The 72,089-nt window shown below is 40.1% G+C and overlaps 2 protein-coding genes across 4 annotated transcripts; both read left to right on the plus strand.

Annotated features, from left to right (window-relative positions):
• The first annotated feature begins 1,777 nt into the window (after nt 1-1,777).
• zranb2 (zinc finger, RAN-binding domain containing 2) lies at nt 1,778-6,612 on the plus strand. Of its 3 annotated transcripts, XM_040031744.1 has the most exons (10): nt 1,778-1,924; nt 2,548-2,600; nt 2,721-2,829; nt 3,592-3,674; nt 3,765-3,841; nt 3,969-4,121; nt 4,223-4,386; nt 4,758-4,817; nt 5,378-5,527; nt 5,749-6,612. In XM_040031744.1, exons 1-10 carry the CDS (start codon nt 1,869-1,871, stop codon nt 5,804-5,806), a joined length of 963 nt encoding a protein of 320 aa, XP_039887678.1. In that variant the 5' UTR covers nt 1,778-1,868; the 3' UTR covers nt 5,807-6,612. The 3 variants fall into 3 exon arrangements, with proteins under 3 accessions (XP_039887678.1, XP_039887669.1, XP_039887686.1); XM_040031735.1 differs by having other exon boundaries at nt 5,378-6,612; XM_040031752.1 differs by having other exon boundaries at nt 1,866-1,924; nt 2,548-2,604; nt 5,378-6,612.
• Nucleotides 6,613-6,734: 122 nt separating this feature from the next.
• On the plus strand, nt 6,735-15,408 carry ptger3 (prostaglandin E receptor 3 (subtype EP3)). Its single transcript, XM_040031725.1, has 2 exons — nt 6,735-10,021; nt 10,640-15,408. Exons 1-2 carry the CDS (start codon nt 9,224-9,226, stop codon nt 10,934-10,936), a joined length of 1,095 nt encoding a protein of 364 aa, XP_039887659.1. The 5' UTR covers nt 6,735-9,223; the 3' UTR covers nt 10,937-15,408.
• Nucleotides 15,409-72,089: the final 56,681 nt, after the last annotated feature.

The following is a 72,089-nucleotide window of genomic DNA, read 5'->3' on the forward strand; positions in this document are numbered from 1 at the left end:
AAACAATCATCTTAGGCATCAGTTTAAACGTAGCTGTAGGCTTCGGTGCAAAACTATGACGTGATGTCAAGTGTGCCTGTTGCACAGCAGCATACTTGTCTTCCTGTTCATTTGTATGTTTTGTGTAATATTTATCTGACATTTAACACTTTACACTTCAATCGTCATTTGCTGACTAAAAAAAGGGTGAAAGTCCCTGTGAGCTTAATCACCATTAAATTTACAGAGAAGTGCTATACTACTGTGTTTATGTACTTTCAAGCACCTTATATATACCTTATATAGCACCTTTCAAGACAGAATCACAATTGTTTTTTAAAAACAGCTACTGAGTCCGCAGGTCTTAATGTTTGGGGGAGAGAGTTCCACAGTCTCGGGGCCACAGTGGCAAAAGCTCTGTCACCCTTAGTCCTCCTCTTAGTATTTTTTATAGCAAGTAAGCCCTGATCAGATGACCTCAGGGACCTGCTGGGGAACTCGGGCTGTAGCAAATCAAAGATGTAGGCTGGTGCCAGTCCGTGCACAGCTCTGTAAGTCAAGACCAGGATCTTAAAATGGACTCTACTGCATTAACTTGCATAACAATAGGTTAATGTAGTATTTTTTTTCATGGAAAAGTAAAATTTCAGTCGGGTAACTCTTTTGTAAAAAGAAAAGTGGAACAAATGAAACTGTTCCCTTTTTCTGTCGCAGAAAACAAAGCATGCCTGCAGTGAGATCCTTGTTTGAAGGTTTTATTTACAGAACAATGATAATAATAACTTTATTTCTTAAAAGCAACTTTCAAAATAAAGTTAAGCAGTACTTCACAGGATGAGACAGAAAACAAAATAAAACATTTACGAAGAGATAACAGGTGAAACAATATTAACTAGATCAATACTGCCGGCACACAAAGATAAAAGGAATGTGTTTAAAAAATCAATACACATAAAATTTGGGTAAAATTAAAAGTAACTATGAGAAAAATTTAATTAAAAATGATTGCTAGGAGAAGAAGAGAAAACTGCCATGAAGACATAACTGAAAGCGGAGGCACAGATAAGGCCTGCTTATAAAAATATATTTTAAGAGAGATTTAAAAGATGATGATAATGAGCTCCCCACTCCGATGGCCTCAGGGAGATTGTTCAAAAGAGTGAGTGTTCTCACAGAAAAAGCCCAATCATCCTCAGTTGTCAGTCACGGCTTTGAGATGGCCAGCAGAGCCTTGACTGAGGACCTAGGGTTGTGACCAGGGGCAGACGGTGGCGCCCAAAGGCAAATAAAATGTTGAGATCAATTCTAATAATAATAGGCAACCTATGAAGGGAAGCATGAGTTCTGCTGCTGAATTTTGGACCAGCTGCAGTTTGTGTAAACTTTGGCTATACAATATAACAACAGTCTAATAGGCTAGATAAAAGTATGTAGTTAGAATCACCTCTATATCTCTTTTATTTAAAAGTGATCTGAGCTTACGGAGACTCCTAAGCTGCATAAATAAAACACGACTGGACACCTGAACTGACTGCTGGCTGCTTATTTAAGTTCATGTGTGGCACTAGGAGGTCAGGTCATGTTAGGTAAGGTGGTTGTATTGAGTGTAAAAGGAGCATCCGATCCGATAATGGCCAACAGGCTCTATGTGTTTGTGAACTGCTGCTCAGAGTATCAAAACATAAATGACATTCGACTTTATAATGCAAAGTGTTTGTCATTATATAAATTTCCACTTTCAGAGCAGGAGGAAGTGGCTTTAAATAAGTACCGGCAGGCGCCTGAAGGTGGCAGTGTAGGGAGGGTGGAGATAGCTTGTGCTGCATGGACACAGTGGTGAACGCAGCGTAGTCTGCCAGCGAGGGTAGGTAGAGCTTAAAGGCGCTAAAATGTCAGGAAAGAGTTTTCGAGTCAGCGACGGGGACTGGATATGTCCGGATAAAAAGTACGTACTCCAACACAGTGAATAAATCACAGTTTTTGGGGCTCTGTGTAGCAATAGACCGGTGCTTAGTGTGCAGCTGTTAACAGCAAGGTTAGCAAGTGTAGGCCTTTTAGCATGTGACTCATGCTAACGTTCAGCAGCTCAATAAAATGGAGCACTTTCACTCATAGTTTCGGCCTAGAACAGAACAGAATGAACACGGTTTCAAGCTTACATGCTGGAGAATATCAATGCAAGGGGGATTTTGTGTGCTAGTCTCTCCTGGGCGCAGAAATGCTATTTAGCACGCTAGCCGTGGTTAGCTAACGTGGGTTGGGTTGAGTGTTTGCACTCGCTGCTGTTATGGGTGGTGTTTATGATGTTGTAGAGGCCAAGTGGTCATGAGTGAAGAGTCTTTATCCGGAGTCAGCAGTATCGTGTTTCCAGTGAACTCCGTTAAATGCGTACGGACACAGTTGCTGCATTTGTCGCGGCTCAGGCTTGTGACTGAGGGTGTCTGAGGAAGGAGCACAGGCTAATGGAAAGATGAATAAACTGCACCAGCCTGCAGCATACTCACACATGTCAAAGCGAGTGAGGAACGAGCTCAAGCCTTACCTGCATGTAACATTTTGCTTTTGCAGATGTGGAAATGTGAACTTTGCCAGAAGGACAAGTTGCAACAGATGTGGTAGAGGTGAGTCCCCCTTCTGTCTCTTATTGCTGTTATGTAAAGCTTAAGAATGCAAATAATCGTTATCCTTTGCATAATCATTTAAAATAGGTTGGTTTAATTTACTTTATTTTTTTAATGCAGAAAAAACTACAGAAGCGAAGATGATGAAGGCGGGAGGGACGGAGATTGGAAAAACGCTCGCTGAAAAGAGTCGAGGCCTCTTCAGTGCGAATGACTGGCAGTGCAAAACGTATGATATCATCACAAAAAACGTCTTTGCACCATATCAGATAGGTGTCTTTGGTATTCGTGTTTTTCACGTGTACATTATAAAAGTGCAAGAAATAAAGATTTCATAATTCGCGAGTGAGGCAGGGTCCAAATTACCAATCACTATTATTGCTGAAAATGTGCAAAAAGTTCTGATAAATACCAGAAAAATATTTTTTCTCATTTATATTCGTAACTTGTACCTCCAGCATTGGATAAAAGTTTGGTACTTTTTTAAAAAAAATGTTAGAAAAGACTCAGTCTTCTTTGGCACTTTTGCATATATGCAAAAATCCCATGTACACTTTCCATAAATCTAAATTATTTAAGAAGAACTTACAATGAGTCCCATGTCGGATATAATAAAAAAGGAGTTTTTTTTACAGGAGTCTGTGGTGTAACACATTTGCAAGAAATTTGACACTTGCAATTCGAATATGCAAAGTACCACTCGACATTTTATGGTTTGCATTGTTGCAGACAAATGAGAGCAACCACAGTTTGTAACACTGCAAGCTCCAGTTTACTTGGTTTACAAGCTACGGGCAATATGACACAGAAATATGAGATTTTCCACATGTCACACACGAGTTAGAAGTTAACTTGCCTACCTTTGCTGTAAACTAGATGCTGTTTGTGGACACCTTCATCTGGGATATTGTTGTAACAAATAGTGTTGCTGATTTTGAGATATAATAGTACTCTAACCAGCATTTCCCTCCACCTTCTTGTGTGTGTAAAGATGTGGAAATGTGAATTGGGCGAGACGGTCGGAGTGCAACATGTGCAACACCCCCAAATATGCCAAGCTTGAAGAAAGAACAGGTAACTCAGTATATTCTGTAAATATTTTTTTTGTTTGTTACTTTGATCATCAGTTATTGATGGGGTTTTTTTCTTATGTAATGCTTTCAGGTTACGGTGGAGGGTTCAATGAAAGAGAAAATGTGGAATATATCGAACGGGAGGAATCTGACGGTGAATATGATGAGGTAAGTCTCATCTGGTACCCGAAGATTGCTGCTCTGATGTTTGACAAGTGAAAGATTTTGGCTTCAGAGGAAGTCGACATTGGCAGTGTTCAGATTTATAGAGATGTGCTGTTTCTTATTCCACCAGTTTGGTAGGAAAAAGAAAAAATACCGTGGGAAGACCAACAGCACGTCTTCCTCAAAAGAAAGTGAAAAGAAGGAAGTCCCAAAAGAGGAAGAGGAGGAGGAAGATGATGAAGAGGAGGATGAAGATGGTGACCTGTCCAAATACAAATTGGATGTAAGATTGATGATTGTAAATTTAAAAAAAATGCTGGATATTATAAAATGATTTTATTAAAAACAAAAAAGCACAACAACAAAAAAGCACTTCCTTTGCAGGATGATGAGGAGGAAGATGATGATGAAGATGGTGACCTGTCAAAGTACGACCTGATTGCCAGTGACGACGATGACGATAAGCCAGCTAAGAAAAAGGGCAGCCGCTCCGGTTCATCCCGCTCCTCCTCGCGCTCCTCCAGCTCCAGTTCACGGTCTAGGTCCAGGTAAAGGGTACAGGTCAAGGGTAACTCCGGGCAAAATGTCAGTATCGGCTCAATCTTCTTCTGCTTTACTGATCAACATCAATTAAATGTCCTGTTGTGCTCATTTGTTGTCCTCCCTCTTCTAAACCCTTACCTTGTATTCATTCATATGGGATCCGTGTGTCTAGGATATTGTTGTGTTTCCTGTTTTCATTACTTTAATTCCAGCCACCCTGTAGGTATATTGAATACTCGCCGATGCTTTGAGGCAGTTTTAAGTATTTCCTAAGAGTAGCTTGCTGTTAATTGTGCCTATTTCCACATAACCACCGTGCATAGCTCTGTCCTTCTGTAGAAAATATTGGAAAGGTTTTGTGTTTTTTGTCTTTCAGATCCCGCTCTAGAAGCTCATCCAGTTCCAGATCTGGATCTCGCTCGAGGTCCCGCTCCAGGTGAATGAGGTGACATGCACTCTCTCCCGTTAGGGAGTGTATGTGTGGGGCAGAAAGGTCCACAGCAGTCCTTTTACTTAGCTCTTACTTGGCAGAGATTTTTTTTTTTCCAAATTATCTGCTGAGAGGGGAAAAAATTGAAAGTCAGGGTGGAAGTTTAATGTAGTAAATCGTTTTCACTCACTTTATGTGGGCTTACATTTCAATTAGGCCTGAGAGTGCAATTAGTATTGAGTTTAAAGCTTACTTTAGCTTGTACGTATAAATAGAGATCTCGGGTCTTTATCAAGCATCTCTCGGGAGTTACTCCTGCTTTACCCACTCAGTTATTGGGACTATATTAAAAAGAAGCACATTTTTCTTTATTTACATTTAAAGTAATTCCAAGTACGCTCAACCAATGAGACATAGCATCTTGAGTGAAATGTTCTCAGTACCAGTGATCCGTAGCAAAGTGCTCCTAATCCCCTCCTTATCAGAGAAGCTTGATAGAGATACCCACATTGGTGAGACCCTGTTGTACCTTACTGACCTCACTGCTTGGTTTATTCCTCATAAAGATCCAGCTCCAGGTCTGGAAAGGGCTCCTCTCCCCGGAAGAGGTCCCGCTCCCCCTCCTCCTCACCTGAGAGGAGACAGAAGCGCAGTCGCTCCAGGTCATCATCTGGAGGGAGAAAACGGAGGCGTTCTAGATCGCGTTCGTCCGAAAGGTTTGGGTTTCTGTGGAATACCACAATGGCACTGATTGTTGTTAGCCATGTGTCGCCTGGCTTATGGGAATTCAGTTTTACAGAAATACGTTCACACTTTTGCCATGTTTATAACGCTTTTTATTTATTCTGACCTTGTACTTGGTTATGCATAAACTGAGTGTTAATGGTAAAGCGTGCTAACCTGTTTGTTCTTCCCATGGTGTTTTGTTTGATTTCAGGCGGCGTGGCCACTCTTCGGGATCGTCCCATTCTGGCTCCAGTTCAAAAAAGAAATAACTTTATTACTGTCTTTAATACAAGAAAAGGAATCCTAGTGGAAGTGCATGTTGTGTTGCCAAAAAACAAAGACAGAAAAACCCAACTCTCCTTTCAGTATACTTTCATTAAAAGTCTTAAACCCCTCCCAGCGAAAGAGAGGCAGCAGCTCCCTTTTTAAAACCACATTCATCCCGATATGTGACGAGTGTTTGTATAGGTTTCCAATAAACATAAATGTTTGGTCCTATATGAAAATTAAATATAGTGTCAAGAGGCTGTATTCCATTTTAAACCCACTTAATATCTTCATGGCAGTACACTTAGTTTCTGAAGAAATCGGAGCAAAATCTGTCCTTTTTTAATTTTGGGGCCCTAAGAGACACCAATGGTTTTTCTAACAACTAAATGGTTTGTTTTTTTTAAGTAAGGGTGAAGTTCTTCAGCACCAGTTTAGACTACTTGTGATTTAGCTATGAATTTTGGCCTGTTTGTTTGATTTTGATGATAAATGTCCTGTATTTTGTGTTTTCAAGGTAAGTATTTTACTTTTTGATAATGCTTGTTTTAAGTACGTTCTTGGTTTCTCAGTTTAGGTTTAACTTTTTTTTTTCCTTTTACGTAATTGTGGCATATTTGGACTCCATGCTACTGATTATTTCTTTAAATTTGAAACAAATGAATTCATTTTTTTTTTTTCTTTTTTTTTTTCCTTTTTGCTCCAGATTAGTGCAGAAAAAGTAACATTTCTGGTAACATGGCAGAACAGTCTTTACTGATTAAAATACCTGAAATCTACTTGTGTAAATAAAATCCTGTCAACATTGCTTCCTGTTAATACTGTGTTTAATATGAAGGTTTTGTTGAGGGGTTGGGGTTGTCAAGTCAAGCTGTCTTAATTCTAAACTTGAGTATTTGAGAAAATGTGTAGAAGTTCGTCAAGAGGAGAAATATACATTTTTGAAGTTGGCGTTGTATTTGGTCTGGTTCTGTTTTGTGTCGCCACTTTGCAAAGCTCATCTTAACAGTAAGTGATCTTAACTTTTGTGATCTTCGGCTATGGGCTGAAAGTTTTCATGTTTTCAAATATTAACACCAAATTTCATCCTAATCTACACTACTGTAAATCTAAGAAACAATCTACAATAACTTTTTCTGTACCGTTAATAAGGTCTTTTCACTGAACTGTTCTCAGTGTGGTCAACAGATGGCAGTTGTTGCCCAAGCTGTTAATCTGAGCGGAAGCAATGGCAGTGCTGCTTCATTAAAACTCATTATAGCTCGAAGTTATACCCTTTAAATTAACAATCTCCTTGGAAGTGAAGCTGTTTGCCACTGTCATGGTCTGTGTTGATAAATTCCAGATTTATCCAAGGGTGCAGGAGCGGGAAAATAAACCCACTGGTCTAGTTAACATTTATTGGCTTGACAGATTATATTAAATGCAATAAACAACCGGAAAGAGGAATTTGGGCCACATAGTCAACTTTCCTCGCACAATTATTAAAGTACATTTAATTGCAAATTTTGCGAGATTCATACTAAAGAACCAAACACGAACTATAACACGATAGTTCAAAGTAAATGGCTGAAGAAATGCAATATAAATAATAGGGTGCTGACTACACAAAAAGCTCAGGTTTTAAAATCTTATGTTCAAAAAGGAGGTGAGAGGGATGTGGAGGGTGAGGGTAAAAGTCCCAGTGGTAACTGGAGCACTCTGCAGTGACTCCCAAGCTAGGCGAGTGGCTCCAGCAGATCACAGGAACCACATCTGAGATCTCGGCCCAGAAGAGCGCAGTCCTGGGAACAACAAAGATGCTGCGCAGGATCCTCAAGCTCTTAGGCCTCTAGTAGAGGAGCTTGAAGGATAGACAGCCCACAGAGGTGGGAGAGGAAGCTGGGAGCTCAAGAGTTAAAAAATCCAAATAAAACTGTAAAATTTGAATTGTGACTATGCTGAAATTATATGTAATAGGCCGTTTATGTCACAATAAAATGGCTTTTTTAAAATAAATTAACAAGTAAGATAAAATTGCTTAGTCTATTTTGAAATACAGTTTAGCAAAGTGTGAAGTCTCTTAGTATAGGCACATACTGGTGACAGTGCAGAGTTGATATCAATTGTTTTGATGGGGGAATAGATTATTCTACTGATAGAATATCTACTATCAAATGTGTTACAATGCAGCACATTTGTACCATTGTAACAAAGAACTCTTTACAATGTAACAGTTACATTGTAAAGAGTTCTTTGTGGAAGATTTTTACCCCCCTGATGTGAAAAAATCCATATGTAAGTTAATAACAACATTTTGACTTACTAATTCCTCGTCACAAGAGTTTTGTATGCAACTGTCTTTATGTACATTATAATCAAACCTGTCCTTTCAGGTTACTTAAAATATCTTTATAGAACGATGTTATCTTTATTGCATTATTGATGCCCTTTTGGCCAGATCACTTGGAGAAAAAAAGACATGTTTAATGCCACAAACACTTTTTATCCAGATAAATAAAGGGCATATAAAAGTCAACTTGCCAAAAACTGATTGCAGCTTCTATCTTGTGACGTTATTTCTGCCTGAAAATGATTTGATATCATTCATGGGAGATAGGTTTGACAGATTGCAGTCCAAGAACTCATTTACAACAGTTCAAATACCGGCAATCATTTGTTGGCAAATGCAGGAAACCACTTTTTGGCAGAGGATCACAACACCGGTATTTAAAATGCTGTAAATAACTTTCTGGCCTACAATATGGCAAACATGGCTATCGGACATAGAAGCTCCAATCAGTTTTTGGCAAAGTGACTTGTATTTATCGAGGTAAAAGTTCTCATTGTCATTAAATATATTTTTCAAGAGAGTCTGACCAACCTGGAAACAGAAAAAGGCAACAAACATAACTTGTGTCTGAAAAGATATTTTAATTGGCTAAAAGGGACCGGATGGATTATAACGCGGGTACATTGTTATAGCGTCATAAAGATACTTGTAAGATAGTTAATTTCTTTATCTTTGTTATAACCCCCTGTAAATCATTTCGCCTGAAGCCAGTTTACCAATACAAGCAAACATGTTAGACACAAAAGAAAACCGCACAGAAACATCGATCGCTTTTTGGCAGAACACCGGAGGGTCGATGTCTGGTCCCTACTTACCGGTGCCCTTATTCCAGACACATAAGGACAGTGGTTATTACAGCACAGTGAGAATATGGGCTTCCTCCGGACCCGAAGTAGTCCCGCCTCCAGCGCTTAAAGGACACCTCGCGCTTTACGCATCGCATTCAGTTGGAGCACTTTGGAGCGCAAGATGATGCCAGACCGATACGCACAGGGTAACAGCTGTATATAAGTGTACACTTTTAGAAACAATAACTGGATTCAGCTTTGATTCTCTAGAGGGCTTGCACACCACCAGTGAAGAAGATATGCTGGACGCCAACGTCTCCAAGACACTGCGCCAAATCAATTGCACAAATAATTCCAGTTGTGGATATGCATCAGTTGGATTTCCTATAACTATGATGATCACCGGAATGGTGGGAAACTCGCTAGCTCTTATCCTGGTGTGCATCTCCTACAGAAAGAAGGAAAATAAAAGGAAAAGGTCCTTCTTGCTTTGCATTGGATCTCTGGCGCTGACAGACCTGTTTGGGCAGCTTTTGACAAGTCCAATTGTGATTTCAGTTTACCAATCTGGTAGGAATTTGAGTGACCTCGACCAATCTGGCAAGTTATGCGCCTTTTTTGGCGTGTGCATGACAACTTTTGGCCTGTGCGCTCTCTTCATGGCGAGTGCCATGGCGATCGAAAGGGCCTTGGCTATAACTAACCCGCACTGGTACTCGAATCACATGAAGACAAGTGTGACAAAGCAGATTTTAGCTGTTATATGGGGTCTTGTTTTGCTGTTTGCTCTGCTGCCCGTAGCAGGGGTCGGGGAATACACGCAGCAGTGGCCGGGCACCTGGTGCTTCATCAGCACGGTTGATGCCAAAGTCCCAGGAAATGGATTCTTCTCCACCACTTTTGCCATACTCGGGATCTCGGCTCTACTTATAACACTTTTCTGCAATGTGGTGACGATCCGGGGCGTAGTTACCCGGTGTAAAACAAAATCAGGCACTTCTCAGTCTTCAAAGCAGTGGGAACGGCTCACCACGGAGACCGTCATCCAGTTGTTAGGGATTATGTGCGTCCTGCTTATATGCTGGTCTCCTCTGCTGGTATGTTTTTCACGTGCAACTTCAGGATATATATTTTCTTACAGTGTACTTGCGTAGGCATATTTTATAAAAATGTGCTGTCATAGTTTCATATAGTTATGTCCCTTAAAGTAATGTTAAAAATAAACACTGATTGGTTTTAATGTGTTTGTGTCAGTACTTGTCACAAACAGCTTTAAATCTTTATCCATCTTCTCCTCACATAAATGATGTCATGCACGTTTTCTCTGAAAGGCTGCTGCCTTTTGCCATTAAGAGGTAATCCACTTAGGGGTCCTGTTTAGGGATCTGCATAGTGCGCAATGAGATCATGCATTGTCAGTCACATATTTAACAGTCCCAGTGAGATATTAATAGAAGGCACAGCTCTGTGATAGCAGAGACCAACCGTGAAAATTAGTTTTTGCTCATTCCCCGACAGGACTGTTGTTAGAGTGTGTTTCCGTTATATGATTTAGTGAACATAACATAGGCTTCTGTACACAAAATTAGAAACTATTTTCTAACCAGCGATTGTTTCTTCAGTAAATTAAAGCTTTTGTCACTTAATGGCATGCTTTCTCCTCATTCTCTTAGTGTGAAAAAAAATAAAGTTCTGCCCAAACATCTTCCCCTCAGGTGCTGATGCTGAGGATGCTCTCCACCCAGGTCTTGTCCGATCATTGTAATTCAAAGGAAGCATCAAACCGCACCTCCAATCAGGATTTCCATCTAGATTGTAACTTCTTTCTGACGGCGATACGCTTGGCCTCCCTCAACCAGATCCTGGACCCGTGGGTCTATCTGCTCCTCAGGGAGATCCTCCTGCGCAAGTTCTGCATCATGGCTAATGCTGTCTCCAACTGCTCTTCAGAGGATCAGAAAGAGACGCAGACAGCTCTTAACAAACAGAACCAAGAAACAAAACCTTCATAATGCCCTCCTCTAAAATGAATCCAGCCTTGCACAGTAATTCCTATCTTGTGACTCTGAAGCCAGGAGAGCTTTCTATCAGGATAATGAAACAGGCAAAAGAGTGGGAATGGATTTCTGCCCATGAAAGGATATTGTGCAGCAGGAGCAAGTGTAGCCTCTGTTGCACTGATAATGAAATGAAAAATATCTTCTGAGCATTCGTTTTGCATATAACACATTCCATTCAAAGCCACCTAACCAGCATGCGGACGCATGACCGTGTCATCTCATGCAACATCTGCTGTGCAGTTACCAGGAACTCTATTGTCACCCGTTTTCTTTTTTAAAAACAAACTCAATATTTCAGTATTGGGGCATTCAAACTGACTCACACGGAAGTGCTGAATCTCATGCTCACTGCTTTCTGCAACTTGAAGCCATAAGCTAACTAAAAGACAAATGTTTCTTGTGAATGTCTGTGAGTGAAGGTACTGTAACTTGCTTAAATTAGGTTGTGCATATCTTTAGCATCTCTTACATGAAATGTAACCACTTGATTTAAAACTCAAAGGAGCAACTAAAGGAAAATTCCAAACTGGAGGCAGTTGTAAATAACATTATTTATTAGTCTCTATGATATTTGCTGTTTCTGTGCTGAATGCCAATAATGCTACCTGCCTGGCATCTGTTGTATAGACTATACTTTGTAAAGTTTATTGTATAGTTAAGCTGTACATGGTGTTCCTAGGGGAACAGCTGGGACTACGAAAATGTGAAGTTTTAAAGTTTTCTTCTCCTGTATATGAAATGCACACGGAGACAGTTTGTAATTGTCGGCAACTATCCTTTTAAAATATGTTGAAGGCAAGTCATATGAAACGAATGCCCACATCTGGAGGCATTTCACTGGATTAAAGGGTTTTAATGATCTGCGAGAACACAAGGTGTAACGACGAATGTGCCTAATTTCACCAGCCAAACCTGTTTGGACAAAAAAGAAAAGATTGGTATAGATTTTAACCAGTTACATCAATGAAAGTATAGACTGGTGATCATAATCAAGAACAGTGGTGCAATGAACACAGTCAATGTCAAAATGTCCAAAACACCACAAAGTGTAACAAACTCATAAACAGTTTATTTGAAGCTGCTTGTACAGCAGGCTGCCATCAGTCGATAATGATGTGAGTCGTCACATTAATGCACCTTTGCTGCTACTTGTGAAGTTTTGCTGCAGGCACATGATTTCGACATGTTTTTAGCCTTGTGATATATGCCTTTCATTCACTGGTGGTTTTCTGGGATATTGTGGACAGCCCCATTTGTATTCCACCATTGTTTCTTAGTACCCGCTATATTTTGTCATTACAGCCTCAATCCTGCCCCTAAATAGGTATGAATTATTAATTCCTTTTAATGTGTATAGTGCAGTTTTCCCCTAAGGTCTCAGATAAAGTCAGTGTCATTTCTAACGAGGTGGTTTGCTTCTAGTGCCACCAGAATAAATGTTGATGCTGCTGTTAGAAAACCACGGGCATGGCGGTGCAATTATCTTACGCCACCATATTTATGTTATTTTTTATACTTGTTTTTGTACATATTGTTAATGTTTGACAGCCTCGGGGGCCGACTCATTTGCTGTCATGGTAACCTTCAGGTTACGGGGCAAATTCTTGTCACAACTCTGCCTTCTCAGCATATCAGCCAACAAGATTAGGCTGATGTCCTCTCATCTCTGCCATGTCTGGTTTTGCCTTTGCCTTTCAGCTGTGAGAATGCACACGGGCTCTGTGGTAATGATCCGATCGGAAATTGTTGTCTGCAAAAAGCCATGTGAAAAATGAGCTTTTTCTCTTTGCTCGTATCTGTTCACCTGAGACAGAGTTGATCTTGTGTTGGTTGTGAAGGCTGAGTGCCTTACACTCAAAGGATTAACCTCGTTTGTTGTGTGAAAAAGGTGTTACAGGAAACAAAACCTCTTTCAGGAGAGTGTTACACAGAGAGTTGGTGGCTACGTTTGGCTGAATTTCACATATAACACCTAAGTGTTATTACACAGACACAAGCAGGTTTTATTTTAACGAAGACTTCACAAACTGAGGAAATATTAGTCGCAACAAGTGCCCTCATTATGCCTTATTTGATATTCATTTGAAACACTCATCGCTGTGGTTTCATTCATGCACTCATACAGTGAATGCAGCTATTTACAAGTTGCTCTGGAATAAACTGACTCATTTAGCTACTACTTAAATCTACATCTTGTAATTGTGCCAGGCTTCTATCCAGGACGCTTCAGGCTCTACATGCAAAATAATCACACAAAGGAAAATAGCGTAGAGCTGACAGGCTGCACATGCCGTCAAGAATTTATCAGGGTATTAAATTCGCACCCCCACAACATAAAACAAAATGGAATAATAATTATTTATTTAAACACAATTTTCTCCCGACCTAATGGGCCCAGTAAAAGTCTAAGCAATATTTACAAGGACTGCGGTCTGGCTTTCTGGATGGTAGCTGTGTCCTATGAAATATGAATGTTCATTAGTTTCCAGGATGGTACAAAGTAATATGAGGTCTCCAAGATCTAATATTTGAAGCCAATAACAGCAAATGTTTGGATTTATAAAGAGGTGTGCACATTAAGACGAACCCACTACCAATGCTATTAAAACCAGGGATTGAGGACTATTGAATTTAGTTTTAATCATTTACTTAAACTGCATTCATCTGTGTCAGCACCTTTTTGAGCACACGGTGTAACCGCCACTAGCATCAAAGGGAAGCTATGGTTACGCGGTGACTTAAAAAAAGAAAAAGAGAAACCTGCAGAACACAGCGATGCCAGCAACTCCACTTAGCTCCACTTAGTCGATAAAGCTTGGAAGTGATTTACTGATTGCCACTCGAGCTTTATGTCTATGTCAGTGATTTCAAGATAAGAAGAGGCTGTCTCTAAAATCGTTTTCTTGATCAACATTTTGCACTTAAACTTGCTTGGAATTGCAATATTTCCTTGGAAATCAGGATAGTGGATCACTTTTTATCATTGTGGTAATCATTTTCTTTCCCCTCCTTTCTGAAACAAATATAAATCTCCTCGAGAATCACGTTTAGTCATCCTGTAAAAGTCAACTGGGTTTTTTATTTTTCCATGTTTGTGACTTGGATAAGACTTTCTTGATTTTCTTGTTTTTGTTTGTATGAGGAAATGGCAGATTTCATGTAAAGATGTAAAGAGCAGGTCACTGGTGACGTAAATTACTTACTGTTAAAAGGGAAGAAACAAGAGGTACGTGAGGAAAATGTTCCTCGAGTCTTTTAAACCAAGCACACAGTGGTGTCGTGTGTGTGCACAGTTCAATAGAAAGAGGTCAGGCCCACCAGCCAGGTTTCTCTAAGGAATGTAAATAAATACCCGATGTCCGTTAAAGGTACACGTCCTCATATTTTCCTCCCATGCTGCTGCTTTTGAATGTTATATGAGGACTCTGTGCGCTCTCACTGAAGTTTCACTAAAGTCTTACAAACTCTGGGACCCGATTCTCAGACGAGGGCTATCTGCAAACCTTCACACAGCGACGTCGGCAGTGCTCTTGTGACTTTCATCCTGGGGTCAGGTGGGGAATGCTGTGACCTCTACAGCTTTGTGCTTTTGTTGTTTTTTTCTATCAAAGATAAAGTTATGTAGCAATATGTACTTGATTTGTATCAGTTCAGCTTTTAATGCACTTTCAAATCATTCTGTTTCACTGCTTCTGGCTGAATATAATTGTGTTATTAACATTATTTTTTTGGCTGTCTAATAAGCATATTTCGATTTTAAATAATAAGTCATTCATTGTCACACCAATTAAAGCAGCCTGTGAAATGTGAAGTGGTAATAAACTGCAATTAGTCTGAGCCAAACACAACTTCTTTTTTTTTTTAAACTGAGGAACTGGGCATTCTGGTACCCACTGGAAAAAAAATTTCATGTGCTGCCAATTTGAGTCTGACAACGGATCTTTGCTGCATTTACTTTCACCCTTTATCACACATGAACTGTGCTTTGAATTTTAGAATTTCACCCCTCGTGTATGAAATCAATCAAGAAACAATGAAACTGTTAACGTTCTTTACATGAAAAAGACAAAAGACATGAACTATTTTAAATGTCACGCGTGGACTCGTAACTATTTTACATTTACATATATTTTACTCGGCCTGCTGAGATTTTGTTGGAGTTATGAGAACGATGATTTGAGAGTAAGATGATTGTTGCTTGACGGTGAATGTTTTGGACATTGTAAATCTTTTGAACGCTGTTAACAACTCTAAAGCATGTGTATGCTTCTTGCGCTTCTCGAACTTGTGCAATGTGTTTCCAATGGACCAATAAAAAGAACAATGCTGCACTAAACACTGTACTGATCAATCATTGCATAAAAGGGTTTTAATTCACATGTTTGCATCGTTTGAGGTACATGAAAAGTGTTTACCCTCCTTCCTGACTTCTTAGTGTTTTGCATATTTTTCCCTTACAAATTTCAGTTCGTCAGACAAACAAAAATAACCCAAGTAAATACAAAATGCAATTTTTAAGTGATAATTTCATTTAATAAGGGGGTTTGGATGGATGGATGGATGGATGGATTATAGCTCTAGCTTCAGTAACTTAGACTGCTTGTAATGAGGTTATGAGAGGACACTGTCTAGGCTACAATTAGTAAAACACATCACAAGTCTGATCTGTAGCACTTGGGTTGTTTCAAGGTGTAAAAATAACCCAAAGGCCAAGTTGTCAAGAGGTGCACAGAAAAAGAGCCTGGAGTTTCTGTTCGATATGCCTGCCATAAATATAAGCTACGAGACCTTTTCATCACCTCACATTGACATTAGTAGCGTCTGGGACTATTTTAGAGGTTGAAATTCAATCAGTCATGAATTATGTAAATCAATCTGATATGCATGGTGTATACTTCTTTTATTGCTGAGTAAGAAGACTTACTGCATTTAATAAATTCTTGTGGTCTTAGCCGCCCATTATTCATCTCTGTTAAGCTCAATACAGAGAGTATAATAGGATTTTTATGAGGGAGACACATAAAAGATAACACTAGTGCCACACTGGTGTGTGATATGAATTTTATACACACACTGCTCAAAAAACCCAAAGGAAAACATTTTAGTCAGAGTATAGCATGAAGTCAGTCAGACTTGTGGAATATTGATCTGCTCGGTTAAGTATTAGAGGAGAGTTGTTAATCAGTGTTTTGGTGTTAAAATAACAGGTGTACTAGAGAGGGCAACAATGAGACAACCACCGAAACAGGAATGGTGTTACTGGTGGACTTTTTTTCCCACCTCATCTTTTCTGACGATTTTTTCACCAGTTTTGAACTGGTCAGTGTCATTACTGGTAGCAACTCCTCTAGGATGGCGCATCAATATGTGACATTGTCAGACGGTTTGCAGTGTCTCCCACACAGTCTCAAGATCGTGAAGGAGATTCCAGGAGTCAGGCAGATATTACAGCAGAGCTCGACAGGCCCTCAGAAGGTCCTTAAGGTGTGAAACAGCTGTGTACTGCCTTTTGTTCCTGGAGAAGGTATTTAACTGAGAGCCATGCTGGGCTCAGGGAGACTCTGCTGACCGTCTGTCCCGCGGTCATGCAGGGACTTCATCAAGCTTGGTTGTCTGTTCTTTGTGTGTTTGATTAAAGAATGTTAGCTACCGCTCACCGCTCGTCTGCAGGCTTTATTTAAATGGAAAACTTCCACAACAGGCAAAAAAAAAAAGCTTTTTGCTAAAAAAAAGATTTAGAGCAGAAGTTTTTGGCACTGCATTTTAAAATGAAAACATATTGCATTTATTTACAATTAAAGACACAGAGCAGAAAGTGTGTTACTGTTTTACATCCACAGACACACAAGAAAAGAAGCAGGCAACATGAGGTCAAGTTATGGCAATTTTATTTGTGCATTTCAGTTTTTAAAAAACAAGCAAACGTCCCAAGAAGAAGGATGGGGTGAAAGAAAGGTGGAGAGAGGGGGAAGGAGGAAGAAACTATTGATGCTGCTGGGTCAGTTCTTTCTCAGCAGTCTGCTCCAGAATCCCCTCCTGTCCTCGGCTTTCTTTTCTTTTTCTTTTGCCTTCAGTTCATTTAAGGTTTTGTTGAGCTGCTCCTCGGCATCTTTAAATTTTTCTTTCAGCTGCTGTTTGGCCAGTTTCCCTTTGTGTTTCAGGAGCTCTTTAGCTTCCTTTTTGTGCTTTCGCATTTCTTTCAGTGCGTCTTTGCAGTCTTTCTTGGTCACCATCATTTCTTTCTTGAATACCTTCACCTCAATTTTCTGTTCTGCAAGTTCTTCTTGCACTTTCATCAGTTCCTTCTTCATGTTTTCAGTGTGACTCTTTGTATCTTCCATTTCTTTCTTTGCTTCCTGTATTTTCATTTTCTCTTCCTCCAACACTTTTCGAGCTTCCAACAATTCTTTCTTCAAATTTTCAATCTCATTTTCTGCCTCATGTTTATGTCTTTTCTCCTCTTCAAGTTGTTGCTTTACATACAGTAATTCCTTTCTTAGTGTTTCAGCTTCAGCCGTTACATTTGCAGCTTCTTGAGTTGCCAACTGCATTTTCCTTTTTCCCTCTTCAAAAGCTTCCTGCACCTCCTGTAATTCCTGCATCACATTTCCTGCCTCCTTCTTTGCAGTTTGATATTTATTGTTGGCTTCTTGTGCTGTGCTTTTCTCTTCCTCCAATGCTTTTTGAGCTTCCAACAGTTCTTTCTTCATCTTTTCATTCTCCTTTTCTGCCTGTTGTTTTCCCATTTTCTCTCCTTTAAGTTTGAGACCCACATGCAGTAATTCCTGCAATACTACATCGGTTTCAAACTTTGAATCTTTAGCTTCTCCTCTTGATTTTTCTGCCTCTTCTTTTAATTTGATATTTTCAGCCTGTATCATTTGAAGTTCTTCTTGCAGGTTGATCAGCTGTACTGAATTGTGAGGTGAAGCACTTGCCGATCCTGTTCTCATTCTCCCTCGATTCATTTTGGCCTTTTAAACAAAGGAGCCAACGTTTTGTAGAGGAGTGAAGGGAAGTTTTCGATGTTTTCTTCGTCAACTGTCGTTTGTCCTGCACAGAGATGCTGCTGTAGATGTGTCTCTAGCTGTGTCTGGATACAATGAAACATGCTGGAACTAAGTGCTTGTGTTGCACAGTTCTACTGAACATTCCATTTCATGCATGCTCCGCCCACATGGTCAGGAATGTCAGGTGCTGCATCGCCAAATGCTGCTCCCGTTGCCTAGCAATAACAGCTGTTTACTTTTTGGGGTCTGGTTCATTATTTAATAAAGAAAACATGTCCAAGTACTGGGTGCTGAGGCTCAGCGCATATTCTAGCCTGCTGTGTGGGTGGGCAGCTAGAAATCACTGGTGGGCAACATGAGTGAGGAGAAAACTGGAGCAGCCAAGCAGGGAGCTGCAGGTTGCTGGTTTGAGTCTCTGTTCAGATGCTGGTGTCTCCTCTCTCTGAGATGTCTGCAAACAGTCCCAGATAAAACAATAAGGATAATAAACAAACACGTGACTAAAATAACAATTATGACTCTGATGTGTTTCATGTGTAGCAGGATGGCCTCTATACAGCAGTCGCTGCAAGCATCCACATCGCCACACTCACTTTTCTTTAAGCAGGCGTGCTGGGCTCCTCCTAAGGAAAGTTTGAAACTTCATTTCCTTCATGCGGGTGAACTTTTTACCAAATATTTTCATCAAAGCTTCTCCATCACTGACAGGGATTGTTTGGATCTTCACACTCATCTCCACCAACCCTAAAAAATGAGTCTCACTTTGCTCATATAATGCCAGGAGTGTCTCCATATTCCACAAAAGTCTGTGCAAACATGTAACAGTATCCCATATTCATATAAATATTATTGATATTATAACAAAAGCTGTCACCAACACAATTGTCACAAGTGCTTTTTTTATTAGTTATTGCAAATGCTTGATTGCAGTTCTTGCTAGATGACAAAACCACTTATTAGGTTTAGAAGGAAATGACTTTTTCTACATGAGGTAAAGTTGGAGAGCTGTTTCCCCAAACTAAATGAAACCATCATTTAAAAAACTACAATCTGTATTTACTCTGAACATCTGTGAGAGAGTGGACAGCTTCAAATACCTCGGAGTTCACATCACGCAGGACCTGTCATGGTCCTGTCACATCAACACCGTGGTGAAAAAGGCCCGTCAGCGTCTCTACCACCTCAGACGCTTGAGAGACTTCCAACTGCCCTCCAAGGTGCTCAGGAACTTTTACTCGTGCACCATAGAGAGCATCCTGACGGGAAACATCTTAACCTGGTTCGGGAACAGCACCATGCAGGACAGACGAGCTCTACAGAGGGTTGTGCGGTCAGCTGAGCGCACCATCCGCTCCGAGCTCCCTGACCTGCACTCAATCTACAGCAGGCGGTGCTGGACCAAGGCCAGGAAGATCGTGAAGGACCTCAGCGATCCCAACAACAGACTGTTCTCTCTGTTGAGGTCAGGAAAGCGATTCCGCTCCCTGAAGACCAACACAGAGAGACTGAGGAGGAGCTTCTTCCCGCAGGCGATACGGTCTCTCAATCACACCACCACACAGTACTGACCCACACATATGGTTCTTACACACACACTGGACTTTCTGGACATTGTTTTCACTTCATCACTTAAATCACGCTGCTGTTATTGTGTATATGCTGCTGTTATTGTGTATATATTTATTTATATTTCTTCATACATTCTTATATAGTTCTATATTGTGTATTTTGTTGTACAGTTATTTTATTTTCAACTTTAATTTATATATTTTATCTTATTCTCCCAGTTAAATTTACCCTTCATTCTAATTTGTGTTGTACAGTTATTTCATTTTTAACCTTAATTTATATTTTATTCCTTCCTAGTTAAATTTACCCTTTTTAATTTTTCATATTTATTTCCTATCTTATTCATAGCCTTTTCCTTTTTTGTTTTCTTTAGGTCACGAGCAGTTGTCCAAGCATTTCACTACATATCGTACTGTGTATGACTGTGTACGTGACAAATAAAATTTGAATTTGAATTTGAATTTTGTTAACATTTGAAATTGGAAACATGTAAGTGTAACAAACACGTTAAAACATAAGAAATCAGGAAGGGGCATGTATAGGAATTTCTTTTACTTATGTATTAATCACATCATTTTATTGTATGATACCTTGGTGCCACTGGATTTTAACATGTCTCACACTCATACAGTAAGACAAATGGTGGGGGTCTAGTAAGGAAGTTGGGGGAAGCAGACAACTCCACAGGAAGAGTCTTTTGTCTCTTTGAGGACTCTGGGAGGTAGCAAGGGAGTGTGAACCTTAATCCATCAGCAGGACTGCAGGATCTGCTCTTTTATGCAAGAAGGAACATGATGAGCACTGCCAGAGATATAAAATGATCTCCAGCAGGCCACTGGTGTAAATGTTTCTGACCAAACAATCAGAAACAGAGTTCATGAAGGTGGCCTGAGGCCCTGACGTTCTGTAGTGGGCCCTGTCCAGCAGTATGGAGCTCGATCGACATTTGCTGTAGAATACCAAACCTGGCAGGTCAACCACTGCCATGATTACACCCTGCCTGATGCGGTGTGAGTATGCAGGCAGTTACTGGAGGATGAAGGAATTGATACCATTGACTGGTGCCCACGCTCACCTGATACTAATAGAGGAGCTCTGTGATGTTATGTTTTGGTCCCTCAAATACCACCAGGTTGCACTTCAGACTGTCCAGGAGCTCACTGAGCCGTCTTCAGGATACTATCCATTGTCTCATTAGAAATACATCCTGAATTTGTCAGTACACAAACACAGATTTCAGCCTTTTATATGTTAATAATTCAAATTTCCATCAAACAATGCGGCATCCTTTGGATCCTGACAGATTATAGAGTCTGAACAAGAACAGAAATCCAGCCTGATTTTCTCCCCACTGAGAGCTGATGTGTTTTTAAAGTTTTCATTTAATTTGTTTTTTAGCACTTTATATAAAACTCACTAAAAAGTGGTGAAAACAAGAACAAAAACTCATCTTAACACAGAAAATCACAAATCTTGTTAGCAAATGAAAGGCAATTTTATATTCGTTTGCCTTTTTAAATTACGGCCTTTCTTTATTGTGCTTAAGCGTAAGTGTCTCTTTACGACAAACAAGTAATGTTCAAAGCCTGGATACAACAAAATGATTCACCCATTACCAGCAAGTGTTTTAAAAAGGAACTGGAAACGGTAAATCATAGAGGTTATTTCTATAAATACAGGACCAGAACATAATGACGGTGAGGCGGTGTTGATTTGATTGTTGTTTGAAGTTCCATATTTCCTGTTTCAGGTGAGCTCAAGAGGCCGGCAGCAGCGCAGCGTTGTCAGAATCACGTCAGTATTGTTAATTTTGTCCTCTCCAAAAGTAGCTTGATGGAAATATATTGCAAAAGCTGAGACACATTTTTCACTTCCCGCTGGTTTGTGTGTGCACATACTGGATGTACACCACTGCTGCTACTGTTGGACAGTGCTCTACTTCCAAAAGACCATTATGCTGAGACAGATAAATGTGCGTTTGCTCTAAATGACATAATTGTTCCTCCTGGGCCTCTCAAGGAGCAGAGCCACAACTTTAATTTAATTAATTAGGGGTTGATAGAGGCCTCTACTTTACCTAGCTTATGCTTTTACTGTATATTTTAAATATTGAGGGATTAAGGATTTGTTAGCAGACTGTGTGATCAGTGAATCAGACATAACAATGCATCTGTGATTAGTGTGAGGAAAAAGTATGGTCGCATAAACAACCTCGGAGTAGTCAAAAGGTCACCTGCTGAGTGCATGGAAGATCTAACAGCATCCGTGCACCTGAACAAAATTATCTTTATTACTGTTTCCTCAGGCAATGGATCACTGTGACCTAAAACATAGCAGCTGGTGTAAAATCTCCGTGCTTGTGTGGAGATCTGTCACTAAAATAGAATAGAATAGAATAGAATAGAATGCCTTTATTGTCACTATACAGTTGTACAATGAGATACAGAGCATCTCCTACTCAGTGTAAACATGCTGGGGGGGGGGGTACAGTTCTGCAGCGCTTTGTACATATGGACAGTATTAACAAAGGGAAAAACATATATATATATATAATGTACAATATACAAGACGTAAGTAATATATAATAAATAGTATTATGTATATACAGTTGAGTTATTGCACATAGAATTGGTATTGCACAGTGGTGGTCCATAGAGGAAGTGGGAAGTGGGGGGCTGTGTTATCTGTGCATGTGTGAGTTCAGGGTGGTTATCGCTTTGGGGAAGAAGCTGTTTTTGAGTCTGTGGGTTTTTGTGTTGATGCACGTGTAGCGCTTCCCTGAGGGAAGCAGGCTGAACATGTTGAAGCCAGGGTGGGAGCTGTCCTTGATAATGTTTGCTGCTCTGGTGAGGCAGCGGGAGGAATAAATGTCCATCAGGGAGGGGAGAGGGCAGCCGATGATCTTCTGTGCTGTCTTGACCACACTCTGAAGCCTCACTCTATCTGCTTCGGTGCAGCTGCCGTACCATACCGTGATGCAGTAGGTTAGCAGGCTCTCAATGGACGAGCGGTAGAAGGTCAACAGCAGGTTGGAGTTCAGCTTGTACTTCCTGAGGACTCTCAGGAAGTGCAGCCGCTGTTGGGCCTTCTTGATGACCGCTGAGATGTTTCCTGTCCAGGAGATGTCAGCAGAGATGAGGACACCAAGGAACCGGAAAGTGTGGACCCTCTCCACACACTCCCCGTTGATGTAGAGGGGGGCCAAGTCGGTGCTGTGTCTCCTGAAGTCAACAATGAGCTCTTTGGTTTTCTTAGTGTTCAGTGCCAGGTTGTTTTCTGAACACCATGCTGCCAGCTTCAGGACTTCCTCTCTGTACTCTGCCTCGTCTCCCTTCGAGATGAGTCCGACTACCGTGGTGTCATCAGCAAACTTGATGATGAGAGTGTTGTTGTGGGTCGAACTGCAGTCGTGGGTGTAGAGAGAATACAAGAGGGGGCTCAGCACACAGCCCTGTGGGGAGCCGGTGCTCAGTGTGCGAGTGGAGGAGAGATGAGGGCCGAGTCTTAAAGTCTGGGGCCGGTTTGTGAGGAAATCCTTTATCCAGGCACATGTGAGAGGAGGGAGGCCAAGAGTGACCAGTTTGGTGATGAGGATGTCCGGGATGATTAAAGGCTGAGCTGTAGTCCACAAAGAGCATTCGGACGTAGCTTTGCCGCTGCTCTAGGTGACTCAGCACAGCGTGGAGAGCTGTGGCGATGGCGTCTACAATACAATAAAGTTGAAAGACAAAAATATGAGAACTTTGTTTACTCAGCCTAAGCAAATGGACCAAACACAGATGTCAAATTTAACACACAACACTAATTTCACTCTATTTTTGTCATTGGTATTCTCTTTTTTCTTTTGCCACATCCATAGAACTTTGTATCATGTCTTTATCCTGCCTCTGCTAGTCTGTGTTATTGTGAATTTTCAGTGAGAATCATTTATACCGCAATTCTTTTTTTCTAACCTAAACAACAAGCAAAGGAGGACTTGGAAAACCGAAGAATTGAATATTCAATAATTCAGCTGACGTTTAGGGGCTGTGATTACAACATTTTACTGCTTATCCACTGCACGGCAACTATTTTAGTACCAGATCTAATTGATAAAATGAATAAAGCTGTGTGCAAACATTCCCTCCCACCAAACATATGTAACTCTGACTCTCATACTACTTTCAAATTCTGTCTCTTTGAAAAGACATGTTCACTTTGTCTTCCAGCTGTCATATGAATTCTCTGCTCTTATTATTATTATTATTATTATTATTATTATTATTATTATCTAGCCATCTATTGTCTTCCGAGGGTACACCCTGCACAGAGCACCAGTTTAACACTGCAAAAACTAAATTTTATATTTTTAAATGTGTGGACTGTTTGTTCTACATTGCAATAATATGAGAAAGTCAATCTACGATAATGACAATATTATAGGACACGATGTAGCAAAATCTGAAGCGGATCCCTAAGAGTGGTACATGAGAGAAAGGGCAACAATAGCCTCATATTTTCTGGGGATCATGTGAAACAGCTCACAGTGTGATATGTTCTGAGTGCAAGTCGGAAGGTGGGAAGAACAAAAATTTGTTGCAATCAGTGTAAAAAGAGTCACAGAGAATTGGAACTATATTAAAAAAACTGTGACAGATGTTTTACTGCTTACCGCAACACGAAATATTCACCAAAGAGGCTGCTATGAGTCAGTGTAGTCAGTAGTGTAACGGGAAACTGACCGTGACAAGTAGCAAAACCCAATGTGACCCGACAGCTGAAATACTGAACCTAGAAATGTTGTCACACAAAATATAATCCTTGAATCTGAGCTCGGGATGGATGAAAAAGGGCGACCCCAGTGCCTGACTCAAAAAATCAAATGAGATTTTACTGATCTTAAGGCGTTGTTTTTGTTTTTGTTAGCATGTTTCAGCTTTTGCCAGAGAAGCTACAGCCTATGTCTTTCACTGCAAAATAGCAGAGAGCTTCAGATGCCTAATGACAGAATATGAGGGCGCTGGTACTAATTTGTCTGCTATAATGCGATGGACAGCATATCTGCAGTGGGGAGAGGTCTGTGGAGGCGCAGGCCATTATTGCCCAAATTAATCCCTGTAACACAGCTTCAAACATTATGCTGGCTGACACAAAGCTTTTATCTGAGATTGTTCATTACCTTTACTACACCTTGTGAGAACTGTTGAGCTTAATGAAGCACTTCAGGACAAAAAAAGATAGGAATTCCTTTTGTGTCTGTTGACAAAGATGGCTCACAGAAAGACATTTCCTGATTGGGCAGATACAGAAGTATTCCTACAAACACAGCTACAACATAACAAATGTACCAAGAATCACCTTTTTTCTGCACAGAGTTCTAGGTTTTAAACTTACAAACCCAATTCTGAAAAAAAAAAAAGTCGGAATGCTATGTCAAATGTAAATAAAAAAATGTTAAAAGAATAATCTAAAAATCTCATAATCCATATTACTGACAATAGAACACAATCAAATCAAATTGAGAAAATGTACCATTTCAAGAAATCAACAAAGTCATTTTCTAAGAAATTTGGGACGGAGGTATGTTTGTCCCACTCTTGGCTTTCTGTTTTACGACCCAACAAATATTTTCAAGTAGTAAAAAATCTGGACTGCAGGCGGATCAGTTCAGCATGTTTGCGGTTTTTTCACGTTTGTCATGAAACAGCAAAATGTCTCAATTCAAACATCTATGTTCTACTTTTCCTTTCAGGGAGCTGTTACAAGGAGGTTTTGGGGGGGGGTTTGTTTGTTTTTTGTTAACAGAGGTTGTGTTTATGGGCTCATACACACAGAGACACACACATGCTATGGATTTATTAGATTTTTTATTATGTCAAGTCTCGAGACACCACTCACAAGATGAAGACCAGAGTTGTAGAGTTTTTAGCCACTGGAAGTGCAAATAGACACGGCTGGCTTCAGGCAAAAGTGAAATTCTAGTGGAAAGTGCAATGGTACTGTGTTGGTGTCAGTTTGCATGTTTGACTATGCAGAAAGAAAAATTTGGAATATGCAACATATGCAACAACTCAGACGTGATTGTGCGTAATCCTCCAGAAAAGTGATGCAGCGTAGCCTGATGACTGTGCAAATGCAGAATGCCAATGGGAAAGTAGCTTAAGCAGTTAAGGGACATTAAATATTAACGAGAAAAAAGAAGCATGCAAAGCACAGAAAATGGCTGCAGTGGTTACTTTCTGTTGTTTTTAACACTTAGTTTCACTTCAGTGCAAAAAGAACCTCTTGGTGTATTATAACTCTGGTCTTCTCGATGGACCAGTTGCAGGAACCAAAACATGCTAGGTAAGTGTGTTTTAATCTCATGATTCATGTAATACTGATGACGGATTTTTAGGCTAATAGTTAGGCTAACACACTTACTTCTCATCTTTTCTTTTCTCACAAAACCAATAGATCCTCCACTTCTTTTAAGTGTCTCCCAGCGCAATTCTTAGCATATTTTGGTTTCTGTAACTGGTCCGTCGGGTTATTGTCTCCACAGAAACACTTCCCTTGTGCTTTTGGAAATCTGTTTTTTCCTATTTCCGTTGTGTTTTGTGTGCTTTTCCAGCGTTTTTCTTATTGCTGGTGTTTTCTTAAGTTGCAGTCCGTTTGGCCTCTCAGGGCCACCGTACCTTTCCCACATTAATGGGCAACAATTGCTTGTCTGAGCTTATTGCTGATGTTCTCCTGAAACAGCTTCCGTTTCACATACCCATCCTGGTGTATGAAATGTGCATAAAATATCCGAAACCATAATCATTATGGTGTGTGCTACCTGTGTTGTCATGACAACATACTGTATACTTAAGGAGAGGTGACATTAATTCCTATGGTAGCGGAATAATGATGTGAGCCAGTGTAACCCTGTGCCATTCCAAAGCTTGGATAAATGGGAAGAGATGTGTCATGAATCAGAGATAATGATAAATAACTCTGAGTCTCTCCCTATGTGAAGTGCTTTAAGGAGACTGTTGTTGTAATATGTATCTGTGTAAATAGAACTGAACTGAATGTGAGCACTATTTAAACACGAGCATGGCCCACTGCTTTCTGGCTGACTACACACCTACCGTATATTAATGAGATCAAGTCATCAATAATCAGTGACCTCGTCTTGATTGATTTAAGGACTCGACTCTGCTTGTGGTCAATAAGCCACACTGAACTTAATTTGCATTTTCGTGATGGCGCAGTTCCTGGATGCATGCAAATACAATGCAAAAACGTTGAAGGATGTAGCAGCTGTGACTGCTGTTTACACGTGGCAGAGACCTTATTTGTATTTGGTAATAAAAAATAGTAGATCTTGGTAACACTATGGCAATAGTTCCCTGTTGACTATTATACACAACCGCAGTAAAATAAAGACTCAACATAACACAGTAATCATGGCTAAATTTTACTGCTGCCATATTGTTCAGGGGAAGAATGCAATAAAGGCAGTAATACAAGTGCAAGACAAATATCACTATTTTTCTCACTTAGGGAATGAGGGTTGAAGGTAGCTTGTTTTGCCATATTGGCACATCCAGTTCTGCTACTAGTGAAAATATGCCCCCTTTTTAATCTGCTTAAACTGGCTGCCCTGAAGTCATAGCAATGAGGCATTTGGCTGAGTGCCTTGAGAATGTCTGTAGAGAACATACTGTTTAATACTGTTTTACCCCCTCAGCAGATGTCTGTCCATGTATGTGAGGGAGATTAACCGTGGTCCCGTGCTCACCTGCTCGTATACTCTACATTACTTTGTTTTTTTCCTGGTACACTGTGTGTGTCACTCTCACAGTAAGAGAGTATTAAGAACTGCGTCTATGAATATTCGCTTCATAAAACACAGTATGCATTATAGCACTGCTTCATTAACACTCCCAGCCTTGAACTAATGTGCCACACCTGTTCTCAACAACTTTTATTGTTTTATTGTCTTTGTAGGTGTTTTGTTACTGTCATAAAATTAAAATGATAAGTGATTTTATACATTGTTATAATGGTATAAATGTTAAAAATGGGTCATCAGCCACTGAGTAGGTGGTTTCTATGTAACGTGGCAACATTTTAGGATGTGATACAGATAAGAGCCTCCAGGAGCCTAAGATGTACTTGTGTGCTAAATTTGATTGTTAAACTCCTAATGGTCCAGGAGAGGTTTGTGCATTATATTAAGGTACGCTGATGGATTTGAATGTGATTTTCAGGTATACCACACCTTGTTTAAACAGTACAAATCAGTTCAAATTTTGGCTTATGAGATTTTACTCTCAAAACAGAGTGACAGACCCAATGACAAGGTGAACGACACAAATCCATATGTTATCGACTTGTGGCTCATTCTCTTTATATTGAGGCCTGCAGACCAAGAAACTCATGAATTTCACTTTGTTCATTTTAAAAAGGTTTTTCCTTTGACCTCAATAACTGACTTCTCTTCAAGAAGTGATGGGTTTCCCAATATCACAGTCTTACCAGAAGAAAAAAAACTGCCCAAGCAGCAACAGCAGCACTGGTTTTTCCCCATGGGAGTTTGGGAGTTAATGAGTTTTAGTAGTAAATTACATTGTCTCTGCACCAAATGCATTTCTGGTCTTCCTATAAACGTCTGAAGTAAGATAATATTAGTTTCCTTGTTCTTACTAAAGCCAAACAAACATTTGTCACAAAGACAAAGGCATCCTCAGAACACTGTGGCAATGTTTCAGTAAATCCAATGAAGTGCAAAGTGCAAGGACAAACCGGAGAACAATCATGGTTTAATCAGGGTTACGGAGAAACTAGAACTTTCTCATGACCCTGTTTTTTTACCTCTTTATTTGAAGCAGGGTTGAAGATTTCACACTGACCAGTTATTATTATCATCATCGGGCTGCTGATGTAAAATAAGTTGCTTGCTGTAAGAGCAGTGGCTGTAGTGTGAAGATGCGACCAGACCACTCACTTCAAGCTTCAAAACCTCATAAAATCTACTTCTAAAGCAAGTCTGGGGGCGCCGAAATATAAAGTCTCGCAGATCGAGCCTTTACTCAGTTAGCTTCTCTGAAAAAATACCAAAGCAATGCTAGGAGCACCATTTAATAAAGGCATTGTTGGTTACTGGTTTTTATCCACAAAACTGTGTGTGCACATCTGAGCAGTTATATGCCTGTTAAGCTCCAAGTGCACAGAAAAAAACAGAATTTATCTTTGGCACAAGCTTTTTCCTCTAAACCAATCAGAAGAAACACAGCTGAAACTGAATTTCAAGGTGATCTGATCCACAAGGTCCCACTGATGAGATTGAGGAAGGTGACACTAAGTGTGCAGTTAAAAATGGCTGCTCCGCTTATTTCACATAAAAGACACAAATGAAGACACATGCCAGGTGGGGAAGGCAAACAAAAGAAAACTTTAGTGAGACTTTAATAAGATGCAAGTAGGAAAGGAAATTATGGACAAACAATAACATTGAAAAGAAAAGAAAAAAAATAAGAAAACAGAAGTGTGTGTGGGTAGATGCCACTCAACACAAAGGAATAAATGAAACAAGAAGCAACATCTTACAGAAGTGTAGGAGCAATGCTCGACTGTTCCAATTAATTAAAATAAATCAATCCCAGGCCCAATGAATCTGACATTATTAGCCGGGCTCTGCTTTGTGCAGGAGCCCAGGGCTCTGGTCCTGTCAGAGCTGGCAGCAGGAGGAGGACACAAGAGGAGGAGACATTTGAGGAAAGCAAATGTCTATATTATGAAGCAGGATTTGAGCTTATCCAAGTAACTTCAGGGTTAGTCTTTGGTTTTACTTATTACCAGTTTGTTTGTAACTGGGGTATATCCCCACGGCAGCTTTTACTCAAGATTAGACATCAATAGGAATCAAATTGCAACTACTGATCAATCAATTCTCTGGAAAATAGGACCATCATTCCCAGAAGATCTCTTGGATCTCGGTGCACAGACAGTACGAGGGTCTAAAAAGGTTTTTAATGGAATCTGGAGTCTTTGTTTTACCCTGATGAGATACAGCTTTTCTCCAATGTTTTCCTGCTGGCTGCAAATCATTTTACAATAATTTATATTTAAATTTGCAGACAAGGCCTATATTGGAATTCTGTTGTAATATTTATTTTTTGCCTGCTCTCAGTGTGGCTCCATACTGTAGAGGTTTTCATGTTTGCTTGGCAAGAGAAAGCTCGCTTGTTGAGTGCCCTTTGTGACACACCTCTATGAGGGATTTGTGTCACGAAGGGCATCTGGTGTAAAAACTCTGCCAAATCAAACATGTGGAGCTAATTGTTGTGCTAACACCTTTTTCTTGCTTTCAGATTAAACACTGCTGACGCCAAGGCTGAAAGAATAAAAACTGTCTAAACATTAAGTTAATAATCCATGACATTGTCCTATGTCTTAATAGTAGAGTTGTAATACTGGTAAGTGGTTTTACTTACCCAGTCGCATCATTTTATACTGCAAATCTTTTTGGCCAAAGTGCACACCAGTGTTGGGGAGGTTACTTTTAAAATGTTTTCCACTACAGATTACAGATTACATGCCCCAAAATGTATTTTGTAACGTATTCCGTTACGTTACTCAATGAGTGTAACATACTCTGAATACTTCGGATTACTTAATATATTATAATGCTTTTTACAACTACATGAATGTACTAGTTTTGTTTATTACTATTACTGAAGGCTACTCGCCAAACCAATACCAACTAGATTTTTAAATCTTAATATAAAATGAGCAACAGTAGGTTGACATTAGGTAAGGCTGCACTTTTTATAGCGACCTCGTAAAGAAAACGATATAATAAAACTATATAAAACAGGTCCGTGGTTCCGAACCGTAAAGGCGTAAAACCGTAAAGGGACCTCTGGCTAATACGTCGGGTTCGTGTCGGGCTCATAGCTGAAAACTAGCTTTACTTTGTTGTCTGGGTCAGCTTTGCTAGCGAGAGACAGAGAGAGGCATTGAAAGGCTGCTCCAACAGAACTTACTGTTTCAGAGGAAAACACAAACACGGTGTACAGTCGAGTCTTAACAGTTTACTTACAACTGGGCTCGTCAGGCACTCTTTTTGGCTGCAGTGGTTATTATTATATTTACATGCTTCCATCTTCCGTTTCTGCTCGGTGACAACTCGTACTTTTCCACTCTCCTTTTTCTCCCTCCTCGCTCACAGACACATAATGAGTATAGCAGTCAATTCTCCCTGCAGCACGGACTACACCGCCCATGAGGCTACATTCTTTAGGGCTATGCCTGTAACACTCTGCCTGTTGCCTTCATATTAAATCATTTTTGTGAATTTTTTTAAAATATTTCTTCGCACCATTTTGCGGCCGCAAATAGAGGTGACATGGGCCGCGATTGAGATCCAGGCCTTAGAGCCTCTTAATGCGTGTTTTGTTGGGGTTTCCACAAGGGATGGACCAATCCGATATTACGTATACATATTATGTATTTTCTGTGCATTTTTTTTAAATTGATTACGTCAATTAAGCATCACGAGGTGGGGGGTGGTTCCCTTTTTTTTTGCTGGGAGTTTGCAACCCTATTAGTTAGGTTGCTTAATATTTCTGCTAAGTACTCTTTAAAATACCAGAATAGGAAGGATGGAGCAGGTTTAAGTTTATTAGATTTATCAGTATTGCTGAACTATGAAATATTTTGGGTGCAGTGTATTTTTTGCATACAGGTATAACAGAATAGCTTTAGTGTTTGGTTTTTTAAAACTTGAGTATGACCTTATACAAAATGCAGTAAGATATTGAAAAACTGTTTTATTGATTTAAAAAAGACTATATCGGATTCATATCGGCATCGGCACATATCCAAATTTATGATATTGGTATCAGAGATTTTAAAAAAAGTGGTATCGTGCCATCTCTAGTTTCCACCACCGCGGAATTACCAAAAATAGAGAGGGCATAGCGTAATATATGAAACAGGAAAGTACCGCCGTGTAATCCATTTATTTCAACAAAGTAACTGTATTCTGAATACCACCCTTTTAAACGGTAACTGTAATGGAATACAGTTACTCATATTCTGTATTTTAAATACGTAACGGCGGTACATGTATTCCGTTACTCCCCAACACTGGTGCACACACAGTTCAAACAGAGCGTTACACCCTTACTGTCATCATAAATTATGTTTAACCGCTTAATATTTTTATAATAATATAGTTTCACCTATCTATAAAATCACACACTCTGCTGCAATCAAATGTGTCTCATTGGTCGGATGCAGGCAGTGCCACCCCTTATCAAGTTGATAATCCTTCTTCATGTGACTGCTACATCTTCACTTATCTGTTAGCCAGATAGATGTAAGTATCCTGGTTATGGTGATTTTCCTTGATAGCACAGATCCCAGTACAAAGACCAAGCACTGATCAGATTCAGGGACCTGCACACACTTATCAGCCTTCAGAATATTTAGGTTACGCATGGGGGAAGGAGTGACCCAGAGCACTAGGGGTTGGCCTGCATATTCAAAGGAAAGTATCCATTCATACATCCATCTTCTTCTGCTTATTTCACTAGCTGGCACCACATCCTCGGTAACGATGAGGGATGAGGAAGTATGAACTGGTGCTGCGTTTGGGGAAGGCCTCAAAGAGGACTGGCGACGGCTCCCGGGGCGGGCTGATCCCCATGTACTAACGAGAATTGAATGAAGGAAAAGGAAGAGAGGAGAAGAGGAGAACAATGGGAAAATGGGGGGAAGGGTGGGGCATGAAAATGAGAACAGTGGGTGTTGGTGAAGGGGGCATTTATACCGTGAGGCCGGAGGGGGCGTGAAGGAAATTGATATCTGCTTTCTGCAGGAGCCCAGGTCTCCACCTTGACCACGGTTGTGGGGTCAAAGGCACTTATCAGGGGAAAAAAGCAAGAGAATCTAATTGGGGTGTGTCAGACAACCACAAAGAAAACAGAAGGCAGTTGGGGAGGTTTTTTAGAGCTAAATGCAGAGAAACACTAAGAAAGGAGGAGGTCACTGAAAGATTGTAACTAAAACCATGACTACAGTCTATTTAGTTGCAAGCAACAAAAATATGTTTTTTGTCACTTTGGAAGAGTAAAATACATTGCAAGAAGATGATGCTGAAATAAGTATATGATAAAAATAGAATTAATTAAAATCAGTGGTCAAAGGAAACTAGTTAGAATGCAATGTCTATGGAGCAACTTCATTACTATGGACACATTTATGAGCTTCTGGTAAATGAATGCCAAGTGTTTGTCATCTTATGGATCCATTTCAGGTCTCTGTGGAGTGATATGTCTGTCTCTGTTGCTCCAATGTGTTCACTAAACATCCTTAACTGCTTCTGCCTGCTGTTCAGTGCAGAGCAAGTAGCACACAGTAGGTTTTTAGATATTCTTCTCTGTCGACAGTGCTGCGAAACAAGTATCAACCTCCGAACCGGCATCAAAGTTTAAAGCTGAGCTACAAGAAACCTCACTAAATGACTGCATCAGTAAATTGATTTCATCAACTAATTATCGGTTCATGACCCAAGTGAAAGCTGTGGTGACAGTAAAATACGCTGTAGCTGTCTAACTAAAGGACGCTTCTTTTTCTGCAGGTGCATGAATCAGAGCGACACCTCATTCGCTTTTCCTCCTGTTTCATTAACCTGGGAGCTTAACAACACAGACTCATTTAGCCTGTAATTTCTCAAACAAATTCACTTCTAACTGAGAGGTATTGTCCTAATGAGACCTGGAAATGTGTGGCTTTAAACAAGAAATTAAGAGCTTGTAGCTTAAGTGTGCAGGAATAAAAGTGAATTGTCTGTACGGGCATTAAATCAGACGGACAACAAGGGCGATTTCACGTGAAGAGTCATTTTTATTATTGTATATTTCTAACCTAAGGTGTGTTTATACCACTCAACTTTAAACTTTCTGTGTCAGTAAACACAACACAGGCCACTGAGGACTGAAAATGAAACAGCAGCTATAAGTTACACATCTGATGCTAATGCAATTATGAGAGTGCATCGTAAGATGAGCCCTCTTGCAGCAATATGCAAGAGGGCTCATCTTGTGTTGTGAAGCTAAATATAATGGCAGAGCCTTTAATTTAACTCTGATTGTTTGTGCATTCTGGGTTAATGTGTCTTGTCTCATATTTTAGTCACAGTAGCACAGTGTTATTCTGCCAAGCAATAAAATCACATCCTTGGGCAAAGGTTGGCTGAATAGCAAAAAATCATGTTGTTTTCCAAAAGCTTCGTGGCACAGATCATTATTACAAATGGTTTTCTATCTGTGCCTATACAGCAATAACAATCTTCTTTTTCAGATATCCGGCTACTTTTGTCTATTACTCTCTTTTTTTTAACGTACAATGCTTAATCAGTCAGTGGTGAAAACAGTCAATTATTAATTATCTGTTGCAGCCTTGGGCAGAGAGTAAGTCTGTTTTTTGTACTTGTCAGCCAGTAAGGTAACATCAGACACTCATAGCAGCTTATCTAATTCCTGGGGAGGCTGGGACCCATCGCAGCTGTCATGAGAGTTAGGTTAGGATATATCCTAATATCTATCCAGTCTATCGCTAACAAAGACTCGCTTACAATTAGATTTACACCAGTTAACCAAACAACATGTGTTTTTGACTGTGGGAGGAAGCCAGAGTACCTAGAAAGCAGCCACAGCCCGTGGGTTCGAACCCAGGACCTTCTTTCTGTGGGGTGACACGCCTAACCACAGCACCATTGTGCTTGCCCAGTGAAGCATATATCACAGTTGACTTTGATACCACAGGGATTTTAATAAGCCCAGTACTGAAATGTAAATTTTTAAACCAGCTTTATGATTTTAAAAAAATTGATTGTAAGTTCTGAAAAATGATCCCAAAGCAAGGTGCACTGTGTCTTTTTCAAAACTAGGACTTCATGCTAATGCTCAATATCCTTTCATGTGCACAGAGATAGTCATTTCAAAGGCTGTATTGCCTTCTTGCCACCAGCCATTAATAAACCTTCCAAATGTTAACGATCCCGTGGTAGGAGTCAGGATGTAAATCGGTTAATGACTGCTTTCACTTTTTGGCTTTAGCCTTTACAGTGGTCAGAGACGTCAGCGTCAGAAGTGTCAAGACCAGTGTCAGCCTATGGTGATACTATTTTGGCTAACTGACAATTACAAACCTGAAGATATTGTGTTTACTGTCACAAAAGACTAATAACATCCTACCATTTGTATTTTTTGGGTTTACCTGCTTGAAAGCTCTTTTTTCCTTTGTCAGGTGACTCATCAGGGAAAGTAAATTAGTGAATCCTTCAGCTGTGGCCATGTCACAATCTCACAGCCTGCAAGCAGAAGGAAGTGAAATACAAAGTGTCCAAATTTGTCTAACCCCCTGAGGAGTTTGGGGAAGGTGAAGTGAAAACAGAAAAATTGTCTGCTTGGCAAGCTGCTCTGCCTGGAAGCAACATCAGCCCCACACTTTGAAAATGAGCAAATAGAGGAGAAAGTGAGTGGGAGGAGCTAAATGAGGCAGACTAAAAGGTGGCAGAAATTCACCCTGAGATATAAGTAGCCAAACACAACCCATCGCCCCAGTGAGTGTGAACAAATTTACACCCACTCACCGACACACACAGGTTGAGGACACACCATCTCGTTCTTTGTAAAACAATTTGTTTTTGTCTCTTTTTTCTTCGTAAGGAAAAAACGAATATGGCTTTTATTGTCTTTAGAGGACCTTTTACTCCATTTCGTATTTAGTTCCACAGGCAGAAATCATTTGGGATTCAGTCTCATTATTCCACAACAGTCGAGCCTTATTTGTTTTTCAGCTACAGTTCTTCTTATTATTCATTTCTCATCTGCCCTGCAGTGAATGTGATGTGAGGTCTGATGCTTAATTTCTCCCCATTGTGACAAAGAGAACAGGTTGTGCAAGCTTTGTTCTGATAGAATAATTGAATCAATATCAAACGTGGCATCATTATCAATTTGAGAGTACTTGCAGAATTTGCAATATGGAGTTTTTAGTTTTTTCTTCTTTTTTTTAAAGCTTGAAGGAAGTGTATTTTAGCAACATTCATGTATCACAGAAAAAACAGTCCAAACAAAATCCAAACCATAGAAGCAGCTATGAATTTTTATTTATTTATTATATTACTCTTAATAAAAATCTATTTTTGTGAATATCTATTTAAAAACTGAGATTTAAGACAAGAGTTGGAGTTGAACAAAATGTCAAGACAAGTGTCTTAATCTTCTTGGTGTTCATGTCTGTAATGCCACAGAGTGCAACATGCTAAGCTACCAAGATCGGTGGTTTAAGTAGATGTGTAGGTTGATCCACGCGCTACATAACAAAGTTTTACTGTCTTACTGTAAATACTTACCCGTCCAGATGACTTTGATATATAAGCCCTCTGTTATTCATGAAAATGGACACGTGAAGAAAATGTTAGCAGCAAAGGGACAGCAGCTGCTCAATAAGGAATTCATTAGCATTGGTGCTTAATGAATGTGGGTATTTAATCGACCAGGTAATGGATCTAAGCAGAAAGTAAATGAGCTCACTGTTAAGCTACACTGAATGTAAATCAGAATATTCCTGAAAAAAGGAAAATAATGAATGCAAATAAAATGAACTCTAATGGAGGTTATAGAATAATATCCTCAGTCCAGTGTTTTTGTGTGTGTGTGTGACTCTAAAAGATGCCTGTGCATGGACAGGATGCTTTTAAAGGGAAGGTCAAGGGTGTATAAAGACTACAGTTTAGCCTCATATGCATTTTAACTCTGATGTAGCCCTCAACGTTTGTGAGTGTTCAGCATGCTGCCAGTTTGTGCCAGACTACAAGGTCACTTATTGAGTTTCTATCAGATTCCCGTCTTGCTCTAATCGGGCTACAACTGCCTTTGTGGTTTAATTGCAACTGAAAGGATCGAGGCTGTAATATTTTTGACCAAATGGAAAACTGCTTCAGTTTCTGGTCACAGTGGAAAAACATCAGAAAAGTGACATTTAGATCTGATTAATTTTGGTTAAACACTAATATCCAGTGTAAAGAAGAGTCTAAATTTCCAGACTTATACAGACACTGACAAATCTCTCTGTTCTTCCAAATGCACCTGCAGGTTAGTTGTCTGGTCAGTTTGACTGTGGACCACCTTCCACACAAATCCCGCTGGAACAATGAAGCGCAGTAGGATTCTGCTTCTTGTTACCCGTCACCATGTCAGGTTAGTTGGTAGGCAGCTGTTTGTCTGTCTGGGACATGAAATCTGACAAGATCTTAGCTGTTTCTTCTCAACTTCTCCTCTCTATATGTGTCACAAGTGCTTCTATTCACTGTCCCAGGCAGTTTAACACTGTACACCATCCCAGCTTGCAACTTACATCCTGCTGCTCTGCACTGGACTACATCAGGAGCACCTCTGCACATCCTGCCACTTAGTCCTGTCAGCTGTGCCTCGATGGACCTGGTGCCTATAGCTCTTGTCAGCTCATGTGCTGCCATGATCAGAGCCTCTGTGCTCTCCTGTTGGACAGACTTTTCAATCCATTGGTAGAATTTCTTGATTTCAGCCACTTCTTCTATCCCTTATGGATGAGTATGCTCTTCACAATATTTCCTACTTCCCTTACTCATCACATTTTGTCAGCTGCCTGAGGCAGTGCTGTAACAGGGATGATCTGATATCGTCGTGTTGGTGTTGTTCCTGGAACAACATTGCAAGTGACCAATCACATTGTTCTGACATTATTCTTTGGCGCACCAAGCCATTCGTGCATTTATGAAATTCCAATGTTGCAAGGACAATATCAATTCTGCTCAGCGTTTATTAAAGGGTCAGGGTCATGGTACGTTGATCGGCGGACAGAGGCGGTTTCTCGCAGCTTAAGTACAGTTTTTTGTTTTACGGCGGTTTTTCCCGAAGTCGCAAAAGTATGACGTCACAACATTCTGATTGGTCACTTGCAATGTTGATCCTGGAACAACATTTACTATGTTGATCTGGGAACAACACCAACACGACGATATCAGATCGTGCGCTGTAACAGATCCCGTGGAAGCATCTTTCCCATGTATTTGTGGAAGTGCCTTGTTTCATCCTGGATTGTGACTGTAACACTCTCTAATCCTTACTCTCTCTCTTCCCATTGCTCGCAGAGCCTCAGCACTGAACTTTTGAACCCTCCATTCATTGTGCATTTATTTATCCCTTGGATGGCATGAAGTAGAGAAGTGCTTGGCATTTGCAAGAGAGGCTAACCAAAGTCTAGCTACATTTTAGATACATGGCCAAACTAAATATGATAAGCACAAGTGTGCAAGCATGACCTCGGTGTATGGGGAAAAGGAAAGTTTACATTCTGCTTGATCAGGAGGTGTTCGATGGATTTTGCTGTAGGGATAATGAGCACTGCTGACTTATCTCCAAAAGTTGATTCTGCTCATCTGGACGTAGCGTTTTGTGGGAGAAACGTTTCTTCACTCATCCAAGTGACTTCTTCAGTCTCAGCTGACTGCAGGTTTCCCCAATCTTATAAACAGTACATTGCATAATGACTGAAACCAGCCCACTGAAGGAACAATGGGCTGGTTTTGGAGATTTACTTACCTGGATGATTGAGCAGGCATCAAGACACTGCTGACTTAGTTCTATTAGATTCTCGCTGTTTTGCCATTTATTGCGAGTATGGACTGAGTGCATTGCATGATAGTTAGTCTGTTATGCAATGCACTTGGTGAAGTAGCAATTAGAACTGGTCACCTTTGCTGACTCATGTCAGTCTGAGAAGCTTCACTTGGGAGCCACTGAGCAAAGCTATTGGAAAACCTCAGCTTTGCATTTAATAATTGTGAAAATATGGTTATATGGATATTCAAAAAATGGTTGGTGTTTAGTGGTTTTGCTCGAGTTTGGTGGCTACTACCACTAATGTCTTTTGTATGTGGTGCAAACACAACGCAACAATGCAGGACGTTGAGTTGGTATAACGGACCCTCGGTGTTCGACCTTTGGTCAAACTCCAGGACGACAGAGTTGGTTTTTGTGTAGCCATTTCCCTCGTTGCCAGGTTTCAAAAGTGGAGCTTTTCATCCACCCTCATGACTCATCAGAATCAGAATCAGAATCAGAATACTTTATTAATCCCGAGGGAAATTAGGGAGTGGTTAGCCAGTTTTGGATCGACTCAGATCGTTTGTATCCCCAGCTGAGTCGATATTAGTGAAAAAGGGTTATTGTAGATGCCCCAGTTCATTTCAGATTTGCTTCATTTTGCTCTGCAACAACATTTCACTGCAAAACTTGAATTCCTGCCATGTGGAATTCATGTTTTTCTTCTTGGGTATTTCAGCACAATGCTGTACTGGTCACCACAGCTCACAGCAAGAAGTCCAGGACATTTCTGCTGTGCCTCTGACAGTTTCACCCACAGCCCACAAACATTATATGTTAGGTTGATTGATGATTCTTAATAAGTGTGAATGAGTGTGAATGGTTGTCTGTCTTTGATGGATTGGTGATGTGGCTCAGGCGTACCCTGTCTCACACCCAGTGACAGCTGGGATAAGCTCCAGGATGGTTCAATAAATGGAAGGATGGATAGATGGATGGTATTCCTCATGGTAATGAAAGTTTTAAAAAAAAGGGAAAGAAGAGCAGCACATGTTAGTGATACACCTCGATTATGCAGCACTGGACGCGGTAATGATCACATCTCTTGAAGAACATCTGGCTTTCATAAGGCTGAAACACATGATTTACATATTTGTCCAGTTAAGAGAGTTCAATGAATCCAGAAGAAGACTTCAGATTTGTTACAGACAAAAACAATAATGTCAATCGAAGACTTGGGGAGTGCTCCACCCAGTAAACTCTCTGCTTTGATCCCTCAGAAAAAGAACACACATTCTGCCACATTCACATATTTTAATTATTTGTTTCCCAACAAGATTTTTTATTTGCTGTGGTTGTGTTGCAGCAAAGACACTCAGACTGAGACTGAGACCACACAAATAAGGTCAAGTGAAAGGCATTTTTCCAAAACTCAAAGAGGTCACAGGAAGGCTTCATTCTCTAAGACAAATCCCTGAGAGTGGGTGGATAATAAAGGCAGTAATGTTTTAGAGAAATCAGATGTTCTATTCACAGTTATTACTCTTTGGAATCTGCTCTCCGCGACAGTTTTAATAATGTCCTCCTGTTGTTTGTTCAGCCATCCTCAATCCCACATATCACATTATCACTGAATTTACTGTCATTTATTGTGTCTTCACTGGAACGAGGTCACTGTCTGGGGTCACAAAAACATCAGCAGGAGCCAGTTTGGCAGGCTTTTGAAATGTGAGCTTTGCATGCATCTTGTGCATTTTGGGGACAAAAATCTGACAAATTATCATCAGAGTCCCAACTTATTTATTTCTTAATGGCTGTTTTACACCAGAGCCTAATACAATATCCTGAAACTAAGTTAGGAATAGAAATGAGCTACTTACAGGAAAGTAATTTCCATTGAACTCACTGTGCCATTGCTGAGAATTATAGAAGCAGAGAAAAGACATTAACAATCTCTCGTTATGGTAATGTTTTAATTTAAAGTGAAAAACTGTTTCTGAGATGCAGTAATCTCCATCTGTCTATGAGTTAATCAGTTCATTAGGAACCTGGCTTCTAATATTTATATAGTGCATGTATCTCTACACAGACAGAAAATTCTTCAATTTCAGGTTGAAAGAGGCAACACTGATTTACTGGTTAGCACCGTGATGCACTGGGTGTGAATGTAAGCATACATGTCTGTCTCTTTGTGTTCTTCCAATGATGGCCTGGTGACCCATCTATCACAGTTTATCCCAGCTATAGGCTTCAGCCTCCAGAGACCCTGAACTGGACAAGCGGACGTGTGGATGTGTTGCAAGTCTGTATAATTCCACCTCAGCACCAGCATGACTGGAACAAGGTTGGAAAAAAGAGATGCAATGACATAATGAGACTGGTAGAAAAAAGAAGCAGGCTGATAGAAAACAATTACCAAGCTTTGGAGATGAGGTGTTTTAATATTATCACTGCTGTGAGATTATCACTTAGTGCGCTGAACTATTAATGTGCTCGACTAGCCCTCCCTTGTAAGGTGTCTCTTCTGTTCTGATCAAGATTATTATAGTTAACTAAAACTGAAGTAAAACAAGTACATCTTAGTTAACTGAAAATAAAAAGAAAAACTAGACTTTTGAAAATATTTTTGAAATGTAAAATAAATTATGCAGGAAATGTTTTTCATTTTAGTTAAGTGCTGTTTTTTATTGCAATATCAATTCTTAAATGTTTCCCCTGACAAATACTCTCCATATTATAATAGTTAATAAAAGTACAGCTAACACAAAAACGAATGCACACTGAATCCAAGCTAAATATTTATGAATAATATAAACTAAAGTCACTCGTTAAAATACCCACTGTGATCTCGCCGACCCTGCACTGCAATAAAAACAGAATCTCAAAATAAAATGCAAATATGCCTCATTTGAAAATGCAAAATGCTAATATCTCAGGTCCTGATACAGTCTGGAACATTTTGGAGCTGCAGCAAATGGGTCACTTCACCAGGATTCACTTAAGCAAACACTGTCCTGCCTGGAGCAGCAGTGGATTTACTTAGGTACACCTAAGTCCCCACCTGAGTTTCCTCAAACACCATCATCACACCATCTGTGAATGTTAGATTAAGCTCACCTCTACCTTATGCATTAGCACTGCTGGTGCAGAAACTAGGTCAAATGAAGGTGTAGTCCTAGAGTGAAGGGAATCCCAAACTGAACGCATTACATGTAGGTTAGCAGCGACTTCCTGTGAGGAGGAGACACCACTATCATGCAACAGTGAAGTACTGCATGGTGTTGTTGGTGTTATTTCATGTAGTGATTAGAAGTGCTAATCAGCCTATTCTTCTGCATGTAAGATGCTGTTTCAACAGCTAGGGTAGACTGCAAAGTGTCATGGATGGTTTGAGTAACTTAATGACTTTTGAAATGAATCAATCGAGACAGAACCTCGTGGGCTCAGTCGCCTGGACTCATAATCCATGTTCTGGTCGGTGTGCACGTTAGATTTTACACTGCAAACTATAAATGTAAAGCTAAAACAATGAGCAAGTAAAGGAAAAAAGGGTTACAATTAATAACTCATAATTTCATGGGGTTAAACAGATAATAAAAGGCCTGTGCTTGATTTCACAACAACAAGAACTTAGATTTGCACAAAGTTCTGTTTTTGGGTCAAGCGTCTCAAATGTCTTCATGTGGACGGGAGATGTTTACTTAGTTTTTAAACTTCTGTCTTCCTTCAACAACACAAACGTCCCGAGAAGCACGCAGTCAGAAACTGAATGCTGTTTCCCAAATCCAAACAACATCTGTGTGCGTCAGGGCCGTGCAGAGAGGTTTAAAGGGGCGGGTGCTCAAAGTTAAAAAGGGGCACATTGAACCAGGCTGAATAACAACAACACACATTCATCAAGAATCTATGGGAAGGGCAGGGCTGTGTTGATCTGAGACTGTAGACATTAAAAAGTCCATAGGAGAGATGGTAGCTGATTAAACAAGTGTCATGAGATAATAACAAAATGCAAAGATTGGTGACAGCACTTGGAACCATAAGGCAACAAAAAGCTGTGAGAAATAATTTAGGCTCTGCCTGTGAATCACTCTTTGCTTCTCTTCTTCCTTCCATCCCATCATTTCATATATCACTCTCCACTTGCTGTCCATCTGAGAACAAGGCACAACTTGCTATTGCAATAAACTATAATCTAATTATCCACACCTAACAACTCCTGCACTTAATCTATAATAAAATGATGACAGAAAAATGTTATAGCACTGCCTTTAGTAGCCTCACACAGCTCCTGCTGTTTCCTCCTCATGTCCTTACCAGGCATGTCTGGACAATGTTATATCATGAGTAATATTTTTTTTAAAAATCCATCTAAATAAAACACACACATGCACGCACGCACAGTGACATTTTAGACCTTCTTCAGAATACTGTATATACTATGGGCATCATGGTGCTGATCCAGAATCCTTACATTATTATTTATTACTAGAGCTACAATAATAAAGCAATGAGGAGGGGGAAGTAATAAATATGAAATAATGTATTTATGATGATTCCATTTGTTTCACTATCCACTCTGTGCAGGGGCAAAGCTTATTACATTTTTAAACTGTAGAGATACAGTTTACTCCTGTAAAATCCAAATTTTGTCTTATTTAAAATATAAATCTAATATAATCTGCTTCTTAATGTATGTTCTTTAAAATACAGCTTGTGTTTTTTAATATATTATAATTATAATAATTATTATGTGGACATGCATATTAGATCGTTTTTTAGTGAAATATAATCCCTCCAGAAAGGCAGGAAAAGCCCGGAAACTTACTTTAAAACTAAATATGTTCCCTAAAACGGTGGACAGAGCTACAGACCCATGACAGCCTTACACAGGTAGCCAGCAGCTATGACCAGCACTACTTGTGTAGTTAATAAAAGAACAGGTAATGTTTGTCGCGCTGTTGCACACACAGCACGCTCGTTTGTTTCAGTTCGTCAGTTGCCACAAGACAACTTACCAACGTGTACGTAATAAGCTAATACTCCTGGGTGCTATACACTAGAGTTTACGCTGTACACCTACTTACTGGTTGTGTCGCATCAGTCTGTGTCTCTGAGTTAACTTGTGTTTCTCCTACAGCTCCGGACCGCTAAAAATGCGCGTGCTCTTTGTGAGCTCGTTCCCGGCTCGTAACCAGCGCGTTCTGCCGTCAAGGGCGATCATTGGTTAAATGTGATCATGTGACTGATGCAAGCCAGATCCTTTTATTTAGCAAAACTGTGATTAATAGTTAAATATTATTGTTGAGGGGCACAGACAGGACTCCGCACGCACGCACACACACATAAAAAAAATAATATTTTTTTTTTAAAAAGTTGCCTCAACAAAAGGGCACTTTGAGCACCCATCAGGAAAGGGGCGGGTGCCTGGTGTGCGTCTCCCTAAACACAACATGGCACAAGAGAAAATGCAATGTAGACGTGTTTATTTAAAATGTTTTCGCCTCTTCATTTATTTTTTATATTAAAAATGATACGTAAAAAAACAGCTGCTTAAGTGGAACAGCTGTTGTGTGCTGTTGCTGCAGGGCAACACAAAGCCAGCCAGCTTCAAAAGAATGAGACACTGAATTTCTGTCAAGCTTGACCAGTTTCACCTGGCTTTTCTGGTGTTGTGCCGTACTGTTGCATTAGATTTACCTGCTGGATAAATAATCCACTCATCTCTTGTTTAATGGCTCTTCATCATGAATTCAAATCAATGTTTTTTTGCCATACAGATGTTTGCAAGGTGGTAAAATAGGATGGGGAAAAACAACAGATGTGCACTTACATTCTGATCTAAACGTCATCTTCTACTGAAGAGTGATGTTCGTCTACAGCTTTAGCTCAGCAGTAAATACACACAGGACACATGTCATTTAAAGATGCAAACTCAAGTAGATGAAGAGCAATACAATGAAACATCATTCTGCTCAACTGTCTGATTTGCATATGTTGCAACCTTATAAAGAAAATACTGTGAAAAGTTGATGATTAATGAGCCCATCTTTATAATGATACAATATTCACATATTTAAGTTATTTTTTTAGTTACAAACTTAATTAAAATGGTATTATCTTCTTTTTTTTTTTTACTAAGAATTTCACATTTAAAAGTTTTCTACATGCGTTTTTCTGCAATTATACTTCAACTATGTGGCATCCAGAACTTTCACTAGTTGCGTCACGGTACTGAGTCTGCGACCCAGTATTTGTGGTGGATTTAATATTCTTTCTTAACCATTTCTTCGCTTATTTGTGCTTAGTGATCTTAATTCTTCCTTCCTTTGGATGTTTCTTAGTCTGTGTTTAGTCTCTTTTCCCATGTTTTCTGTGCCTCTCCTGGTCACACATCTCATGTCTAGTTAGTCGCTATGTTCCTTCTGTTCCAGAGTCAGTCATAGAATAGAATAGAATAGAATTCAACTTTATTGTCATTGCACATGCACAGGTACAGGGCAACGAAATGCAGTTTGCATCCATCCAGAAGTGCTTTAGTGATATAGATATATTACAATATATATTAGCAATAATATAGATATGTGAGTATATTACAGAAATGGGTCTATTATGGTATGTTATAATGTACACGGTATGAAGTATGTTGTGAATATTCTATAACTATAAGTATGTACAGGCTGTAGTGAGTACAAGCTATGTACGGATATGAACAGGATATAAATATGAAAAACTATACAGAATATGAAATAAATAACTTTACAGAATCTGAGATATACAGCTATACAGAAATGGGAACTATGCAAGTTGTAAACAGTTGTAGGATTAAAGATTATCGAATGTACAGAATGATTATTTACACAGAGCTATACAGTAGTGCAGTTAAGATAAGTGAGGGTGTAGATAGTTTCTACAGAGGCTATATAAAGTGCTGGTGGTTGTGAGTGGTGGTTCAGTCCATGTTATTATTGTGTGTTTGAGGGTACAGTTGTCCATTGTGGGTGTGTGTGTGTTCAGTCCATGTGTTTAACGTGGGTCAGATGTGAGGAGGCAGAGTTCAGGAGTCTGACAGCTGTGGGGAAGAAGCTGTTCCGGTACCTGGTGGTCTTAGTCCGGAGGCTCCTGTGGCGCCTCCCAGAGGGCAGGAGGGTGAAGAGTCCATGTGATGGGTGACTGGGGTCTTTGATGATTTTCCCAGCCCTTTTCAGACACCGCTTCCTGTAGATGTCTTTTATGGCAGGAAGTGGTGCTCCGGCGATGCGCTGGGCAGTTTTCACGACCCTCTGCAACGCCTTCCGGTCCGAGGCAGAGCAGTTCCCGTACCAGACTGTTATACAGTTGGTCAGGATGCTCTCGATGGTGCAGCGATAGAAGTTCACCAGGATGTCTGAGGACAGGTGGTTCTTCCTCAGAGTCCTCAAGAAGAAGAGGCGCTGGTGAGCCTTCTTGACCAGCTTGGAGCAGTTGGTCGTCCAGGTGAGATCCTCGGAGATGTGGACTCCCAGGAACTTGAAGCTGCTCACACGCTCCACAGCCGTCCCCTTAATGTGGATGGGTGGATGTGGGTCAGCATTCCTCCTGTAGTCCACGATGAGCTCCTTGGTCTTCTCGGTGTTAAGCAGTAGGTTGTTTCTGTCGCACCACTCAGCCAGACGATCCACCTCCTCCCTGTAGGCGGCCTCATCGTTGTCACTGATGAGGCCAATCACCGTGGTGTCATCTGCAAACTTAATGATGGTGTTGGAACCATCAGCAGGTCTGCAGTCGTGGGTGAAGAGGGAGTAGAGGAAAGGGCTCATCACACAGCCTTGTGGTACACCGGTGTTCATTGTGATGGTAGATGAGCAGTGGTTATCCAGCCGGACATGTTGGGGGCGGTTGGTCAGGAAGTCCAGTAACCATTTGCAGATGAGGGAACTGATGCCCAGGTCTGTCAGTTTCCTGATGAGTTGTGAGGGGTGGATTGTATTGAATGCTGAACTGAAGTCTATAAACAGCATTCTGGCGTAGGTGTTGTTGTTGTCCAGGTGTGAGAGGACAGAGTGCATTGCGATGGAGACTGCATCCTCTGTGCTCCTGTTCTGGCGGTATGCGAATTGGTGGGGGTCCAGGGTGGGGGGGAGACAGGATTTGAAGTGTGCTAGGACCAGTCGCTCTAAGCACTTAGTGATGATGGGGGTGAGTGCTACTGGGCGGTAATCATTGAGGCAAGATGGGTTGGAGTTTTTGGGTATCGGGACGATGGAGGTGGATTTGAAGCAGGCCGGTACCACAGCATGGGCCAAGGACAGATTGAATATGTCTGTGAGCACTCCTGCAAGCTCCCCAGAACACGCTCTGAGAACACGCCCGGGGATGCCATCAGGGCCTGCAGCCTTGTGGACATTGATCCTGCTCAGCACCGCTCCTACATCGGTGGGGGAGAGAGTCAGAGGTTGGTGGTCTGGCGTCATGTCTGCTTTGGTTGTGGTTGTGGGGTTCCCTCGCTCAAAACGAGCATAAAAGTTGTTGAGCTCGTTGAGGAAGGAGACATCAGAGGATGCGGGGGAGGGTTTGGTGGTCCTGTAGTCTGTGATGGTCTGGAGTCCTTGCCACATGCGTCGGGGGTTGGAGTTGGAGAAGTGTTCTTCTACCTTCTTTTTGTAATGGTGTTTGGCTTTTTTGATGCCCTTCTTTAGATTAGCCCTGGCTGTACTGTAGGCGTGTGCATCTCCTGACCTAAAGGCGGTGTTGCGGGCCTTCAGGAGGAGACGAACATCCCGGTTCATCCAAGGCTTCTGGTTGGGGTACATGGTGATCCGTTTCTGGGTGGTGACACTGTCTGTGGTTTTGGAGATGTAATCCAGTACAGATGAGGCGTACTGGTCCAGGTCTGTGTGGGTGAACATATTCCAGTCTGTGTTTTTAAATCTGTCCTGGAGCACTGCGTCTGTCCCCTCTGGCCACACTTTAATTGTCCTCACAGCAGGTTTCACACGTTGGATGAGTGGTGAATACCGAGGTGTGAGGAACAGGGAGAGATGGTCCGATTGTCCAATGTGGGGGAGGGGTGTGGCTTTGTAGGCTCCAGCCAGGTTGGAATACACATGGTCTAAAGTCTTGTCTCCTCTGGTGTGGCAGGAGACATGTTGGTGGAATCTGGGGAGGACTGTCTTTAAGTTGGTGTGGTTGAAGTCGCCAGCAACAATAAAAGCAGCCTCGGGGTGTTTATTCTGGTGTTTGTTAATGGCTGCAGAAAGTTCTTTCATGGCCAACCTAGCATTAGCGTCGGGGGGTATATACACGGCAGTGAGTATGATCGAAGTGAGTTCTCTGGGGAGATAATAAGGTCTGCATTTGACCATTAAAAACTCCGCATTAGGTGAGCAGTGACTTTCAGTAGTAGTGGAGTTCATGCACCAAGCATTGTTAATATAAATGCACAAACCTCCACCTCTGGTCTTGCCGGAGTCATCTGCTAGCCTGTCGGCTCGGTGTGTGCTTAACAGCTTAACATATCTCAGTGTTAAGCTGGTCTCTTTGAGTCTGTCTTTGTCTATGTGTCGTGCTTCCTGTTTTACTTTAATGGTTAATGGCCTGTATTTGTATAGCGCTTTACTAGTCCCTAAGGACCCCAAAGCACTTTACACATCCAGTCATCCACCCATTCACACACACATTCACACACTGGTGATGGCAGCTACATTGTAGCCACAGCCACCCTGGGGCGCACTGACAGAGGCAAGGCTGCCGGACACTGGCGCCACCGGGGTCTCTGACCACCACCAGTAGGCAACGGGTGAAGCGTCTTGCCCAAGGACACAACGACCGAGACTGTCCAAGCCGGGGCTCGAACCGGCAACCTTCCGATTACAAGACAAATTCATTTTCATTCATTTTCATTTTGCTGGTAAGAAAGACCAGCAAAATGAATCAGTGAGTTCAATGGCAACAACGCCTTTATGCGTTAGTGCAGTTAGCTTGTTAACGCATTAGCACCGTGCAGCCCCTTGCACGGGGGGATCAGTGTTAACTTGCTAACGACGATTTACCGCGTTAATGCAGTTATGCCGTTAACGTCATTTTGACGAGATTAACGCTGACAGCACTCATTTTTATGCAAATCAGAAACTGTCAAGCAGAAAACATTCTAAAAATTTGCTGATTTAGCAGTAATGTCCTATAATGTTTATAATATTTATGCTTTATTTTCTGTCTTTTTTGTGAAGCACTTTGGTATACCGTTGCTTTTTAAATGTGCTCTCTAAATAAAGTTATATTGTACTGTAATGACCCAGAATCTTCTGAAATGCTCATGGTCACTGTTATGTTCTCTCTTTTAACTTAACTGGTAAGGTAACAACACCTTTTTGTTGAAAGTAACTTACCTTATTAAACATTTTGTGGAAGGGCACAGGCATATCAATACACCACACTTGGTGTTCTCTTGCTTATTAGTGAAAGTAGTCCCACTAAACAATATATTGCTTTGGCTAAATACATAACAGTCACTATCTGTGTTCAGTTATACAAAGGAAGTTACATGTTGGTGACGGTGGCTCGTTTTTTTGGATCTTTGTTTTCAGCAAAACTGCTCACACTCTTCCACAGGGGCTCCTCTGGCCTGAAGTAGTAATAGCTGTCATAGAGGCACATAAACATTCAGTTTCGGTCTATGGAAACTTGTAAACACAACACATATGTCTTGGCTTCTTGTCCACAAAACTGTCACATCTGTCCTTTTGTTTTTTCACTTGCACAAAATGTTGCCGATGAGTTTTCCCCCTGCGATTTGCGAACCATGCCCTCAAACATCAGCGGTGCATTTTTATTCCTTTCAAGTACAAGATGTAAGAATCTAATCTCAAGCCACAAACGTATCACTCAGTCTGGCAGTCTGCATCAAAGTCCATCCTATTACCCTTGCCAAGAGTGTCTAGTGGCTCCCAAGAGCATTTATTCCCGAAACTGTCTCGGCTGTTATTAAAGCAAACGTAGCAGAGTATGCTGACTCGTTTTTTGGGATGATTGTGTCATTGAATTTTAAATGTGAGTTTGACAAGAGCTTTTATTGCAGGTCACAGTTCAAAAACTCTAAAATCTCAAATAACGTATCCAGTTGGATTCTTGCAGGTCAGTTGTTTTTATCCTATGGGCTGAAGTACAGTAGAAGCACCCTGACGTTTGAAGGCTAAACTGAGGCGAGGTGATGACTCACTTCATATTTATTAGCCTTTTCAGTCAATTCCCATTAAAAATTGTGTTCTTGATATGTCAGAGCAGATAGCTTGTTGCATATGTTACACAGCAAGCCTGTTTGAGAGCTTGGAGAAAAAGGAACGTGTTTTTCTGACAAAAAGGATGAAATATTTCTATTGAGCTTTGACACGATTATTCATCTAAAGCAGTTACCTCATAAGATCATTGCATTCTTAGTGATTGTTAGTGATCTGTTATGTTGTTACTACAGAGCTTTTTCTCACAAGTTCTCTGTGATTATTAATTTCTTGATCAGCAGAACCACACTAAAACGACCACGCACAAGTGAAATGAGCATAAACTGATTACAAGACAGTAAATTATGACAAGAAAAGTCATTTGAGTATTTAGAACTAAATAAAACACATACTTTAAGACTAAAAGCACATTGGTTTAAAGACAAACGTGGGCAGTTTGTTAATTAAAACAAAAGCTGTCAACATGTTTATTACAATAAGACAAGCCAGGCAAGATATATGTAAATGAATGAAAGGTGGCGGGTCAAAGCTTTACATCCATAAAGATGCAACTTCTAGATAAAATATTAATAATGCCAAGAGCAGAAAGATAATGTGTAAAGCCTCTAACCAAGTAAATCAATGCAAACAGTTTACTGTAGCCTTTCTAAATTCACAGATCATTTTTATTTACTGTAATGTTCTTTATCCATTTAGATTAATGAAAATTAAATTACCTGCACCCACCCGACACTTTATTTGCTAAACCTTGCTTGTGCTGTGTTATCCTTGCAGAAATGGAGACTCATCAGACCAGCCAACATTTTTCCAATCTTCTCTTGTCCAGTTTTGGTGAGCCCGTGGAATTGCAGCCTCAGTTTCCCGAGTGATGCTTCATGCTGAAGATGCTCTTCTGGCTGTTTAGATGTTTGCATTGATGAAGAAGTGAACAGGTGTGCCTAACAAAGTGTCCAATGAGTATACGTGCACAGTGTGAACAACACTGTAAAGCAGCTGGTACAGAAATATTTTTTTAATACAAAGTAAAACTGGATTATTTTTTTTTTGTATTTTACATTATGTTCACATATAAAGAATAACAATTAAAAGCTCATTTAAGCATTTGTTGCCTTCCCAGTAAACAATAACTGATAACAAATAAATAAATCTTGAACTTTTACATTTTGAAAACTTTAAATGAGGAATAAGTAAACCTGCTGTAAACCTGTTTGAGTGAACAGTGATTCTCAAGAATTAGCTTGATTATTTGCCAGGAAGCCAAGTAAGGGAAGTTGAAATGAACATTTTTAATGAATAGTGCACAATGCCATTATTGTTGTTTATTTTGTTTGTTTTTTAACATCTCTTTTTTTCACTAATCTTCACAGCCCTTCATCCAAGTCTTTTCAAATCTGCAAATGCTTGATTTGTGACTTAAATAACAGTTTAGTTATCTGGTTTAGAAAGTCACCCTATAATAACCACGACACTGGACACATGCAGTAGTATTATGTCCACTGTGAGAGCTGACTCTCTTTGTGTGTGGTGCAGATCTGGCTCATTAGTGGAGTTTCATTATAAGTCCCAGCACCAAGAGCTGTTTCTCTGGGTTAGATGCACGTTATGAGTTGATGATTTTTTTTTTTTTTTAAAGGTGAATCTTCTTTTCTGCTTTTTAAAATAAAGAACTACAAGTTTTTCCTACCAAATTAGGCTTTGTAGTTGTTGTCTGATCCTGCAGCTTAAGGATTTTGTTTTGGCTCCAGAAGAAACATTTCTTCACATTTTTGTCTCTTCCTCTTTGCTCTTTTTAATTTCTTTACGTTTCTTCTTTAACTTTATGAACAAACTGACATTTATAAAAAAGTGACTTTTCAGAAGGACAGAACAGGACCATGTTTTACATGTTTGCTTGGATATTAGATCAGAGACATTAATCTGTGGTTTCATCAACTCCTTTCACTACATAATAAGTGCATGAAAAGTGCATAAATATTCACCAGAAGTCAGGAAAATGAAACAAAACTTAAGCACATGTAAAGTAGAATTTAAAGGAGTGCGTGACAGAGAGGTTGGGCTTTGTCTTCTTCAGCTGTGGGATGTAGATTCAAATTCATGTGGCTAATTTAAATTTCTCAGCTGTGTTGTGACTTCTCTAGTTAATGAACAGTGTAACTGAACCATGCGTCACACGGGCGCTTCCTGCTGCATTTCTGTCATGCAGAGGTTTTTTTTTCATTCAGCTGGAGGCCCCAGCTGATAAATTAGAATAATTACAAGAAAATAATCGTGCATTTGCACTACTTTAACTTACATTTAAATAATCATCAATGCTCAGTAAATGTATTAAAATGCAGAAAAAAAGCTGAAGACTTTCTTGAAGCTCTACGGGGAAGGAAGTCTGAACTTCTGTCTGAGTGACAGTTGAGGCAATGATGCAAAGAGCAAAGCACCTTTCTGTTGTTGTGCATTGTAGATCCTTCTTACACTTTCCGATATTTCTTGGAGATATTGAGGTTCCAGTTCATCATTGTTTGGCAGAAGTTGCATAGTTTCAGTTAATGTAATGATTAAGTGAGCATCTTAATTTCCTTTTCATTCAGCGAGCAGGTGCAGCGCCGTGATAAGAGAGAAAAAACACATCTTATCAAAATGTTATTGCATCACACAGTTTTTAGCAGCAAAACACTTTGTGTGTCTCTTTGGGATACAAAAGAGTTTGAAAAAATAATAAATCAAGGAGAGGAAAAACTTTAAGGGGCTGCCTTTGCAAGACAAAAGAGGCTCTTGCAGTAACTGTTCATGCTGTTTTTCCTCTAATTCACCAGTGATTTACCTTCCTGCTTCTGTTCAGAGGGGAGTAAGTGAAACATGGATTCAAGTACAGTAAGATCCACCTTTGCCCCTTTTAAAGGGATATACTGTAAATGATGTTCAGTCCTTATCCATTTTATAGTTATTTATTTAGTCAGGGGCATGCACACTATATATATCCAGGACATCTAGCTCAAGCTTATAAAAGGCAGGCATCTGCTGCTCAGTATAGAGGGCATTTTGGTGTTGCTGCTGAGTGGAGTCTTAACCTGCTCTGTGTTTTCTGTGGCTTCTCTGAAGCAGAATGTAATGTGTTTAGTATGTCTCATCAACCTAATATGTTTACTTCTGATGCACCAGATTCAGTTCAGTTTCACTTTCAACGATGCAACTCAAACACACAACAGCTTAAAAGTATTTGTCCTGAATGATGAACAAGAATCAGTTTCCCCTTATTTGGTCCAAGTTCAATAATCAAAAAGAAAAGTCCTTCCACAGCCAATCAGCACCTGCTGTAATGTCTGTGGGTTATTATTAGAATAGAAGACTCACACCTCCAACGTCTTTAAATCTGAATGTTGTAAAACCATTATTGAATGTGTGTATGTGTGTGTGGCTGCTCTGGTCCTTTCCTGGGTAATCATGAGTCTTCGGATCCATTAGCAAGATGTTGCAGTGAAATAGATGAGAATGCATTTTCAGTCGGCAATAACTCTGAGGATGATGGACCCAAATGGCACAGAGCCATGGCCACTGCCACAGTCTCCTCGGAGCCCTCCTGTTCCTCAAAACCATCTGGATCTGCCATAATTATCTCTGTGGAAAGTACTAATTTGTCAGAGTGGGATGGAGATAATAGTGAAATATTGGTTAGTTGCAGTCTAGTACAAATCAAGCCACGATGCCTCTGATTCCTGTGAAACATCAAGAGTTCGGTTCTTTGAAGCTTCGAGCGTAGTTTGTGACTCTTACCCTTTTTTTCGGTGTTATTCCTCTATGCATGTATCCACCATTTCCATCTGCTAATGTAATTGGTTTCTTAATTGTATCATATTCTGTTTCGTGTCTGGGGACTACTATAGCTGAACTGAATAGTTATTATGAGCCATAACTTTAGAAGTGATAAATCATGCAGCTATTTTAGGGGCCGTGGCTTCTAAAGCTTAAAAATTGCTTAGGGCTGGAAAAAGTTTGTGCTCTACCAAGAGCATTTTTTTAATGCTCCACTTTTTCATGTCTGATAGACTATAAAAGGAAATCTCCTTTGCTTCACTGTGCAGCAGGGACTCCTTTAATCCCTGCAGGAATGTCTCCCTCCGGAGCAGGTGAGACACTGACGGAGAAGCGAGGTAGAAAAGCTTCTGTTGCTGTCCGCCCGTGTTATGAGGTCAATGGCCCTTTGTAAAATTCAGGCAGCAGAAGTGGCCTGCAGCTTATTATCGCGTCATGTGTGTGCCGGTTGTCACGGAGTGAAGTAAAAGAGCCAAGAAGCCGTCAGCAAGGGTTAGCAGTGACACAAAGCAGACCCACATGTCATCTCTGTGGTTCAATTTAGTGGCAGCTTTATAAGCCAAAACGGAATACCAGCTGACGCAGCGTGTAGACATGTGCTGCTTTATATAAGCAAAAGAAAAGAAACTGAAGAAAAAGCTACATACCTAAGTTTGGGTCGTTGTTCAAGATAAAATTATGGGGGACATAATGTGCTGAGTGCATGTGTAAATCAACTGTGAAGTCCTTGTGGAAGCTCCTACTATAGCCACTAATATCAGTGCAATCAATTTAGTAATTTTGTTTCATAGACTGTGTGTGTGTGTGTGTGTGCGTGTGTGCTTAAGTGAACATCTTAGCTAAATTTCTGTCCTGTCCTTATTATAATCTGTGAAGATTATCTGTATCTAATGTGTCTAATCTGTCTCTCTTCCACAGCATGTCTTTATCCTGTCTTCCTTCTCTCACCCCAACCAATCACAGCAGATGGCCCCGCCCCTCCCTGAGCCTGGTTTTGTCAGAGGTTTCTTCCTGTTAGTTTTTCCTTCCCACTGTCGCCAAAGTGCTTGCTCATAGGGGGTCATATGATTGTTGGGTTTTTCTCTGTATCTATTATTGTACGATCTGCTGTACAATATAAAGCACCTTGAGGCGACTGTTGTTGTGATTTGGTGCTATATAAATAAAGTTCAATTGAATTGAATTAATGACATTTAGTAATGTACATACAAACATATACATATTACATTCACAGACAGCCAGTCTACGCATTACACTGACCGTTATTGGCTTAAACATTTCCACCTGCTGTTGCTGTTACTGAGTAATTGAACCAGGGTCAGCACCTTGGACAGCTCCATGGTAGATAGCAATAAAACGAGAGTTAACACAATAGCACAGCACAAGCAAATACAAAACAGCGTTGTATATAGTTTGTATTTCCTACACAGCTTGATAATATGAAACCTTTATACATGAAATGTCTCCAGTTGTAATAATGATCCTCTGAAAGCTTTTACAGTTTTTCAGAAACTTGCTCTTGCTTCTAGAGCCTTTTCAATTTCATTGTTTCACTATGTTATTTCTTATTTTCTACCGTTCACACTACACACTGCTTCATAGCAAATGCAGTCAACGTATATGTAGTCAGATTTATAACTGAAAAATACCAACATTTACTCATAAAATTAAAATATCTAATAAATGGAGGAATTTTGGTTGGGGGTTGTTTTGTTTTTTCTAAGAAACCATTAATAAGACACACAGAAGCTTGAAAATGTGAACATAACTAACTTTTCCAAATATTTAACTATAGTTGTTACAGTTGGCGTCATCTGGCAGAAAATGTAAGTGAAAAGTATGTTTGGACAGCTCAGTATGACTCTGAGTGAACTCTTTCTCAGGGAGCTCACCTGAAGAGGGCAGAATTTGCCAGGATGGATCTCAAACTCTGCAGGGTGTGGTGGTTCTATAGTAGCTGTGTGAATGGCTGCCTGTGTCTCTTTGTTAGCTCTGCCTCACACCGTTGACCCATCCATAGTGTTCTCCAGCTCCACTGTGACCCTGAACTGGATCAGATGCAAAAGGAAAATGGGATGGATGCTCATCTAGCTGAAGCAGTGCTAAACTGCTTTGCTGCCTCTGAGCTGTCATGGAAGAATGCTGGCAATTGTTCAAACAATGGGTTACTACTGTGCACAGTGTGTCCCCCCCTGACAACCCTGTGAAGCCTGAAATGTGGAAAAAAGAAGAAAAAACGTAAATGCAATGTTCTCTGAACCAGCAGCTGAGAACAACCGCACTCAGGAAGAAGAACACGGAGAAACACATGGCGCAGACTGAAATGTTGCATGGTAACCACGATGTTCATGACAAACAACCGGTTATTTAAAAACATTAGGGCTTCCTTCCTGGATTACACTGTTCACTATTCAAATAGCCCCGATCATGCATAACAAAATTTGTAATTTCAAGTCTTTCCTGAATTACTAATGATTTAGTAAATTAGGTACCATCATCAAATTGATACATTAAAATGTGTGGTGTGTAATGAGGACTGACACATTCAGACAGGGCACAGAAGTTGGGCTGAGTTATTTGTCAGGCAGTTTTTGCATATAAGTCACAGTCTTTGGTTTTTCACTCCTCTGTTGTGAGTAACAACCAGTGATATTAATCGACATAGTATATATAATAATGCGCAGCCCATATGTTATAACCTGAGGCTCCTCACTAAGCTGTTAAATTACTTATTCCAAGCATCCTCTTAAAGCAGCCACCAGCTGCTTCGTCACAGTGTAGCTTTGCTTTGCTAAGTCTCATTCTTGGCAAGCTGGCTTGCTAGAATTTATTTTAACATGGTGCTCTTGAATGATCGCCTTGGGGAAATGCATTTTCTGCATTTAAACCATCCCCTTGGAGCACGGAGGGACCCGCTCCAGCCACAGGCCAGTCCCTTGATAAAAGGCACAGTGACAGGAGAATTAATCTGGCAGTGTCTGCTTTTGATGATGGGAGAAACTAGATTTCCCAGACATGCAAACTCCAGGCAGAAAGGCCCTGCTCTTTCTGTGAGGTGACAGTGCTAACCACTTAGCAACCATGCTTCAAAAGCTCTGCTGAAAAAGGGCCAGAATATTTGCAGATGAATCCTTTTTAGCTCTTTACTCCATAAAGATTACATTTCATGACCTCCCCTCTACATGTAATGATGAGCTTTGACACGTCAGTACGTATCAATAAAGACCTTCTCTTACAACCATTATAATAGTTTCCAGGTTTTTCCGTGAGTAGCTGCATAGGTAACTTGTGGAGCAGAGGGTCATTTTGTCCCATAAGCAGGCCTGAAATATGACAGAAACCATTCAGTTTAGAAAAGAGCTTAAAAAGTTAGTCGTAGCAGGCGTTCCAGGGGAAACGTCTACTCTCATGAGCAGCAGCTCAGAGGGAAGGAAGATATTTTACATGTTGATATTTTCAGCATTTTCTAATAACAGGAAGTCAGGTGAACTCATATTTCTTTGTCAGTGTGCATGATTGTATCCTTACACATGTATGAATGTGTCATGGCTGCGGCAACACACGTGTGGAATTATGAGAGAAGGACCCAAAATGCAGGCGCGGCTGTGATGCGAGTGAGCTTTATTAACAAGGCAAGGATACAAACAGAAACGGAGAAGGCATGGACGGAAACTAAGGAAAACCTACACCGGGAAAACTAAGAAACAAGGAACCAGAAGTAACAAACCTAAAGAGCGAGGGGACTTAGAGCAGAGGATAACACGGGGAACAACAAGGAGGGAGAAACATACCGAGGAAACTCAGACGGACCCGTGACGAGCGCAAGAGGACACACACTATAAGTACACACAGGGAACCGAGGATACTGCACACAGAAGGGAGACATGGCTGAACCTAATTAACATGACGAGACAGAAGACGCAAACTGAATACACCGACACCAGCCGCGGACCTTCAAAGTAAAACAGGAAATATACACTAACAGAACTCAGAGACATGATACTGACAGAGAACAGAGGGAACACACGGGCGGGGATGACTAGATGCTAAACCGAGGAAGCACAGAAACCAAAACCAGAGAACTAGAAAGTCTTAACCAGAATACAAAATAATAATAAACACAAAAGCGTCAAATGACCAAGGACATGGATACTGCAACTGTGAATGATCTGATTGGCCAACCTAATAGCGTCCATTTTGACGTAAATTTTTGTTGCATAACCTCATGTTTTTGAGACGTGTGTTGTACGGTGTACATTTTAGGACAGCATCAGGTTTCAGGAGAAAAAGTCATCAGGGCTGATGTGTCAGGTCTCACGTCTGAGTTTGGACCTGACAGCTTTTTGTCTGAGATCTGAGGATATCCTAAAATGTACACCTGCTGTTATTTTTTAAGCATTTGTTTGACTGAGTGTGATGTCAGGTACATTATATTATATATATTACAATATTTTTTACCCACTCCAATTAGATATGATATTGCCTAGCAAACATTAGCTTTATTGGCCTGTCCCATTACACAGTGAGTAATGTGTGTAATTTAACTGGTGAAAGTGTCAGTCGGTACAGGCTAATAACTGCTCCCTGAATGTTTAGTACTTGCTCTTATTACAGTGACTGGCTCTGAATAGACTGCCATTGCCAATGTCTGAATATTCACATGTTCACTTTAAAGCTAGCACACTGTGTTAAAACAAAAGAGTAAAACAGACGGATGGGAATAATAGCAATCCATTACAATGTATCCCGTCCAACCTCAGCACCACTTGTTATCCCTGGTTTCTGTGGTATAGACGAATTTCCATTTAAGAGTTAATCTGCGTGACACAAATTGTGTTACTGGATTAGAATGCAAACACGCATTAGCCTCAACCTGGATCTAAGACTTGAGAAAATAAGATTCACTGTCATGGCTCATCTGATAAATGGGAGAACACCTGGAAACCTTTTGTGTTACATATTGAAAACAAGCTTTAATAACTATTTCCCCCCATTCGTGCATACACACAAGCACTCATAATTTCTAATGTTCAAATTGATTAAATAACACCTATTGATTTTGATCTTTTTCCATGTTTTAGAAACTACAATATTTTCATTTCAGCCTGATAAAATGGTTCATTTGTCTTTTTGTCTCGTGTGTCAGATTTTCTTTTCTACATTAAAAGAAAAAAAAAACACAACACAGAAATCCTGAAACTATCATGACTGTCTGAGCAGGGAAACCACAAGATTTTCTGTTCTAGCATCAAGAAAAGATCATATAATCCTTATTTTTCCATGAGACCCAGTGTGCTGGCCTTTAGTTTCTCAGAAAAGCAGCATTTAATATTTAAACAGCAACACACCAGCCAGAGCTGCTCAGAACAAGCAGCCTGACTCGGGGAAATTCAGCCTCAGTTGTGTTGCAGCAAGGAAGTGTTACTCATTCACTTTTATAGCAAGCATTAATGACATCATGAGGGTCTTGTAGCTAGAAGAAGCTAATATCATTAGGCATACAAGTGGAAACAGAACAGTCAAATCTGCACATTTCGTACTCAGACACTGGAATCTGTGAAGTCTCTGTGCAGGTGGTTCAATAAAGTAATCAAATAGTTTTACAGAGCATGAGCTTCTGGTTGGACGTGGACATGCCTAAATGTCAGTAATGCACTCATGTCACAATGTGATTGGCTGATGTCTATTTGCTCCACATGAAGGAAAGTCATGGCCCATTGTCAGCAGGATCAAGCTCAGTTCTTGTACTTGTTGTGCTCTTGTTTCTATGGAAATCAGAGGGTGACTTTCTTGAACGCCATGGGTGTTTCTGATAGATCAGCTGTGGCTTTGGATTATATGTTTTGAGCCTCACTATGGTGTGAAAGAGCCACTGTGAGAAGGGCTCACTAATGTCCGAATTAAAACCACAGGCCCTTTTTCTCTTTCAGCTGTTATGACGGGAGAAAAAATCAGAATATGTAATCAGCAAAATTTAATCCATTCACTGCAGGAAAAGCACTATCGCTGTATCATCCAAAGCGTTTCAGAACGTGGCCTGAATACAAGGAGGTATATGCACTTTCCTGGACTGAAGCCCTGCATAGCAACTCTGTTTGCCCTGGTAACAATTGTTATGAGGACACAGTTCAGCCTTTGAGACACTCAGCATGTTACATCTTACCCAAGCACAGGGGCATGTGAGCCGGCTTTAAGGTGGAATTGGAATTTAATGGAGCGGCTACAGCGATAAATCAGTAAAGGTCAGATTAGAAACTGTGCTCACAGTTTCTAATAAAAAAGGCACAACGGTCAGTGCTGGAGACCATTGTGCTACACAGAGGGCAGGGCTTTCGATTACAGAGCGTTAGGCATATGAGTCTTAGTGACGTATCTTTCAATAAATTATAAACCTATTACCTTGAAATGGATGGCTGACTTCGTGCATGGAGGCCATTGACTTTGGTTATTGTGTTACCATTAGTGGTAGACCACTGCTGCTCAAGCAATCTCATGAGAGCCTGTCACTGTAGTAGTATGAAAGCTAAAAATCAATACCAAGCAAGTCCACATTTCATAAATAAATAAACAAAACAGAAAATGAGTGAGTGACACAACAATAATCACACTTGGTATGATATATTTTATATAACTGGGATTTAGTGGCACTTAGGAGTAAAGATTTCAGTTTAGTTTTGATTCACAGAGCACATTCTTTCCATAAACCTTGATATTTCATTTCACTTGTTTCTGTCTGTGTTTACGGTTTTTCAGTAAAGGGTCTCTTCCTAAATGAATTACACTGGGCCTACACAGGACCAAATGGATGCTAATTGCTTCAGCTTGCACATGTCAGATGCTCTGGTGTGTGATAAAAGCATGTTTTGATTAGTGAATCTGATTTTCTAGTCTGTGAGCAGATGGTCATGCTGAAAGCTGCAATCAATATATTTTTGTAGTTCTGCAGAGTTTGTGAGAACCAGGACAATATAACACATTTTCTGCTAAATAAATAAATAAAAATAAATAAATAACAGTTTTGAGGTACCATTGTGTCTTGCTTACTTGAATACATTTGACTTTAGTATTTCTTGGACACAAAACAACTTGTCTCTTCAACTGCTATTTCTATATTTGGTTAGAAAATATTCTTTCATGCCCTGAAATGTTTTCCCAGTTTTTTGAATATAAAAACTGAGAGTTGAGAGTTTTTCCACATGTGGTCTGAATACAAAAAACAAAACAAAACAAAACAAAAAATATTTGTATTTTCCAAATATTTTCCTTATTGAAACATGTACAAGCATTTGTGGAAATCAAGTATATGAGGAAAAACATACAATATTTGGTACGACGATCATTAATCTTCAACACAGCCTGAACTCTCTTATATCAGGTTCCTTCTGTTTTCTTTAAGCAGTCTTAGGAATTGTTCTCCAGGCTTCTTGAACAGCAATCAAAGATCTTCTTTGGATGTTGACTTCCTTTTGCAGAGTGCTCTGTAAAGATGATAAGGTACGTTAGCAAGCCGATCCATGATAGTTCTCCACTGTCTGCTATTTGGTCCAGGTATGGTTTTTTTTACTGCACTAGGTGTGAGTTTGGGATCAGTTTCTTGCTGAAAAATGAATCTTTTACCATTCAAATGCTTTCCAGGTGGTATTGCACATTGAATACATTTTGTTTTTGGCACTTTTCTGACAGTTTTTCATCTAATAGCTCTTTTTGAATCATTGCATAGGTGCCAAAATACAATTTTATGCCTGTCAAACTATGTTATCTTTGGCATAGTTAAAATAAAGAAACAGGAACAAATTATGTGTTTTATGACAGGCTGTTAGCCGCAAAGTGCCAAAAGATACAATTTAAAATTAAATTGATTCCTTGCTAAGTTGTTTGTTCTGTGAGTCACCACAGTGGTTCATCCCTTGAGTTAAGTCAACTATAAAAACCTGAAAAATGAGTGAAAGGCAGCCAATATCCTGGGAAAAACTGTAAATAAACAAAAAAAAACCTCTTCAAACAGAGAGTGTATCTGTGGTTCAACTGTCAGAAATCCAGACAATAAAAAAAACTGATATCCTCAGTTTGTCACATATTTTGTGTAACTGAACCAAAAAAAAAGAAGAAAAACTAAATCAGCATGTCTCCCACTCTGTGTTAACTATATGCTTTACATACACCCACCCCCATGTTGTGTAGTAACTGCTCAGTTAAAGTCACGCTGCACAGGGACACGTGCTCCAGACCTATAATCAGTTTTGACTCTAACAACAGTGAATGGTGTGGTGATTAGTGCCTTTGCCCCTAGACAAAACCTGCCTCGACGACAGATGGTGATAGTGCCTAAGGGAGCCCGAGCTCCTGTTTAAACAAATTAGCCAAAAGGAAAACCTTGAATATTTGACTGTTGGCTGCAGAGACGTGTTCATAAAATCATCCATATCAATGTTCCTGTGCCTGACCTGGTCCGTATTTTCTACCATATGGCTGCAGTCAGGTAGGGCAGGACCTGATGAATGGGATCTATTAGCTTAACTAATGACTGTTATTGCTTACTGAAAGGGCCATGTTTATATTGTACTTATTAAAGCTATAAAACAAAGATTTCTATAAACTTTAAAATTGTAAGCAAACAGATTACATGTGCATGGATATATACACTGCCACTCCACAACAACAGTTACGTCTCTGTGCTTTATATTTCACATATAAGTATCAAAATGACATGCGATAGTCTACAAACTCTCAGCTCCCACCATTCCTGAAGAATCTTTGCAGTTTGTTTGTCGGGTCACTCTTATTGAAAGAACCCACTACCATCTGGAAACATCATTTCCATGAAAGTGCATATGTGCAGTGTGTTAGTGGGTGGTATGTCCCAACGGTCCCAAGATTTCTTAGCTGAACATTCCCCAGAGCAGCACACAGTCCATTTGCCTTCTTCCCACTGTGCGTGCTGATGCCCACTTCTCCACAACTAAACAATAAACAAACATGAAATAAAAGAAACCACAGTTCATCACATCAGACCATTTTCTTCCATTGCTTAAGTTTTGATGTGGATTGTAGGTTATGGTTGGTGGTGGATGGATGTTTGCAAAGGCTGCTTCAGCAATTTGGGCTTTAGTAGGTGACCTGTGGGGACAGACCACAATAGCTAGCTCATCAAGCTTTTAGGACTGATGACAATATTGCCACTTTTTGTACAACTTTTGGTAAATACTAACCACTTCATACAAGGAACAAACAACAAGACTTTTAGACCCCGTCACAGTCCCTCCTCACGTTTGCCCAAATTTAGTCTATCATGACAGTTTAATGGTCTAAACACCTGCTAACCACCACTATGTGTGAATAATTGAGTAAATAAGAAGTAAATCTAAGAGAGTAATTATTAAATATCTGTATAACAAATAGGACTTTTAAATAAAAGCACACATTAATATAAAAAATGATAGATTAAAAACAAACAAATAGCCAGATGATAACAGCTGATGATTTCAAATTTTGAAAGAGGATATATATGTGGTTACTCCATTATCTTCACATCTGTTGTTAAAGTGCACCAAGCCATTTAAAACTTCAGGCTTTCACCGAGAGCCTTAGATAATAGGTTATAATTAACATCAAAGGTCACGAGATGCTGCTGTGTTTCTCTTTTATAGTGGATATCATGATACCGTTACCATGGATGAGCTGGGAAAATTATGTAAATCATACAGAATACACAGCAATAAAGCCCATGTAACATCAATAAAGTAAAGACCAAGATGATAAGCTTGGGATGCAGCTTTGAAGCAGGTTGAGAGCAGGTGTTCAGGAAATACACGGGATGTGATATAGCTGCTGTTGTTTTATATTTTAAATCCAAAGAATATTCGCTTTGCATACGACATCTGCAGGTGGATGACTTTATGACTCAATACATCACGTAGTGTTGACCCTAGCATGTATCAATATAGTGACTGATGGTGGTGGTGCCTACAATGGCCTCTTGTGGCGTCTGAGTTATTGTTTTGATAGTGATGGCTGACTGTGTCTGTGTTACTTGCAAGAAGAGAAATTCTGGAAAAGGTCAAAGCTGATGGAGAGGGATCGCAGGTAAATGAATACCTTCATCCATCGCAGCAAATGGATTTCTGCACCTTTGCTTGCTTTCAGCAGACTGTCTCAGAATAGATTTGGGGGATTTTTTGCATGTTTGTTTTTTCAAGGGAAACTTTACAAGCAACAAAGAATGTGAAAAGTATGTATAGTTAAAATAGCACGAAGGATACATTTAAACAAGGTATTCAAACTCCAAACAATACAGGAATTTAAGTACACCCCTGGACAGTATAAGTGTACCAAAAAATAAGCATTGTAAGTTCAAGGTACTGAACATGTGTGTCTCAACATTACACACACCCTCTTTTCTATGATTCTATTGTTGGCTTAAATGTGCTATATGAGTCTGCTCTGGAAGTGGAAACATTCTTTATCTGATGGGGGTGGGATGCAGTTTTTCTTTCAGAAATGCTCACTGATTGATCCAAATGAGTCTCTGCAGTAGCATAAACCAGCGTCCCTCACCTACTCACTACAGCTCGTTGCAGGTTGATGCAGTCACTGCACAGGCTGCACAGGCACTGTTAAAACATATTCTACATAAAGAGTTTCATCTTCTCAGAAACCTGTGTCAGCAGGAGTCAGAAGATGGTCGCTATTTACGACGCCCGAGTCAGATTAAAACTTCTGTGAAGTCATAAACTAAATTCTCACTGACTCACTGAACACAAAGAACAGTGGTCTATAAAATTCTGTTTATTTTCAGCTCAGCTTGAATCAAATGAAGCTGGCATGGAAAATAAGGACACGGTGAGAGCCTGTGTGCGATATACAGCTGTTTGTGCATCATATTTTCATTTTTGTTAATGAGTAACACTGATTTGGCATTACTCATTAACATCTCTTTTATTATCATTTTTCATTCAAAAGTTAAATAAACTTTAGTAAAGTAGAATAGAGTCGAGAATATAGTATAATGAATAAAAACAAACATATTTTTCTTCATCCTCAACAGAATCCTTCTTTTTTTCATATGATCATGGGAACCTCACACATGTGGATGGATGCATCTGGATGCTGGCAGCATATTCATCATCCTCAGGAGGAGAAACTGTGCTGCAGTTTCTGGGAGCTGAAAGAGCATGCTGATTAGTCAGTGACACCTGGGGGAGGACGACTGAAGAGTGATCCTTGAGCTAACTCAGATGGTGGTGGAGGTTCTACCTGCTGTCAAGAGGCTGCAGGAGGGACTTTTCAAGTGACTTACAAGAGAAGGAAACAGAAAAATATGAAAGGAGTGTCCTAATGAGGTGAAAGATAATGGAGGAGAGTTAAACACGTTTTAATCTGATATCAAGAGCAGTTGTGTTTAATAATAAAAGCTCCGCTCTCTTATCTTCACCTGAGTTTCAGTTTGGTATCAGTCAAGATTGATGTCAAGAATCACTTAAGCAATTAATTTCTAATTCAAATAGTGCCTGTGAGTCTCTATGTTGGTTCGTGCTGTTAAAAAATACATAATTATATTTAGTTGTTTAATTTGATTAACTTTTAATGGAATGGTAAAAAATGGTTAATGGCCTGTATTTATATAGCACTTCACTAGTCCCTAAGGACCCCAAAGCGCTTTACATATCCAGTCATCCACACACTGGTGATGGCAGCTACATTGTAGCCACAGCCACCCTGGGGCGCAATGACAGAGGCGAGGCTGCCGGACACTGGCGCCACCGGGCCCTCTGACCACCACCAGTAGGGAACGGGTGAAGTGTCTTGCCCCAGGACACAACGACCGAGACTGTCCAAGCCGGGGCTCGAACCGGCAACCTTGCGATTACAAGGCGAACTCCCAACTCTTGAGCCACGATCGCCCGGAATAAAGTTTCTCACGTCTTCATCAGCTGCACATAAGGTTCACACTCCCTTGCTGCCTCCCAGAGTCCTCAAAGAGACAAAAGACTCTTCCTGTGGAGTTGTCTGCTTCCCCCAACTTCCTTACTAGACCCCCACCATTTGTCTTACTGTATGAGTGTGAGACATGTTAAAATCCAGTGGCACCAAGGTATCATACAATAAAATGATGTGATTAATACATAAGTAAAAGAAATTCCTATACATGCCCCTTCCTGATTTCTTATGTTTTAACATGTTTGTTACACTTACATGTTTCCAATTTCAAACGTTAACACAGATGTTCAGAGTAAATACAGACTGTAGTTTTTTAAATGATGATTTCATTTAGTTTGGGGAAACAGCTCTCCAACTTTACCTCATGTAGAAAAAGTCATTTCCTTCTAAACCTAATAAGTGGTTTTGTCATCTAGCAAGAACTGCAATCAAGCATTTGCAATAACTAATAAAAAAAGCACTTGGGACAATTGTGTTGGTGACAGCTTTTGTTATAATATCAATAATATTCATATGAATATGGGATACTGTTACATGTTTGCACAGACTTTTGTGGAATATGGAGACACTCCTGGCATTATATGAGCAAAGTGAGACTAATTTTTTAGGGTTGGTGGAGATGAGTGTGAAGATCCAAACAATCCCTGTCAGTGATGGAGAAGCTTTGATGAAAATATTTGGTAAAAAGTTCACCCGCATGAAGGAAATGAAGTTTCAAACTTTCCTTAGGAGGAGCCCAGCACGCCTGCTTAAAGAAAAGTGAGTGTGGCGATGTGGATGCTTGCAGCGACTGCTGTATAGAGGCCATCCTGCTACACATGAAACACATCAGAGTCATAATTGTTATTTTAGTCACGTGTTTGTTTATTGTCCTTATTGTTTTATCTGGGACTGTTTGCAGACATCTCAGAGAGAGGAGACACCAGCATCTGAACAGAGACTCAAACCAGCAACCTGCAGCTCCCTGCTTGGCTGCTCCAGTTTTCTCCTCACTCATGTTGCCCACCAGTGATTTCTAGCTGCCCACCCACACAGCAGGCTAGAATATGCGCTGAGCCTCAGCACCCAGTACTTGGACATGTTTTCTTTATTAAATAATGAACCAGACCCCAAAAAGTAAACAGCTGTTATTGCTAGGCAACGGGAGCAGCATTTGGCGATGCAGCACCTGACATTCCTGACCATGTGGGCGGAGCATGCATGAAATGGAATGTTCAGTAGAACTGTGCAACACAAGCACTTAGTTCCAGCATGTTTCATTGTATCCAGACACAGCTAGAGACACATCTACAGCAGCATCTCTGTGCAGGACAAACGACAGTTGACGAAGAAAACATCGAAAAACTTCCCTTCACTCCTCTACAAAACGTTGGCTCCTTTGTTTAAAAGGCCAAAATGAATCGAGGGAGAATGAGAACAGGATCGGCGAGTGCTTCACCTCACAATTCAGTACAGCTGATCAACCTGCAAGAAGAACTTCAAATGATACAGGCTGAAAATATCAAATTAAAAGAAGAGGCAGAAAAATCAAGAGGAGAAGCTAAAGATTCAAAGTTTGAAACTGATGTAGTATTGCAGGAATTACTGCATGTGGGTCTCAAAGTTAAAGGAGAGAAAATGGGAAAACAAGCAGGCAGAAAAGGAGAATGAAAAGATGAAGAAAGAACTGTTGGAAGCTCAAAAAGCATTGGAGGAAGAGAAAAGCACAGCACAAGAAGCCAACAATAAATATCAAACTGCAAAGAAGGAGGCAGGAAATGTGATGCAGGAATTACAGGAGGTGCAGGAAGCTTTTGAAGAGGGAAAAAGGAAAATGCAGTTGGCAACTCAAGAAGCTGCAAATGTAACGGCTGAAGCTGAAACACTAAGAAAGGAGTTACTGCATGTAAAGCAACAACTTGAAGAGGAGAAAAGACGTAAACATGAGGCAGAAAATGAGATTGAAAATTTGAAGAAAGAATTGTTGGAAGCTCGAAAAGTGTTGGAGGAAGAGAAAATGAAAATACAGGAAGCAAAGAAAGAAATGGAAGATACAAAGAGTCACACTGAAAACATGAAGAAGGAACTGATGAAAGTGCAAGAAGAACTTGCAGAACAGAAAATTGAGGTGAAGGTATTCAAGAAAGAAATGATGGTGACCAAGAAAGACTGCAAAGACGCACTGAAAGAAATGCGAAAGCACAAAAAGGAAGCTAAAGAGCTCCTGAAACACAAAGGGAAACTGGCCAAACAGCAGCTGAAAGAAAAATTTAAAGATGCCGAGGAGCAGCTCAACAAAACCTTAAACGAACTGAAGGCAAAAGAAAAAGAAAAGAAAGCCGAGGACAGGAGGGGATTCTGGAGCAGACTGCTGAGAAAGAACTGACCCAGCAGCATCAATAGTTTCTTCCCCCTCTCTCCACCTTTCTTTCACCCCATCCTTCTTCTTGGGACGTTTGCTTGTTTTTTAAAAACTGAAATACACAAATAAAATTGCCATAACTTGACCTCATGTTGCCTGCTTCTTTTCTTGTGTGTCTGTGGATGTAAAACAGTAACACACTTTCTGCTCTGTGTCTTTAATTGTAAATAAATGCAATATGTTTTCATTTTAAAATGCAGTGCCAAAAACTTCTGCTCTAAATCTTTTTTTTTAGCAAAAAGCTTTTTTTTTTTTGCCTGTTGTGGAAGTTTTCCATTTAAATAAAGCCTGCAGACGAGCGGTGAGCGGTAGCTAACATTCTTTAATCAAACACACAAAGAACAGACAACCAAGCTTGATGAAGTCCCTGCATGACCGCGGGACAGACGGTCAGCAGAGTCTCCCTGAGCCCAGCATGGCTCTCAGTTAAATACCTTCTCCAGGAACAAAAGGCAGTGCACAGCTGTTTCACACCTTAAGGTTCACACTCCCTTGCTGCCTCCCAGAGTCCTCAAAGAGACAAAAGACTCTTCCTGTGGAGTTGTCTGCTTCCCCCAACTTCCTTACTAGACCCCCACCATTTGTCTTACTGTATGAGTGTGAGACATGTTAAAATCCAGTGGCACCAAGGTATCATACAATAAAATGATGTGATTAATACATAAGTAAAAGAAATTCCTATACATGCCCCTTCCTGATTTCTTATGTTTTAACATGTTTGTTACACTTACATGTTTCCAATTTCAAATGTTAACACAGATGTTCAGAGTAAATACAGATTGTAGTTTTTTAAATGATGATTTCATTTAGTTTGGGGAAACAGCTCTCCAACTTTACCTCATGTAGAAAAAGTCATTTCCTTCTAAACCTAATAAGTGGTTTTGTCATCTAGCAAGAACTGCAATCAAGCATTTGCAATAACTAATAAAAAAAGCACTTGGGACAATTGTGTTGGTGACAGCTTTTGTTATAATATCAATAATATTCATATGAATATGGGATACTGTTACATGTTTGCACAGACTTTTGTGGAATATGGAGACACTCCTGGCATTATATGAGCAAAGTGAGACTCATTTTTTAGGGTTGGTGGAGATGAGTGTGAAGATCCAAACAATCCCTGTCAGTGATGGAGAAGCTTTGATGAAAATATTTGGTAAAAAGTTCACCCGCATGAAGGAAATGAAGTTTCAAACTTTCCTTAGGAGGAGCCCAGCACGCCTGCTTAAAGAAAAGTGAGTGTGGCGATGTGGATGCTTGCAGCGACTGCTGTATAGAGGCCATCCTGCTACACATGAAACACATCAGAGTCATAATTGTTATTTTAGTCACGTGTTTGTTTATTGTCCTTATTGTTTTATCTGGGACTGTTTGCAGACATCTCAGAGAGAGGAGACACCAGCATCTGAACAGAGACTCAAACCAGCAACCTGCAGCTCCCTGCTTGGCTGCTCCAGTTTTCTCCTCACTCATGTTGCCCACCAGTGATTTCTAGCTGCCCACCCACACAGCAGGCTAGAATATGCGCTGAGCCTCAGCACCCAGTACTTGGACATGTTTTCTTTATTAAATAATGAACCAGACCCCAAAAAGTAAACAGCTGTTATTGCTAGGCAACGGGAGCAGCATTTGGCGATGCAGCACCTGACATTCCTGACCATGTGGGCGGAGCATGCATGAAATGGAATGTTCAGTAGAACTGTGCAACACAAGCACTTAGTTCCAGCATGTTTCATTGTATCCAGACACAGCTAGAGACACATCTACAGCAGCATCTCTGTGCAGGACAAACGACAGTTGACGAAGAAAACATCGAAAACTTCACTTCACTCCTCTACAAAACGTTGGCTCCTTTGTTTAAAAGGCCAAAATGAATCGAGGGAGAACGAGAACAGGATCGGCGAGTGCTTCACCTCACAATTCAGTACAGCTGATCAACCTGCAAGAAGAACTTCAAATGATACAGGCTGAAAATATCAAATTAAAAGAAGAGGCAGAAAAATCAAGAGGAGAAGCTAAAGATTCAAAGTTTGAAACCGATGTAGTATTGCAGGAATTACTGCATGTGGGTCTCAAACTTAAAGGAGAGAAAATGGGAAAACAACAGGCAGAAAAGGAGAATGAAAAGATGAAGAAAGAACTGTTGGAAGCTCAAAAAGCATTGGAGGAAGAGAAAAGCACAGCACAAGAAGCCAACAATAAATATCAAACTGCAAAGAAGGAGGCAGGAAATGTGCTGCAGGAATTACAGGAGGTGCAGGAAGCTTTTGAAGAGGGAAAAAGGAAAATGCAGTTGGCAACTCAAGAAGCTGCAAATGTAACGGCTGAAGCTGAAACACTAAGAAAGGAGTTACTGCATGTAAAGCAACAACTTGAAGAGGAGAAAAGACGTAAACATGAGGCAGAAAATGAGATTGAAAATTTGAAGAAAGAATTGTTGGAAGCTCGAAAAGTGTTGGAGGAAGAGAAAATGAAAATACAGGAAGCAAAGAAAGAAATGGAAGATACAAAGAGTCACACTGAAAACATGAAGAAGGAACTGATGAAAGTGCAAGAAGAACTTGCAGAACAGAAAATTGAGGTGAAGGTATTCAAGAAAGAAATGACGGTGACCAAGAAAGACTGCAAAGACGCACTGAAAGAAATGCGAAAGCACAAAAAGGAAGCTAAAGAGCTCCTGAAACACAAAGGGAAACTGGCCAAACAGCAGCTGAAAGAAAAATTTAAAGATGCCGAGGAGCAGCTCAACAAAACCTTAAACGAACTGAAGGCAAAAGAAAAAGAAAAGAAAGCCGAGGACAGGAGGGGATTCTGGAGCAGACTGCTGAGAAAGAACTGACCCAGCAGCATCAATAGTTTCTTCCCCCTCTCTCCACCTTTCTTTCACCCCATCCTTCTTCTTGGGACGTTTGCTTGTTTTTTAAAAACTGAAATGCACAAATAAAATTGCCATAACTTGACCTCATGTTGCCTGCTTCTTTTCTTGTGTGTCTGTGGATGTAAAACAGTAACACACTTTCTGCTCTGTGTCTTTAATTGTAAATAAATGCAATATGTTTTCATTTTAAAATGCAGTGCCAAAAACTTCTGCTCTAAATCTTTTTTTTAGCAAAAAGCTTTTTTTTTTGCCTGTTGTGGAAGTTTTCCATTTAAATAAAGCCTGCAGACGAGCGGTGAGCGGTAGCTAACATTCTTTAATCAAACACACAAAGAACAGACAACCAAGCTTGATGAAGTCCCTGCATGACCGCGGGACAGACGGTCAGCAGAGTCTCCCTGAGCCCAGCATGGCTCTCAGTTAAATACCTTCTCCAGGAACAAAAGGCAGTACACAGCTGTTTCACACCTTAAAGACCTTAAGTTGAATGTTAATATCTATGTGCGAACGTATTTGAGGGAGTTTTCTCAGATGTTTTATCATCAGCAGTTACAGTGCTGTGAAAAACTATTTGCCCTCTATCTGATTTAATTTTTGCATACTTTTGTGTTTGTGCCAACTGACAATAGATAGTGACTTAATGTATTTAAATGAACATCTTTGAATTTTCCATAATGCAAATTTTTATTTATGTTGTGACAAAGTATTTTACAAAATTTATTACAGTTCACCCTAAGGGAAAGATCCAGGAAAAACCAAATATGTCAATTCACATGACAGTAATTGTGAAGCTGGCATTGAAACAGCTGATCGTTTTCTGTGAATTAATTACTCACAAACTAATTTTTTAAATTAGTCATGAGATCTAGTGCTCATAAAAACATATTGGCATGAACAACATGAAAGCATGGATCCACCCTGCCTCGTTCACACTGTGGGATATTTTCTTGGCACACGTTGGGCCCTTTAGTAGCAACTGAGCATATAAACACTGCATCCTCCCTGAGCATTGCTGCTGTCCATCCCTTTATGACTCTGATGTACCCATCTTCTGATGGCTGCTTCCAGCATAATAACACACTATGTGAAAAAGTCATCTCTAACTGATTTCTAGAGCATGACAGTGAGTTCCCTGTTCTGAAATGGACTCCAGAGTCACCAGATATTAAACCCGCAACTTTGTGATGTGCTTCACATCTTGTATCTATTTTGTATCATTTTGTATCTTCACATTTTGTATCTGCAACCGACAAATCTGCAGCAACTACGTGACGCAGTACCAAGTCAGTACTAACACAGCGTACCAAATAAAGTGACCATGAGTGTATAGCTGTGGTATTGTGGGAAAACTCAACAGGTCATTATAACCCTGTGGCTTTGCAAACATCTAACATCACATTTAACAGACAGTTTAAAGATTCATTTGTTTATCTGTAAATATGAGAATTATTTAGCAGCACAAAAAACATTAATGTGCATAAAAGCTTAACAACATGTTAGGCCCCAGGGTAAAGTCAGACTTTATTCAAATACTCACACAGGAAATCCTTTAAACAGAAGCTGTAAACTCAAAGGGGTCTGGTGTGTTTACAATACTCTAGAAGCTGCACATCATAGTGATTTTATTCAGGATTCGTAAGGTATAAATGTGACTGGAAGTCCAAACCAAACACTGCAGCTCT

The sequence above is a fragment of the Simochromis diagramma genome, unplaced genomic scaffold (genome assembly GCF_900408965.1).
Source record: "Simochromis diagramma unplaced genomic scaffold, fSimDia1.1 OVJJ01000334.1, whole genome shotgun sequence".
Classification (NCBI taxonomy): domain Eukaryota; kingdom Metazoa; phylum Chordata; class Actinopteri; order Cichliformes; family Cichlidae; genus Simochromis; species Simochromis diagramma.

Excerpts from the sequence above, each read along its gene's own strand:
- ptger3 (XM_040031725.1), top strand. The coding sequence starts at position 9,224 with ATGCTGGACGCCAACGTCTCCAAGACACTGCGCCAAATCAATTGCACA. Across the intron at positions 10,022-10,639 it reads TATGCTGGTCTCCTCTGCTG|GTGCTGATGCTGAGGATGCT; the intron begins GTATGTTTTTCA and ends TCTTCCCCTCAG.
- zranb2 (XM_040031735.1), top strand. The coding sequence starts at position 1,869 with ATGTCAGGAAAGAGTTTTCGAGTCAGCGACGGGGACTGGATATGTCCG. Across the intron at positions 3,675-3,764 it reads CAAGCTTGAAGAAAGAACAG|GTTACGGTGGAGGGTTCAAT; the intron begins GTAACTCAGTAT and ends TAATGCTTTCAG. Across the intron at positions 4,818-5,377 it reads CGCTCGAGGTCCCGCTCCAG|ATCCAGCTCCAGGTCTGGAA; the intron begins GTGAATGAGGTG and ends TTCCTCATAAAG.